At 42.2% G+C, this 64,207-nt stretch overlaps 3 protein-coding genes across 3 annotated transcripts; all 3 read right to left on the reverse strand.

The window, feature by feature from the left end:
* Positions 1-6,032: 6,032 nt before the first annotated feature.
* auh (AU RNA binding protein/enoyl-CoA hydratase) lies at positions 6,033-13,050 on the reverse strand. Its single transcript, XM_034547435.1, has 10 exons — positions 12,754-13,050; positions 12,125-12,192; positions 10,563-10,650; positions 10,187-10,273; positions 9,788-9,880; positions 9,324-9,380; positions 8,684-8,871; positions 8,401-8,451; positions 8,250-8,297; positions 6,033-7,198 (listed from the first exon to the last, which is right to left on the reverse strand). Exons 1-10 carry the CDS (start codon positions 12,983-12,985, stop codon positions 7,121-7,123), a joined length of 990 nt encoding a protein of 329 aa, XP_034403326.1. The 5' UTR covers positions 12,986-13,050; the 3' UTR covers positions 6,033-7,120.
* Positions 13,051-14,032: 982 nt separating this feature from the next.
* nfil3 (nuclear factor, interleukin 3 regulated) lies at positions 14,033-19,616 on the reverse strand. The gene is made up of 2 exons (XM_034547606.1): positions 19,435-19,616; positions 14,033-16,916 (listed from the first exon to the last, which is right to left on the reverse strand). The coding sequence occupies exon 2, from the start codon at positions 16,814-16,816 to the stop codon at positions 15,533-15,535; it is 1,284 nt and encodes a 427-aa protein (XP_034403497.1). The 5' UTR covers positions 16,817-16,916; positions 19,435-19,616; the 3' UTR covers positions 14,033-15,532.
* A 5,556-nt stretch (positions 19,617-25,172) lies between these two features.
* Positions 25,173-55,421, reverse strand: ror2 (receptor tyrosine kinase-like orphan receptor 2). Its single transcript, XM_034547305.1, has 9 exons — positions 55,334-55,421; positions 44,880-44,951; positions 37,767-38,054; positions 36,760-36,790; positions 29,248-29,369; positions 28,787-29,101; positions 27,925-28,179; positions 27,044-27,249; positions 25,173-26,630 (listed from the first exon to the last, which is right to left on the reverse strand). Exons 1-9 carry the CDS (start codon positions 55,419-55,421, stop codon positions 25,173-25,175), a joined length of 2,835 nt encoding a protein of 944 aa, XP_034403196.1.
* Positions 55,422-64,207: the final 8,786 nt, after the last annotated feature.

A 64,207-nucleotide genomic window follows, 5' to 3' on the forward strand; every position in this document is an offset into this window, starting at 1 on the left:
TATCTACTTGTGAAAGAGTTGAGTTGAGTTATTTTATCTCATTAGATGACGCATACCATTAAGCCGACTGCCAGCAGGCACATTTAAAGAAATATAATCGGATTGATTGGAGTGACGAGGCACTTAAAATGACCCGATACATTTTCCCAACACTTATGCTGCGTTCACACCAAAACCTCTGCGAGTAGATGAATGGATGCGAATAAAGAGGATTTTCATCCATTTATCGTAGTCTGTGAAAGTTCCCGAACTGTGTGAGCCTACGGTTGATGTTATGTATAAATATATATATATATATTATGAACCCAGACACAAGCCCGTGTGATGTTCCGACATTTGTGGGATGTCCACAACAAGTATAAAGCAGAAATAGTGGTTATTTACTCTATTCCATGGTGGATGGCGGAAGTTATAACTTTTTCCACAGAGATAAGCCACACCCCCTCTCCAGCGCGTAGACATGAATGAATCAAATGAATAAACCACAAATATGATGATCATCTCCTGCTTGTCAGCAGAGAAAAAAGAGGCTCTTCCTTTGAGTTTATTTGCCTGTGTGCTGTTAGTAAATCATGTTTCTATGATCGACACTTCCCCTTTTTGAAGTAGGACGGGCACGCGCAACTATCCTGACTCCTAAAGTCTGGCGCAACTATCCTGACTCCTAAAGTCTGGCGCAATTATCCTGATTCATAAAGTCTGGTTCAACTATCCTGAGTACTGACGTCTGGTTCAACTATCCTGAGTACTGACGTCTGGTTCAACTATCCTGAGTACTGACGTCTGGTTCAACTATCCTGAGTACTGACGTCTGGTTCAAATTACCGAGATGGTTTGAGTGCGGATCAGCCTTTAGGAAACCGAGATAGTCTGATTTCAATCATCGGGTTAATTTAAGCTGGATAATAGGACATTTGATCGACTTAGTTGAACCACGTACGAGAAATAGGGCCCTGATCTCTGTCAAGTGCAGCTAGATCCTGGACCACAGTGGATCCAGGTTTCTGTGAGGATGTGGGCTCAACAGTCACCAACCTCCGAATTCATTCATCCATCTTATCTGTCTGTGACGAAACATCAGACAGCCAGCAGCATGCTGGGCAGTGGAATAGCCTGGGTTAGCTTAGCTTCCGTCTCTCTTCTCTGGGCCAGTTTGGTGCCGTTTGGCCCGGCATGTCTGGCCGGCTGGTCGGCCGATGGCGGTGATGGTCTCAGAGTCCGCTGCACTGAATCCACACGCTTCCTTTTCAGATGTCGATGAATGTGTTCTTTCATATGCCATTAGTGATAAACATGAAAAAAAGACAAATATGCTAAGATTCAGAGGAGCTGCAGCCTGTAAATGTTCCCACATGCTTCTGTGTTTGTGCCTTTGATCATATGAAGGTTAGCTAACGGAGATAGGAGTCCAACAGGTGCGTTTGTTAATGTGCATAATGTATGCATGTTTGTATGTGAGAGCACAACATTGGAGCAGCTGTCGTAGTGGTTGACAGTGAAGAGCGCTCTGCTGACAGCCCATAATGACATGAGGCCCTTGCATAAGACGGCTGTTGCTGATGCTATTTTCTAACTATATCACACAAACCTAATTTGTCGGATGACCACTACAAGGTGCCATGCCCTGACAAATTATTATTGGATGCAGTGTTGTCCACTGATCCTTTGAGAGACACACACTAAATATCATATTTGCCATAACTGTTCGCTGTGTTTACCTTCATAGAATCAGCTGATAAGGGTACAATATAAACATTTACACATCAGACTGGTCGGATATAACTTTTTAAATTGGAAAAGAAAAGTGTCATTCAGGGATGCCTGAGCTGGTTACTTTTTCCCACTGGCTGGCTTCTCTCTATCCTAGTGGAGAGCCACTGGATTACTTTACACTGTGCTTGTTGGGCATAGCATTAGAAAAACATGAAACTGTGTTACAACTTACAATCCTAAGGAACACTAATATTAACTCCCTATTGGCGACCAACTACCATCTCTCCCTGCATCTCCCATTCAAAGCAGTCTAGAACCGAGCCTGCTTTGATTACGTAGGCCGGCCTCGCATGCTTTAGTGCACGTGAGTCTCTCTGTGCTACACTGTCGAGCTGTTGGCCCACGCTCTTATACGGGGGTTACCGTTGATAACGTGTGGCGCCCTCTTTCTGGTTGACTCTGTTAGCTGCTAGCCGCTGGTTTAGCTGTAGCCATGTTGAGAGCCCTGTGGAGGCAGTCTGAATTCCCTATTGAACACCTTTTAAAAAAAAGTAGAACAATTACTCTTACTTCTCTCTAATGGAATCTATCATTACTGGTGGTTTATGTTTTATTTCTCCAGGTTGTGACATTGGTCTCTGAGATTTCTGCTCTCAACCCCATAAAATAGGCCTTTTTTCACTGAAGTCATTTTGACATGTCACAGTAGGAAAAGTATATATCGTATATATCGACTTCAGTTTCAGGGTCCTGGTATTGTGCACGTTGACTCCCTGTCACCACTTTCTGAATAGAACAAAGCCATCGTTAATGTTATTAGTGGCATCTGTGATGTCACTGGGAGCAACGAAACAGTGTGTAAATATATATACATGTATATATACACATATATACTGTATATATACACATATATACTGTATATATACACACATATATACATATATATATACACACATATACTGTATATATACATGTATGTATATATATACACATATATACATACATATATATACACACATATACTGTATATATACACATATATACTGTATATATATACACGTATGTATATATGTACACACATCTATATATGCACATATATATATCCATATATATACATACATATACATATATATATATATATACACATATATATATATATATACACATATATATACATACATGTGTATATATACGTATATATATGTATATATATATATATATATATATATACATGCACATATATACATATATATATGCTGTTGAAATAAGCTTTGATGGGATATGAGAGGTAAAACAGAAACAACCCATCTGCACAGGCGGAGCTGCCCTGCGGTAACATAAACCGTTCCTAAAAACAACAACTGCCGTTACAGTTACAGCCCCGATGTTTCCCATGAGCAGCGGCTGGGGTGCAGGCCTCCAGTATTGGGGAACGGGTCTTTCTTTACGAAACCTTGACTTGTGGTGGGATTGTCCCCGGCTTATTGCTGGGACATCTGCCGGAAAGAGGCCAGCCACAGTGGGGATGTCAGGTTCTGTGCAGCAGCAGTATGAAGCCACAGGGCATGTCTGCACGCAACCGCTGGCCAGGGCCTCAACAGTCGGTTCACAGGCCTAGTGCACACACCTTTTACTTGTCTACATCCTTATGATAACCCTGACCCTACCATCAGCACTGCGTGTCTAACCCGCCTGATTCTACTCTGAACACTAACCCCTAATCACAGAGTGAAGGAAAGCATGGCTGCCATGCACCCCACAGGTAGACTGTGATTGGGTTTACCACTCAGCGACATCGATGCATTGGACTCGTCGACAGCGAGCAGTAACTGTGAAGGCCCAAGCTAGTAGATATTAGTCCAACTCACAATACAAACATCACATCAATCTGCTATCTGCTTATATTGGAGTTGGTGAAGGCCCAGAGCATCGGTATCAGACACAACCGCCAGCATTTGAGGAGTTGGGAGTAACACCTGGTTGCACATGCATATACATACATACACACTGAGATATTGAGACACACACACACTGCAAATACTTTACTAAATTGCACGACTTCATGTTGGCTGAGCTTGCAACAGTCACCGTTCAGCAAGATGATAGTGGAGCTGATGGGAGAAGTTGGATCGCTTCAACCACAACAACACATTGCACCAACACTGGCAATACTCCCAGATCATCATGGAAGCTCGTCTTGGCCATGTAGCGAAAAACAAAGTTACGCCACAAGCATTTATAATCCACATCAGAAATAAAAAGTATGTGCTCCTCAGACGAGGAGGAAGCCTAAAGGGGACTGATGTGTACATCAATGAATACCTCACCAAGAAGAACGAGGACATCGCCAGACAAAACAACATCCGGACGACTTGGACCACAAGTTGCAAATGCATCAACTTGTACATCAAGGAACTGGACAGGGTCGTGGTGGAGGGATTATTCCATGTGGGCTACTACAGCCAGCAAGGCTGGCCGTTCATCTGCCACTTTGCATTGATCTTACTTACACAAACGCTCCAAAGCGCTGCACTCAACCGGGTTCAGTGACCATTAGGTTACAGTGACCACCAGAAGAACCTCCATCCCTCAATGTGTTGTCAAACGTATTTATTCATTCAGAGAATGTATAAGAAATGTGTTGTATGGATTTGGAAAATGTTAGAAATGTTTTTGTATGATCACCACTTTCATAGAAATGTTTTTGTATGATCACCACTTTCATATATATATATATATATATATATATATAACTGAACATATATTTAGGGTTATATTGTCCCTAAATGGAATATATATATATATATTATATATATATATATATATATATATATATATATATATTCCATTTAGGGATACAACCCATTTAGTATTATATATAACCCATTTAAGAAAAGTTCAGTAGAAAAGTTTCAGTCTACGAATATATGAAAAAGAAAAACCTCAGTAAAAACTTTCAGAATATATAAAGGAATGAAAGTGGAAAGTTTGGTGTCTTTTAAAGATGTTTTGTAAAATTCCACACAAGACGAATAGGGTAAAATATGAACTAATAGATATCACTAAGGAACTTCCCCAGTTAATTACTTACATAAGTTTTTGCTGATCCGATGTGAGGTCCTGGGACAGGGATGTCGTATGTGTACAGATTGTAAAGCCCTCTGAGGCAAAGTTGTAATTTGTGATATTGGGCTATACAAAATAAACTGAATTGAATAAGGACAATGATTTTTTTATATTGCAAATGAGGCATTATCTAATGCTAACTTCTGGTGAATTTAGGAGAAATCTACAGACACAAATAGAAAAAGTAGTAAAATAAACACCACGATATTCTGTTGGACATTTAACCAATCAAATGAAGTTTGGAACCAACTAAGTATTATACAGTATGCCAAAGTGTCATTACAGTCATACAACTGAGAACAAAGTAGACAAAGTAATACCCAGTTCACAATGGGACCACTGTGGCTAAGACTGTAGGGTGGGCTTTCCCTCAATTCCTCTTGGGAGACACTGAACCTCAAATGGCTCCTGTATGCTTGGCCATCAGTGTATGAATGTTAGTTAGTCCTGATGGACAGGTGGCACCTTGCATGGTAGCTCCTCCCATCAGTGTGTGAATTAGGATGGGAGCCAGAGCCTTCAGTTATCAAGCTCCTCTTTTATGGAACCAGCTTCCACTTTCAGTCCGGGAGGCAGACACAGTCACCTCATTCAAGAATAGACTTAAGACTTTCCTCTTTAATAGTGCTTATAGTTAGGGCTGAATCAGGTTTGCCCTGGTCCAGAACCTTGATATGCTGCTATAGGCTGCTGGGGGATGTTTTAGGATACACTGAGCACCTATCTCCTCTTCTCTCTCTCCTTATGGATGAATGTACATCTCTCCATTACACCTTATTAACTCTGCTTCCTCCCCGGAGTCGTTGTGACTTCACGTCTCATAGGGTCCATTGGAACTGGCTGTGTATGATGCCTCCTGCTTAGTGAGCCGGCCTCCTGCCATGGGACAGGGATGTCGTATGTGTACAGATTGTATGCAAATTTGTAAATTGTGATATTGGGCTATACAAAATAAACTGAATTGAATGTTAGATGTTAACATTCAATTCAGTTAGACCTGATGGACAGGTGGCACCTTGCATGGTAGCTCCTCCCATCAGTGTGTGAACGATAACATCTAGAGTTAAAGACCTTTGAGTTGTTAGGGTTAGGGTCCATTTACACGACTTCAGCCGCATTTGCAACACGGACCAAAGTCTTCGTTCCACTTCGGGTGTTGGCTGTTTGCATGAATGACAGGGACTGATCTACTAAAGATATACAGAATTCTTTTTTTATTACAATTATGTGAACATTTGTACCAACAGCATCATCATCATCATCATCATCATGCACAAGTACACACTTCATGCGTGTGTACTTATGACAAAACATAAGTTTGGAGATCAGACGTACTCATTAGGAATTTCTCATGTTCAAAGATCATGTAGAGTGAACCCGTCAGCTGTCCGTCATGTAGTGGGAAAACCAAGACTTCAAGACTCCAGAAAACAAGACGGCAACATGTGAACAGTGAAGCGATCTGTCCACTTTGAAAGTCCCTTAGTGTGAACATGCACTGAGGCTGCATTCACACCAAATCAGGCGATGTGGTCATTAGTGTAGGGTTGTGTTGAAGTGTCACTTGTTAATGGCCTATCAACACAAAGCGACGCCTTTCCTTCCCTCATGGCTGATTGGCCATCGCGGCGTGATGTTGGATTGCGTTTCTCAAAAAGGTTTATTTGGTTTTGATCTCTTCAACATCTCCGATACTTCCACGCCGCAGCACTACAGTCAAATGAATGGGAAGACTGGCATGTCGACACACTGTCTGATTTGGTGTGTACAAGTCTCAAATTAAAAATGTTATCCTGTGGAATTTGTTCAAGTAAGAGCAAAACCTAGTCTGTTTTTGTATTTCATGCAGACACCGCTGGTGTTATTCAGTTTGTACATTGCTACCAAAGTAATAAACCATGCCATGAATCATTCATGTGAAGCAGTCACAGAAATGCCTATGGCTCTCGGTTCACTAGTCAAGAGGTTAGTAACTAACAACCATTTGAAGTAAGTCATGTTTTAGATTTGAAGTTGGTTAAGTAAGTTTTGGGTATCATAAGCAGTGGCCAATGATTGGTTAGTTTGCTTGCTGATGGTTGTTATACCCAGCAAGTGCTTTACACCTCAACATTCCAGTCACTGGCAAAAACACCAGCCGGGAGCGACTCTAATGTCCTGCGTTCAAACAGACATCCTCTGGGTATTGGACAGGTTTCACCCATACATATTTTGGAAGCAGTGGAGTAGTAGGAGAGCTGAAGGCAGAACCCTGGGTTTGGTTTCTGGAAGGAGTGAGGCTTCACTCTCCCTTGAAGTGAGGACGCCTCTTCTCCTTGAAGGCAGACAAACCCTCCAATCGATCTTTTGTCGGTATCACCTGAAAAACAACACAAAAGTGTCAGTACTAAAAAAGGAGATCTTGCACTCTGAGGTGTTTTACAAACTTGTGTCCACTCATTTCCTTTTGAGGAGTATAATTTTAATATAAAAAGAAGGCATGTTTGCAGGGCAGCAGTGGCTTCTGTCCTCCATGTGGGTCTACACAGGATACGTTCAGGTACAACATTGAGTGTAGGTCACCGGAATCTTCCATATCCAACTCTTTTATATCTTAATTTCTATCTTTTAAATAGTCCTTCTGATCCCCATCTCCTCTCCCTCAGTCCATCGCACCTGACCGCCTTCCTTTTTCACCTAACCTAATTGACAACTGGTCATTTTCTAACACTATAAAAGCAGCTAGAGTTAACCCTCTATTAAAGTAACTCACTCAACTCTTGTGATGTAAAGAAGTACAGACCTGTAACCGCTCGAGCAGTCCTTGGGAGAGGATCTGTCGCTGAACATTACAGCCTTACTGCTGAGGTACCCCAGGGTTCGGTTCTGGGACCCCTCTTTTCCCTTTACACCAAGTGACTTTGGCTCTGTTATTCATGGCCTATCCTCCCACAGATATGCAGATGACACTCAACTGATTGAGTCTATTCCCCGTGAAGAAATTCAGGTGGCTGCACATATCTCTGTGTATCTGGCTGACATCGCTCAGTGGATGTCTGCACAGCACCCGGAGCTCAACTTTGATAAGACAGAGCTGGTCTTCCTCCCAGGGAAGGGAGCATATTTGTTATATAAGTCAATATACTTGCATGACCATATTGTTCCCACATGGTTGAATACAGTTACTATAAGTTGCTTTGGATGAAAGAGTCAGCTAAATAAATATGTTTAATGTAAATGCCGTGACTAAGACTAATGGGTCCCAATCTGGAAATAATATGTTAACACTCAACATTTGGAAAGATTTAAAACATCGCTTCTCTTTCCATTCTTCTGACATGTACAAAATGCTGCACAAGTCCAAGCAAGGCCGACCTCATAAACTGCCGACCTTGCCAAAGAGCAGGGAAAATCATTTTGTAATTTCTCACCTGGGCATAACATGCTTCTTCTATTGCCAGACCTGTAGATAAATCCACCTGAAAGGAAATGTGAATCTCTTAGTGGATAATCACACTGCAACATGTTCTTCTCATGTGACTCAAGTCCCCCCTGTGGTTCACACATACATAGAACACTCACCTCGATCCCCTGGTTGATGGCCAGTTTTGCCATCCTTATTGCAATTGGACCCTGTGGAGCCAAAAATAAAAAAAAGTGTTGGCCTTTTCAAAAAGGTTACAAAGATTTAAGTTGCTCTAGTGAATTGTTTTGAATAAGTAAAATATCATATTGTCTAAAATGCATAAAAGCTGTCTATGTATTCATGACATTCATCACCAGATCCCCATTTGTTTTTTCCAGCAGTGTAGAAGTTAGATTCCTTAATAAAGAGGTCTGCTCGTCAGTGAAACTCTCTCGTTACCTGAGGGTTGATCTCGCGAGCGAGCTCCAGGGCCCGCAGGTAGGCAGCATCTCCACAACTATTCTGCTCCACTGAATGATTGGCAAGACCGAGGCGACACGCCTCTGTTCCATCGACCACCCGGGCAGCAAAGATGAGCTCCTTAGCAAGAGAGGCACCGATCACCCTGGGAAGACGCTGTGTACCACCTGCACAGAGGTGAAGAGGAACCAGGACAGAACATGGCTTCAACCACAGATCACTCTTTGTGAAGGACGCTTCCTCGGTAGGACAGGGCCTTCCAAGTCTCCTTCCTAGCCTACAGTCTAGCGAGTGTGCCGGTGTGAGGAAGTCAATACCTTTCAAAGAAACCCAGCAGACGTTCTGGTTGAAAATATGGCAAACAAGAGTTTCTGTAACTTTGTAAATGAGTCTGCTCTCCAGATAACGGTTGGACAGATCAGTGTAAGCAGTCGAGTGATTCTCTTTTTGACATTTGACCATAATGTGCGTGTAAAGGAGCCCTCCACCTCAGAGTACTGTAGCCACTGGGAGGTTTGTTAAATGATCTCTTTATCTGCAGCAGTCCCTTGAAGTGTAAATGTATGTAGACAACAGACATATTTTCACTGGAAGATATGAAATAAAAAGCTAGCCTTACCTGCTCCAGGAATAATTGCAAGTTTGGTCTCAACAAGTCCCATTTTTGCAGTATTGGCTGAGGAGATCAAAGGAGCAGTATTACTACTTAACATAAATAACACATAAATACTACTACCACCACTACACAGGATATATGTATTATAAAGATACAACTAAACTAAATATAACTGCACTCTAAACACTCAGATACCAAGACACTTTATTTTCTGCATAAATAATACCATTTATAGGCAGAGAGGGCTTTTATGGCTTTCACAACCCTGAAACATATTGATCTATAGCACACACACAAACACTCAGCTGTGCTGAAGACTCATGATATCAGTTGTTTATTAGCTTAGGCGGTAGATTACCCACATATGGCCTTGTGTTTAAAAAGCCTCTCACTTTAGACTGTTAGCATTAGCTGCTGATTAATTTGCCAGACACAAACGCCTGTGCACATTTATCTGGGAGTCTTACAGGCAATTCTGATGTCACAAGCTAGGGCTATCTCCAAGCCTCCCCCTAAGGCAGCTCCATCAATAGCTGCAATTGTTGGTATGGGTAGGTTACCTGTGAAAGAAAAGACAACAAGGTACCCATCAAGAGACAAGAGACACTATTAAACCAACAACTTCAGACAAAGACAACGTTGCCTGACATCAGACTGAACTCCTGACTCAGCTTCCATCCAAGAGATGTGGTAACACACACACACACACACATATATATATCAAATAATGTATATAAGTACAACAAAATGACAAGACAAGACTTGCAGAAAAAAGAAAGGCACAAACATGCATTGCCGTCAGCCAAATATTCAATAAATTCATAAACAGTCCCTGATTTTGCAATATTTCTTTTTACACTCTTTACCAAGCTCTGTGATTAGTGCTCTGGCTTTGGACACAAACGGTCCCACTTCACTCTGATGCATCTTGGCCCTCTCCTTCAGGTCGGCACCTGCACAGAGAGACAAAGCATCAAGCTTCCTGAAGCAGGAAGCAGAGGAAGCAGCGGGGTCCATCATTCAGAGCTTTGGGATCTGCCACAACGCCACCAAGCAGGTTTCTGAATATAAAGCTCAATACAGAATTCATACCTGCTCAGTAAAGATCTCAATATGAAACATTACACACACAATATTATAAACAAAATAACGCAGGAGGATTTGACAAATGTCTACAACTAAGGAAGCAGAAGGGAAATGGAAAGATATTTCAAACAGCAGCTTGCAAAGTCAGAAGTGTACCTGCACAGAAGATCCCTGGAACCAAGCTGCATATAATGAGACTGCGCACTTTGTTATTTTTCTTGATATCTTCCACAGCTTCCATCATCTAAAAGAGACAATAAAACATTTCTCAAAATGTTTGATTTAATTGTAAAATTAATTTTGTAATAATGAAATGAGACAAAAAAAACGGAATATTTCAATTGAAACTCAGAAATTAGATAAGATCAGAACAAACCCTAAATCAGTTAAGAGGTACAGGAGCGTCAGTTCTATTTTAAAGCAGAAAGAAGGTATGGATAGAGTGTCAGTAGATGAAAACGGTCTGTCACTCATTTCTAGGGTATTTTAGTTGATAATAAATTATAAATATGATCAACTATATTATTCCCCGATTCATCCTCATTTGATTTATGGCAATATTGTTTAGGCAAATCCAATCTTTATGAACTTTATTGATACCAAGATCTGAAACATTTTCCAAACCTAGCTAAGCTTCAGTTTTCCCACATTCAGGAAAGTAAACATTCTCTCTATAAAATATCAGATGTTATTGTTACATATATTAATGCGTCACATAAATATGTTATTGCCTTTTTTTCTATACCATAATTATTTAGCAACTTCTTCAAACACATTCTCATATTCATTCATAGAACACGAGACGGGTTGATCGTCTTCACCTTACAGTTTTCTATTTTACAAAAAGGAAACATGGTCAGTAGTGCCTCAGATATCGTGTTTACAGATATGGAAAGAACAAGGCCATCACAATTATTGTCCAATTATGTCTATGACGTTTGTGTATATATGCAAATATGTTTGTTTTTATTGCATTATTGTTTACTGATGTTCTGTTTATTTTATGTGCTTATTGGCATTTATTTTTAGGTACATTTTCCAAAATTATGTAGGCTTATTGTTTTGTCTACGTTTGTTTTTCTTCTTATGTTGTGCACGCCTGTGGCTTCTTGACATATCGCATTACATTTGTCTTTTTTTTTCTTTCTGGATTTTATGTGCAAAAGAAAAAAGAAGAAGAAAAAAGAAAAAAAAGAAAGAAAACAACAACATAATCTTTCTCATCTGATGTGAGATCAAAGGACAGGGATGTCGTATGTGTACAGATTGTAAAGCCCTCTGAGGCAAATTTGTGAATAGTGATTTTGGGCTATATAAAATAAACTGAATTGAATAATAATAATAATAATAATAATAATAATAATAATAATAATAATAATAATAATAATAATAAAGATCTATTGACCACTCTGTTTCCATTCACTCTTATCATAGTTCAGCTGGACTGAGGCTTCTCCGAGGCCACACAAGCACATCTCTGCAAACACACGAGGGAGTAACAAAAGGTCACCGGGGGTCGCAGAGGGACTGATGTGCACGCCTCCCAAATCTCAACAGCCCGTCAAGCAAGTCGATTGTTTTTTAAAAACGGTGTCCTGCGTGCACATTGGCAGCCCAGAGAGGCACACTTCCAGCTTCACCTGTCACCAATTATTGGCAAAGTCATTTTTGATAAATAGACACGTTTGAATAAATACAAGGCAAACAGAAATACATACCATATTCACCAGATTTTTGCTTATGGAATTTTTTGCTTTTGGCCGATTTAGACCAATAACGACAATACCTGAAAAACAGATTGACACCATGCCGATTAACAACGACAACGACTTTAACAACGTTAAAGTAGAGCAGCATACATGATACAATACAATAAACCTTTATTGTCCATAAGGGTGGACATTTTTCACAACTGGAAAACACAAGCATCTTCAACCAAGATCATCTATAAAGCTGACTTTAGAAAGTCATTTGGATGTTCTGTTGTGATCCTGGATCGGTCTCACTACCGTCTACAACTTGTTCATATGTAGGAATACTAGCTGATTTATCATGCTGACTGATCTCAGGTCAGCACCTGTACGCATAAACAGACGCTCTACTCTTATGGCTTCCGGTTTGTTTGAGTCACTTTGTAGGGGTGGGACTTTGCCTTACGTAAACCCAATAAAAAGGAGACGTCAGCGCGTACGCTGATGATAGGCGGGACTCCCTACTTGCGTCGGGATGGCGGACTGAGTCCCGGTACCGTTTCATATTAAATTCACGTTTTCTGGAATGCTACTGGTTGGGACAATACCAACAGCTTCCCCAGCGACACATTTGCACAGACTCTCGCGGGACTTACCGGCGTCTTGCCCGTCGAGGTGTCTGACGCGCAGGTCCTCCTTCGGGTCCGAGCTGTAGCGCCGTGCTCCGTGACCGTCAAGGCGAGAGACAGACGAGACTTTAACGAAACCGACATACCGTCTCGAGCAGGAGAGAGCCGCTGCCCCGCCGCGCGCACTCCCCAGGCAGCGGGTCGCCGCCTGCACGCGGACTGCTTGAAGCAGGGCTCTGCGTCCTACTTGTAACGCCATGCTGAGGTTGCCGGAGCAGCAGCACTGTCACTTGACTTTCAACTTTCAACCCGGACACGTGGTCTGGTCACGTGACTTGTTTGTAGGCTGAACTGGAGACGCCAGACAACATTATTATGATCATCGGCCCCCCAGTGGTGGAGGATGTACGCAGTACTTTTACTGAAGTACAAATATGTCGGTAATTAAGGATTTTAAAGTCCTGCTTTCAAGACCTTACCCAAGTGACAGTACAAAGTATTAGCATCAACATATACTTTAAGTACCAAAACAACGAGCCATTACAGAATATTATATAATACTGGATAATAATTATTGATGCATTAATGTATTCATCTTTAATGTTAAAGGTAGAGATCATTTGAATTACTGTAAATGCTGTTGGGTGGCTTAATAAATCATAATACATCCTAATGTATTAGTTGACTTTGATTTTTATATTAAAAACATGAATCTGCAAGCTAACTATTAAGAAGTTTTCAAATAAAAGTACAATAGATGGAGCGGAGAACTACAAAGTTGCATAAAATGAAAATAATTAAAGTATACCTCAAAATTGTACTTATATAGTACAATGCTTGGGTAAATTGATTTACTTCCGTTGGGTCACCAGAACAGATTTGTTGCAAAATATATGAATGGCTTGAAAAAGATCAATGTTAGCACACGTATGTTTAATAACACAGTATCAGTTGAAATGGTGGGTGTCTGTCTCTCTATTCCTCATCTCCCACAGCGATGGGGAAATAACGGAGCAGCACTTTACACTTAGGCCAGCAATGACCTGAGACCCACAGGCGTCAGCAGTGAGATCTGACTGCCTGATCACATGACTTCAGGGGTGATGGCAAAATATCAGCATTGATATTATGATAATATATTATCGGCCTCAAACACCCAGCATCCTTCAGAATAAACATTCACTGTTTCTTCTCAGATTTTGGGGAAAGCATTGTTTTTCTGTTTTGTTGTAGTATAAATAATGTGTTCTTACATTTGGATCATCTAAAAAAGAAAACACGGAAAGAAACTACTCGATTCAGTGCCAAGACATTTATTGTAAACAAACTCACCATTACAAGAAATCTTGAGAGCAGTGCTCAGATCCAGAGAGCTGGACTTCAGGCCGCTGGAGTTCTCACCATCATCTGAGATATTTCAAACCATGACAACTAAATACACATAACACACACACACACACACACCAGTCTTCTGACACAAGCACGGGAATGCACTTGAATACCACCCAGGGTTGTCTGAAGTAAGCCATTTTAAATTAACTACAGAGACGGTGGAGGCACGATGTAATCCCCCCCCAAATCGCTACATAAGATGAATAAATGAGCCATTTGATTAATCCCTGGTAGTTTTAGATTCCATAAATGTTATTAACACCATCAAAAATAACTGTTTGGGTATGATTCAGAATATCTTCCATAACTGGCAAACATTGGATTATTAAATGTGTTAGAATATATGCTTTATAAAACAGTTACTGTTGTCAACTCCATCAGATGGTAATCACAATCCTCCAGCCAGTCAGGTTGAAATATCCAATATAAAAAAACAAAAGAGAAGCAAAGGCTATTTGGCAAACAGTGAACAGAGTGTATTAAAAAGTGATGCTAGACTTAGGTGAAAGCCAAAATGTGGAACTTTCTGCATGTTAAACTACAACAGAGACGATGAAGCGTCCAGCATTGTTTACTGAAGTGATGAAGGTATGCAGCATGAACATAAGAGAACAAACTGTATTTTACAGGTCCACATTCTTAAACATTTTCATAAAAATAACTGTAATTTGATATACATTATGGGGCAACTAGGCTGTCCTTAAAGAAAAGCTCCAGGAAATAATTTATTCATTTCTTATTTCCAAATTCCACATGTTCAGCTGACCTGCTGTAAATAACTAGGTTACATTAGCAGGTCATTTGAAAACAATTGGAAGGGTAAAAATCCATTTCCCCGATAGTATCAATTCACTCTCTTTCCAGAGATTTGTCTTGCAAATTATTCTGAAATTGTAAACCCATGAATTAAAAGTATTTTTTAAGCAGAGGTACGGATCAAACCTGTCACCACACCAACAAACAAATGGATGAAATAACCAAACTACATTAGTTAAAATCTGATTTCTGCTTACCACAATAACTTCAAGTCCAGTCAAGTGGCTGCGAAAACTACCGTCAATTGTTAAATGATCGTTCATGCTTTTCGTTAAAGAACGTCCTTTTTTTTTACAAAAAAAAAAAAATATTTATTATGAGGGGATTTCCAAAAGACGCAATGTTCGCTACAAAGAGGGTGGACTACCCTGAAGATTGATCCCTCTGAGCCACACACAGTTTTTTTGAACCTCCCTTTATTATTGATCACCCTTTGTTCGTGCTCCAACAGTTATTATTTTAACACCTTTTATTTGTGCTAATCAAAACACTGTTTAACCTCAATATAAACAACAAATACAGTGGAAATGCAAAAAAAAAAACAATACAAAAAAGGTGGAATACAGAGGAGCATCCTTCTGATAATGACTCATGACGGTCAGCTGGGTTTGTGGTTGACTATCACAGACCCTTGCTGTGCTGTGGTTGGTCTTTTCAGGGAGGCCACACATGCGAACCGGTCGGCGGCGCCCCGCATTAGAAACAAGTCGCCGGTGACCGGATGTTCTTTTACATCCGTAATGGTTCCATTTGAGACGCGGCTCATGGTCAGCTTGCTGCTCCGGCAGCCATTCTGCAGCGTCTCTGTGCTGCTTTTATGCCACTGCTCACACTGATGGGCCCAGTGTTGCATGTTCGTGACCTGTAATGACAGAGGGCACAGGGAAGACAGGGCGTAAGAGTCCTGGGTAGTCTGGTAGCACCCTCCTTCTAAACCTCTGACAGAGGAGGAGGACTTCCCAGAGGACTCGTATTCAAGGTCGATTGCCTCCTCTTTGATTTGGACGGTTCTGGCCTTGAGCCGCAGTTTGTGGGGCAAAGCTGAAGAACTGGCATCTGGCACTTTGTGCGTGGAGACAATGACGCTTCTTGGATCGCCTACAGACGGCGTCAACCCTTTGGGGACCTGCTGCTCGTCCTCGCCATCTGATGATTTGCTTACGGCACTGTCGTCTGAGCTCCTGGGGGAGTTACTGGACGACCTGGTGAGCTGTAGGAATGAAGCAGACTGGGCGTAGTTCCTATAGAGTTCGTAGGGACCGCTTCTCTCTTGTGCATAGCTGCTGTTCTCCGCTGGTTCCTGCTTGACATCTGCAGTCCCACAGATACTAAAGCTACCCCGAGTTGCGGTACAAGTCTCGGGCATGTGAGGCGAATGCTTGATGACTGATATGCAGCTGCTGCGCAAATGATGAGGCTCCAAAACCCTGCTGGAAGAACTTTGGCCGGCACTGGGTGGAACAAACTCCTGGTAGAGGTCGATGTTGGCGGCGCTGGATACATTCTGGACTTCTTGGGCGTACGCGGCCGAGCTCACCAGGCCAAACTTCAGCTTCAGTGACAGCAGCTCAGCCTTGAGGGAGGCGTTTTCCTCTCCCAGGGCCGTCAGCTTGTTCTCAAGAACCATGTCGTTTATGCGTCGCTTCTCCCTGGAGCGTTTGGCCGCCTCGTTGTTTTTGCGTCGCCTCTCCCAGTAAAGGTTGTCTTTCTTTTCATTCGAGATGAACTCTCTCTTCCTGCGACAGGTGGTTTTAGCCTTGAGCGGAATCTCCGAGATGTTGTGGCCCATCATGTCTCTGCTAGCCCCTTGTAGAGCCAGGACCAGGGCACCCTCTCTGCTGTAGGGCCCAGTGGAGTCCACCTCTTGCTTGATTGATTGCATATTATTACCGTCAATGTGTTTAGAGGTATTTAACTGTGCACCATAATGCTTGAATGCAGCAATAGTAACTGCCCCATTGGATTAATCCACTTGAGTAAATCTGTGGAATAATAGACAATGAGAGAGATTTAGATAGTGTCAAGTTAAAACAAAGTTTAAAGTTTGAGAAGTCATGCATAGGTAGTAGGGGGGCAACGGGTCAACAAACTCATGGTTCAGATCGGATCAGCTCAAAAGAAAAAAAGGGAGCAAATATAACTGTTAGGTCAATGATCCCATTTTTGTTGCCACTGATACCAATTGATGATCAATATTAACAGATACATATCCCTTTGTTGTTTGATTATAGCAGCTGTTCTACAAGGATCAAGACCACTCTTAAGTCAGTAAACCATAACAATGTCTAAATGTTATACTTTATGGACATTTATAGTGAGTTTTTTGTCTTCATGAAAGCATACAATTTAAATGATAAACAAATTAAAAGACTGTATTAATGGAACAGGACACTGTGTGCGTTCAATAAAGTTTAACAAGTCATTTTTTATGAATAGGCTGTCATTGATTTAAAACTTTCCACTTGAGGTAAAGTACAAACCAAGGCTTGGAACCTGATATTTCAACCCAATTTGAGTGTTTGGGAGCTTGTCTCATCTTTCTCTATTTCCTCTGCTCTGCCCTCTCCTCTCCTCTCCTCTGTCCCACCCTGAGGTATCCTTTCCTTCTACATCCCTATGTTCTCCGTCTATCAAGGTAAACAAACAAGCATACAATATAAATCTATTTTTCAGTGGAAGAAACTAACAGACCAAGCAAAGACTCGCACACATAGCTTTTCTTCCGCCACTACTATCTAATGCTGTCACAAGTCTGTCCAAGTAGTGCACCTGCACAGATGCATACGGTTGTGAAGTAGTGAATACATGACTGGAAAGATGAGACATAATGAATTCTCCTCAAGAATTCAAGGTTAACACTGGGTAGGTAATCAATGTACAAATGGACCTTTAAAGTTATTTCCTTACAAATGACATTTGTAGAAAGTGTTAAACTAATCTCAACCCTTAAGTTTAAAATAGTTGTTTCAAGTGGAATGCTACTTAAAAGAAAGGGCAATTTAGCCTGTGTTGGGCTTCCAAAGCTCCTGTACATCCAGAGTAGAAGGAACAAAGGACTACAGACAGCTGTAATCGCAACACGTGGCCTGGCAGAAGCTCTAACAGACAAACACAGCCTGTAACCTGAGGCCTAACACTCTCCCACAGAACTAAACGTGAATTATGGCTGCTGCAGAAAGATGTCCGTTTATGGAAACAAGGTTCATAATAGAATGAAAGGTTAGGGGGGTGGTAAAATGTCCCAAATAAATGTCTCTCCTGACTGCGTCCTTGGAGTAAGTCTACATGAAGGGAGACACATGATACTACATGTCACATAGACTCATGTCTGGTACGTTTCCCAGGTAATGGACTTCATGAGATTTAAATTGATCTCAAATAAGCCTAAAATCAGGTCCGTGGTAGTCCCATATAATGCAATATGAAATTATGAAATTGTTCATGCTCAATTTTACCATTTGAAAAAACAAACAAACTGCGATCATTCCTTTCGATGGATTGGCTATTTTCATTGGGGGGGAAAGATGTTTTTTAATTTTTTTTACAGGGGGTCCATATTGTGCGTAACACAGCTGTTATGTATGGTTACGAGGGTCGTTTCTAATGAGGCAACATACGACAGCGAGACTAAATTTGGATCACACGTGATGAAGAACGGGTATTATTATTATATTACCGCAACGTGAGAGCTCGGTGGGGGCGGGCGGGGCAGCGAGCGAGGTCACCGTCGGTTCAGCCGGGGAACTGGCCCGGTGCTAGCGAACCGGCCACACGTCCTATTGTCCCACATTCCTTCATTGTGTCCCGTACAACGCGGTGAACTCAGCGGCCCCGGAATGCGGCCGCCAGACAGTTCTACGGCTGCAGACACCGACACGGAACACGGTCCAAACAGCTCGATACGTGTCGGACGTGTCCCGCTCCGTGTCGCAGGCTGCGCGGAGACAATGTGGGCATTCACCCTGTTGACATCAAGCCTCCTCGCTTCCTCATGACACCGGTTGAAGCGCGCGCTCCACCTCGCCCCTTAAAGTAAGCCACCATGACGTGAGCTCGGGTAAACAGTGGGAACGACGACACACTTGGAGCAGTAACGTATGGGCTCCGGTGACGTTACGTTACCGCCGGGCACCTACACATCCTGAGTTATAACAGTAACTCCTGGACTCCAGAGGGCCTAAAGATAACGTTCCGTGCACGAGAACACAACCCGAAACGTGTCTTATTTACCAGCCAGCGTGTGCACGTATCGTCCCGTTACAACAACAGCCCACGCACACGCATTGGCCGCGAACTTTAATTGTTTCCTCCTTTTGACGTGAACTTCGACGTGGCTATTCATAGTGGCATTTAGTGCCCTTACGCAAGGAAACAGGTTCACGTTAAACACGTGACACGGAGTTGGACTATAGCCGTGCACCGCTGTGATTCTGGGACGTTCCTCCGAATGCAACAACACCGTCTATGAGAAGTAGGAATAACCTCAAAAAAAGACGTTACCTTTGCTGCCACCTGGTAGGGGGTCTGGTGTTCCTCCGCGTATCTGGCACAGAGGAGACGTGAAGTCCCCCACTGGGCTAGGAAGGAAATAACTGTCCATGAACTCCTACAAGTTGCCAAATACCTGGCTTCTTCCTCTCAAGGTGGCTGGTCGTGGATCTGTGTTAGTAGGTCAGCGGTTAAGTGTATTGGCGGCTTGAAATTGAATGACAGCTACCGCATCCAATCGGTACGCGGCATTGTCTAATTGTTAGCCAATGACTCTTGGCTTCAACTGAGAGCTCAACGCTCGGGTAAAATGCATGTCGTCATCCACAAAGCGCGTGGTGCTTTTAAGTGCGTCGGTTCGTCACATCTTACAGATGCTTTTGATGTTTACGCTGCGAACACACAAACACGCACCTCTCTAAACATGGTAGCACAGTGCTTCACGCAGAGCCATGTTCACTTTATGAACAGTACATTGGGAGCCGTGTACCATATAGTCAGGTAGTCAGGCACATGTTATTGTTTTGTTTATTTCTAGCGTACCAAATGCTGTTTGAACACTGCATTGCATTAATAGAGGGCTCTTGATCAGCCACATTTTAAAATGTAATGTGATTTAATGAATACACTGATGAAACTAGCTGCAGTACTATTACTAATAACGACCATCATAATAATGAGTTATTCAAGTATAGTTAAAGTGCAGAATAATTACAAACAGGTTTACATAATTAGATTAATTTGGATAAAGTGAGACATTACGACACAATCAAAAAACAGGCAAGTGTGTTGCATTACTTATTTTGCTTATACTGCTAAACACCTCTAGGGCTCAGTGTTGGATAGCTAGTATGCATGTAAATGCCGCTGGTCTCTGGAGTGCATGGCTGCTGCAAATAGTGTAGACCTGTTTGTCCCAACACGTCAATAAAGCTTTATATGAAATATTCAAAAAACCTTGTATTTGATGGCAGCACCCTGTCATCAAATGGAGATACTTCAGATGTAATGTGCCGGTGTGCAAAATACCACATAACACAGCAGGATGTTAGGGGGTCTCTGGAAAACTTGTGCAATGTGTCACTTGCAATTGTTACTTAAATGTCTTCAAAAGTCTCACTATGCCTCACATACTCAACATATTTATTCCCAGAGCCACCACAGGTTGCACAAAGACATCTTCTTCCCTTCTGTTTGTGGACCTAAACTATTGTTGTTAGTGAGGTTGAAGCAGGACATCCATACTCTGCAATGAAGAGGAGCCAGTATCATGGACCACAAGCTGGTGGGGTTGCGTATGCAGAGATAACTGTTGTAACGATAAATAAACTGAAATCGGATCCGATATGGACCGCAATCAGGACTTTCTAACCTTATCGCTGGAATAATGCATTTTTTCATTGAGTATGTATATTTGTTCCCCTAAAGAATATCTAAAATAATCTAAATAATAAATATCCCAAATGCAGGATTGGGAAGGTAACTTTAAAAAATGGCATCCGGTAAAATGACTAATTACCTGTTAGAAAATCAGTAACCTAATCCAAGTATCAATATATGAAAGTAAAGCAATCAGATTACATTTTCTTGATTATCTTACTACCAAATATGCAAACAAAGACAAGATACATTATTTTATAAAGCAGAAAAGGAGAACAACAAGCTAAGCAGATGTTGTTATTTTTTGGTTAGTTCTTTAGGGCAAAAAACTGACATTTTGCTTGATTTCTTGTGTTCTGTTCTTTGTGACAAAACAACAAAAAAAGCCAAAAGAAACAATTTGATGAAGATGTCTTTAATGACTTACTGAGGCTCCTTTGCCATTATTATATTGAGAATCAATAAAAATACAATCGCATACTACAAGTCTAGCTGGATAACACTGGACATTGTAAAGGTGAACAAGTTAAGCGTAGAAAATATAGTTCAGTAGCCAAATTGAGATAGTTCAGGCCAACAGTGTAGGCTGTTTTGTGTGAAGGGGGCCCCGAGGGACGGCTGACGTCAATGACAAAATAATGGAACCGCTTTAGACGCTGCAACGACAACCCACAGGGCCCTTTCCGAGTTGTCACTGGCTAGTTGCTAGTAGGGGGCCCCGACAGACGGCTGATATCGCTCCATATCAGCGACACAACTTGAAACCCCCGTAGACACTGCAATGACACGTCGGGAATCTCCCTAATGGGGCCCCCTTACTAGCCGGCATCGACGTGCGGTGCTAGTCAAACACAAACAAACTAAATGAAAAAATGAAGTGAACATATCACTCTGGGCACACGAAACGAAAAAAAAACAACAAGAAGAGGATGAAAAGAAAAAACGTGACAGTGGCAAGTGGGAATGTGGAAGTAGTGCTGCCAGCCAGCCGGCCACTTTATCCCAAACATCATCCACCAGGCACCAAATAAGTTTACTGCACATTAGCCTCTTGAGCCCGGGTGCAAATCAAAACATTTAACAACAGATAAGCTTCATACGAACACTGATCACAAACACATATAGCCGTCAAATTAAACAGCAGAACCTGGGCTACAAGAATATATAAGCTCCAAACACTAACTAAATGAATTACCAAATATCAAAATTCATATCGCAGAATTTCATCAACCGATTGGTGCGTTTTGGTGGCTAACGCTACGTAGCATTATGCTACACAATGAAACAGCGTCGCATAAGAGAGCAGTCACTCCGCAGATTCCGTGTAAAGTGAATTCAGCCATTTTCTTCTAAACACATTCATAGCCACACAATAAGTTAGTCCTTTGCTGCCAACGCCAATGATATTTTCTCCCAGAATAAAGCATTTGTTGTCAAATGTTAAAACTGATACCAGCATCAAATCAATTCTGCTGTCAGTTTAGTCTGTCTAAACTGGTGCTAATTTGTATTTGGAATTATGTTTTTGCCCCATGGTCCTTCTTGCCTAGGGCCCCCAGGGGTCTAGAGACGCCCCTGCCTGTCATCCCTTGAGGTTGGAAGTTGTGCAAGCCAAACCATGACTCAAAGCAAGTAACCAGTTTTAATAACCATACAGGGAACTAAAACATCTAAATACACAACTGCTGTCTCAGTCCTTGGACCATGTATATATATATAGGACATTTGACTATATATATATGTGACATTTTACAATATATATTTTACTATATATATATATATATATTTTACTATATATATATATATATATATATATATATATATATATAATATATATATATATATATATATATATATATATATATTGTAAAATGTCCAGACCGATATCTTTGTCAAAATTGTTTCTTAGAAAATGTAGGGGTTCCTCATCAACAAATATGGTTATGGTTTAAAAAAAGACAAGAATATCAGCTAATGGCCTAGTTGCACCACTAGAGTTGATTCTCTTCCCTTAGGTTCTGTAAATATATACAACAACGCTATCATATATTGCATAGAGTTTCAGGTGGGTTGCCGACATCACTGCAGAACCCTGATGCACTGAGGATAGTCCGCCAGGTGCTAAGCACCCTGAGGCCCAAGGACAGTAGTGGAGCATCAAGGGGCTCACATTGTAAGCGAGGAGGGCCCTGGGGCCCTTTGTGTTCGGTTTATGCTTTAAGCGCTGAGGGACTCAGGGAACCTCACACTGTACAATAGGTGCAGAGGGGCCCCGTAGTCCTAGGGGTCACACACTTTAAGCCCCAGGGGCTTAGGAGCCCTTATGGTCTGCTCACTTTTTTTAAATACCAAGGGCCCTGGGGGACCTCACACTGCAGTAATGCAGTAGCGCACTGGGGGGCAGTAGTGGTCAGCTCACATTTTAAAGCTCACCTTTTAAACACCATGGGGCCTGGTGGGTCCTAACACTGTAAAATGTGAATCTAAAAAATATAAATACATATAAATTCAATTATATAAATTCAATTTCCAATGTTTGGCCACAATGTAAAATGTGCTTCAGTGCCCGGTTGTTTCTGGGGGCTTGGTCTGGACGGGCTGAAACAGAGACCTTGGAAAACAATGACGCAGATGCCCGAAACCCACATTTGCTTCTTGACTGGGTGTGCTTTCCTGATTAGACACGCCTCTATCAGGTGATCTTTTTCTGAAAGACAACTAACAACATCAGCCTTGACTACCAGTGGCACATTTCAATATGTTTTTGACCTTGTTGTCTATGCTAGCAGCTGCTGGGCAGTTAAATTCAGCATTTTATAATGCTACTCCTTACTTACAAGCACAGGAGGAAAGCTATTGTTCAAGGGCTTTGCATCAATTCACATGCCTAGTGGCGTTATCAACCCTAACCCTCTGCTTCCTGTTAACACCGGCACATGCATGCCCAGTGTACTTGAAAGGTAATCTGATATGTGTTTTCAGGGATGGTAGTATGGGCAGAGATTATTTATGAAAGTGCACTAAAATGTGTGTCTGTTCACACATAGTCGTATGGATGTAAATCCAGCTTTAAACAGAACAAACAGTTACAATCATGTGGTCAGAGTTCCATACTCTGTTAAGCCAACAACCACATTCAAGGATGAGGATGCAAAAAGGTACAGTATGTGATGTTTACATTATTTTATTAGTATCAGCAATACAAGTATTTCTTCAGTACAAAGTATATGTTTTGGCCTAATGTAACTTGACTGTGCAGTGTACCATATATTAGACTATCTGCACATGACAGGTGATGACAAATTATAATCGAGTGACTTTCTTCTTTCATCGAGGAGAAATACCCTATTTTATTGATCTGACTTTATTTTATTTATTTTTCACTCTATAGATGGATGTAAACATTATGGAAAGCAAAAATCTACCTAAACAAAGCAAATATGTGGTGGAAAGGACATTGTTCTAACATCAGGTTTAGGAATCTTCACCAAAAAAACTATAAACAAATATAATGTTCAAACCAAAGTACATAATTAGAAATCTGTTAAAAGTATAAACCTCGTGGGGAATAAGTTGTGTTTGTCAACGGCATGAAAAAAAGAGATTCTTGGGTCTCATTCTTGTTTTTTGTCGGTGAGTATAATTACTAATACAGTTTCTTTTACAACTGTATTAGTACAGCATAACTATTCATCACATGTTCTATTGAGCTATGACTGTGGCTTTCACAATCCATAGGATAATAACCTCGAAAACAAGTGGTGCACAAGTTTGAGCGTGAGCAAAATTCTACTACCGACATCTGGGTTCAGTTCCGGTTTCTAGTAGAAATACCTCTGCTTTGGTTGTGTCTTACAATAAACACAACTGGCACTGCAGGTAGGTGGGAAGAAGATGAGGGATCGTCTCACTTTTTGCTGGACAAGCAAAAAGGTGCTGGTGTCTCTGGAGAAGAGTGTGTTATCTGAGGTGGGAGGGTGGGCGTTGGGGCCTCCCAGTGAATGGCCTTGCTGACAAGTAAAAAGAACTTCCATCAAAGCAACCTCTAAAGTACTCGTGGATAAGAAAATGTTTTGTGTTGCACAGCAACGGCAAGAACATACATCTCTCTAAATGTCAACATTACAAAAAGGTCTATAGACGATTGCATGATTAATTTTGCTTAATCATTGACACAGGACTGTGAGAGGTACAAACATGAGACACACTTGACATTCAAATCTGTGGCAGCACTAGCTAAGAAACTCCTAGAAAACATTCAGTCACTGTTCCACAACATTTCTCAATTCACTGTATGCTGCTTATACAATTTTGGCAAGCACAGCTCACAGAAATATTTCAGCTCTCCCGTTCTTCAAACAGAACCACACCTATGTGTCTGACAAGTGTATCACCAGTTCGTCAGTCTGTGGAGGGTCATTGTCACCTAGCAATTCTGTTTCAGGCACTAACATGTCCTTGTTTTGGTCTAGGCCATCCTGGGACGGCCTGTCAGCCAAGTCTTCATCATTGGTCTTGGAGTCCTCATTGAGCAAAGCTGCTCGCTCTGGGACAGAAGTGTTGGAAGGGGCAGTGGTGACATAGCCTGTAGATGTGGATCCACTTCCACTATGGTGAGAACCAGCTTTGGCAACCATTTGTGGTGGGTGGTGCATCTGCTGGTGGGCAATTGGCATAGGTATTTGCATGGGGTAAAAGTTCTGAAGGTATGGGTAAGCTGGCATGGGGTGGTATCCATTGACAGGGATGTAGAGCTGCTGAGGCACCATTGGCCGATGCATTTGTCCCTTCATTGGCATGAACTGGGGCTGATGGAAAGGCAAGCTCTTTTTAGGGCTGGTGTAACGAGATGCATTTGTCGTGCTCATGCTGATGTTGCTAACAGGGCTGGTGCTCAGCGAGCTGGTCTGGGTAGTGTTGCTGGTGCCAGAAGTCTGAGCCGAGCTGTTATAGTTGGACAGGCTTTCCCAAGAGCGCAGACGTGTGTGGATGTCCTTGAAGCGAGGCCTTCTTGCTTGGAATTCACTCCAACACTCCAGCATGAGGGTGTAAATCCAGGATGGGCAGTCATCTGGACAAGACAGTAGCTGATGACCGCGCAACATCTCGATTACATCCTGGTTGGAGTAGCCACAATACGGCTGCAGACCGTAACTGAAAGTCTCCCACAGCAGGACACCATAAGACCAGATGTCGGAGTCGGTGGATAATTTGCCATACATAACGGCTTCTGGGGACATCCAGCGAATTGGGAAAGGGCTTGTGCCCATGAGATTGTAGTAATCAGCAGAGTAGACATCTCTGAACAGGCCCAGATCCAGGATCTTGATGCTGAGTTTGTCAAAGACCAGAATGTTTCGAGCAGCAAGGTCTTTATGGACTACTTGCTGGCTGGAAAGGTACTCCATTCCGGCAGCAATCTGGGTGATAATATGAAGAAAATCGGCTTGCTCCAGTGTGGATTTGACTGTCTTGTCGTCATCTGAGCTGCCAACATCCGAGTTGGGGGAGCGCATCACCAGATACTCGTGGAGGTCACCAAGGCTGGAGTAAGTGAATATCATGCTCATTGGCTGCTCTTTGGTGACTGAACCCAGCAAACAAACTATATTTTGGTGTTGTATGTGAACGCGGAGCATGGCTTCATGGCGGAATTCCTCACAGAGAGGGGCATCAACCTTGTCCTTTAATGTTTTGATGGCCACCACCTGGGTCTGCTCACCAGGTGCGGTGCCATACATGTGGCCCTTGTAAACCTTGCCAAACCGATCATCACCAAGCTCCTCCATAAACCGCACTGCAGACATGTTGATCTCCCGCAGCTTGGCCTGCAGCCACAAAGCAATAAATACAATTACATGTCATCAAATTGTACGGCCAACAATAAAACGTAATGTAATACTTTAGCACTGGAATGCAACCGTTAATAATTCAGGTGAACGGAGCTCACTCTTTTTTCATTCCTGGGTGTGCAGACTAAAACCAGCACTGCCTTAATAAAACTAAAGCATAAGCGTTGGTGTGCTGCTTCAGGTACTGATGATATGATGAAATAAGATCAACGGATTTGAGTTTGAGTAATAGATCTATGATTTTTTAGGGTTTATCAGACACCAAAACACTGCACAGTGGTATAGAATACTGTGATAAGACACCATTATCAAATAATAATATGTTAGCCCCATTTTAAAGAGGTGTGTGTGTGTGTGTGTGTGTGTGTGTGTGTGTGTGTGTGTATTACCTGGTGTTTTTGCTGATTGAGGAGAGACAGCTCCATGTCCTGGTTAGGTGAGCTGCTTAGCTGGCAGCGTGGTGGTGTGTCAGTCGAGTCCTTTTGCTTATTGCGACACATGCAGACCAGAAAGAAGAGGCAAGCGATGACCAGAGGGATGGCAATGGCAGGGATTAGAATGAAAAGGATCTCCTTCCTGGGGCTGTTTGGGGGCTCTGGAGATAGTAAGACAACAGAGATAGTAACAAGTCCTCTGATATTGTAAAGGCTCTTAAGCTGAGAGGAAATCCATGGCAACCGGTGGCAATATACTGTTCATTATAGCAGCTCCTCTGGTTATAGCATTACCTGAGCACTGAGTATTTTCCATCTATAACATGTCAGGTCTAGCATTCTAACTGAACTAGACTGTTATGGCATCTCACGCTGCACCTACACATTTTTGATATCGCAGTATTGCGTTTATTGTGACAGCCCTACTTGTGGAATACATCCTTCATTACATGTTTCCTCCATGTTTCGGACAAACTAAACACTAAACACTTTCGATATAGATAAGTTTTCATATTTTTGCATCAGCCACTGGCGTTCTCCTACACACTTGGCATACGGGACACATTCCATCTGGTTGCAATTTGCAAACTCATAATTATTATAGTTTTTAATTAGGTGAAACTACTGTGCTGCTTGTGTTGCCTTTGGATGAATGTGACAGCATTCTGGGCAAAAAACGAGGAAGAAAATTACATAGAATTGTCTAACGTCTCTCAAATCTAGATCACTTTCTCTGGTTTGTCTTTTACTCACAGTTTCACAAAAATGCGTCCTTGAACCCTCTGATAATCTCAAACTAACTATTAAGGGTACACTTGTTGCTTTAGGGTACTTACGGCACGGCTGGATGTCACACAGGTCCACCCTGACCTGAGGGTCCAGTGTGAAACACCAGGGCGCCTGCATCTGGCCCCCTGGGTTACGACAGAAGTTGTGACTTCCCCAGAGCTCGGGGTAGTCTTGGGACAGGTGGTGGCTGTGAGGGTACTGAGAGCTCCATGGCTGGCAGTGATGACCAGATATAGTGACGCTGACTGTGCCCCTGTAGTCAGCCCCACTTCCGTTGTAGCAGCTGTGGTCTGTGGGCGAATCTGTTGGGGAGACAGTGAGTCAGTGTGGATGTTCCTTCTCCACACTATAAGAGAGGTGACCTACATTTTGTGGGATTACATTGTTGTTTTTCAGCTGCTTCAGCGAGTGGAAGTTCTGTGGTGTGTAATATTGGAAAACATTTTGAATGGAATGTTAAATGTGTCTAGTTAAAATGTTGTTAAACTGTTAAAACATTCAGTTCATTTTTTACGTTTACTTTTTAGGGCTTAATAATGCTAAGCTACAAAATAACTTTGAATGGAACACAATATTTTGTTTCTGAAAGTGAAATGAAAAGACTGCATGTCAGTGTGTTATATACAGAGCTGGAGTCAGGATGTGGTTAGCCTAGCTTAGCATAAAGACTTGAAGCAGCTAACCTGGTTCTATCCAGTGTATCCACCACAGTATGTTTACTTTGTAGGGCTTAATAATGAGCTAGGGTGTGGTTAGCCTAGCTTAGCATAAAGACTGGAAGCAGGGTAAAGCAGCTAACCTGTTTCTATCCAGTGTATCCACCCTCCCACCACTGCACATTGTTGTGAAAAGAAAAGTGTTCTTTTACATCCACATGTGTTATGTGTGCATGCTAGAGCATCCACCTACATGGACCCAGTTTCTCTGGTGGCACTCCTATCCTCATACAGGAAGCAGCATCGGGCGTGCCCGGCCGCGGCAGCAGGTGGCAGCTGGGGAGTTCCAGCTGCATGAGGATCATGGGATTGGACCGGGCAATGTTGTACTCGGCGTGGCACAGGTCGTTCTCCAGGGCCTCGCACTCATCTCGACAGAGCTGGCGCCGCCGTGGGGCCCGAGTGCCCTCGTCACACAGAGGGAAGACGTAGTAGCAGAAGGACGGGATGGCAAAACTGGAGCACTGATCCGATAGGTGGGTGGAGGTGCCAATCATAGTGAAGGCAGCTTGGAGGGAGGAAACAGAGACACATTTGAACTGTGTCCCGCTTGTCTTTTGTAATCTCAGATATCTTCGGTAGTTAGAATTATACCCTGCTGTTTATTGATAATAGTGCAATAGGTCAACTCAAAGAGTCAGGTGGTGTTCTTACCTGTGATGCGGTTCTCACTTTCCCCCTGCATCTGCAGAGACTCGACATAAATGCTCTGGTTGCCAATGAAGCGAGCGCAGGCAATGCCTCGGTACGGCTGGCAGAAACCTTTTTCAAGTGACCTGAAGAAAAAAAGAAATCATTCTTGAAACACTTGGAAAAAAAGAGAAGACTAAAACTAAGAACCTTTATTGATCCTACGAGGTAAATAAGTATTTACAGCACACAACTAATACTATCGCTATATAAGGTAACTCTGACATGTTGACCAGAGCGAAAATATTATCGGCTAATTTCAGTATATTATGGAAAAATGTTATGTTGGCTGATAAGTAACAAGAAATGTTAGTTAAGAAATGTGAACATTATACTTGATAGTTAAAAACAGTGCCATCCTTACATCTTTAAATAGCAGGTCCACCAAATGGACATTGAAATGATCTGTTTGGAGGCCCTGGGGCAAAAATCTGCTGTTGTCAGACTCTAATTAATATCTATCATAGTAAATAGTAAATATGCTGCCAGAAAAATTAACTTGCATAAAAAAGGACTACATTCCAAAGAGTTGGCTTGAAATAAGGCGTATTTGTATTTTAAGTCCAGTGCTCAGTACTGGTCATAATTATCAGTGCATCAGAACTGATAAAAAGACATTTCAACAAGGATCAACAATTTGCAAAAGAATTGCTCTAATGTGTATTAAACGCTACCAAGAGTCATGATATTAAAATCATATTATTCTCCTGTCATGCGTGTGTGGAAACCAGCACTTCAGCCCTCCTTTTTTGGAAGAGCCATATGAAGCTTTCACTGGAATAAACAAGCCACCATATTAATATTTCTCATGCATTGCTGCAACTCACCTATTCTGCATTTACACACACACACACACACACACACACACACACACACACACACACACACACACACAGACACAGACACACACACACACACACAGACACACACACACACACACACACAGACACACACACACACACAGACACGCACTGTTAGCTACATATGACTGTTGATCACATATTCCTGGAAATCTATTAAATCTATTCTTGTTAATCTTTTCGTATTTCCGTTACTCCCCATATCTCATTAGGAGTACTTTAAAACATTATGTAATGGAAAAGCCATTACCAAACAGACTGTTGGCATTCCTAGTATGAAGAGAAGCAAGTCTCCTGGAAGCGTTGGGCTAACTGTAGAGCTCTACGTTTACCCCTGGAAACTTATAGATAACTGATCGGGGAAAGCTACACACGGTTCCATTAAGACTGCACTAGAGGGTCTGCGTCGGTCTGGCATTCCACCCATGCACATTTCCCAATCCACACCCCATTCCAGTTAATGCACCATATTGTTGTTTGGCAGGAGTTCAATGCCATTCCTTTAAAGACAAATGATATAACTGTAGATAACAGCGGATCTCCTTGCACATCCTCTCTTCAAAACAAGCATCCACTCTACAGTCACACCTTTTGGGCTGCAAGCAGAGGTCTGCATAGGGTCTGCACAGACCCTCGTGTATGACATTACATGGCCTTCTGTCCAGTTGCAAACCAGTGAGATCAGTAAAGATCTAGTGAGAGCTAAAACTGACTAGGAAGAGGTTAAAGGTCATCAAAAAGTAATAATTGGATGGCCACAGAGAAATCAAGGAGGAAATGCACAACCAGAGACCACAGAACAGACACAGGGGTCACCATCACCCCTGCCACATGACCCAAGTTCCATAAGAGCTGACAACTGAGCCGGCTTACAGATACTGATCTGCAGTCAGGTACATAGCCTCTATATAGAAAGTGAACGTAGTCCCTGTGTAACTTTCATGAACTGAGAACCTCGACAACTCCCACATCGGACAACGCTGTGGTAGCAACCTGTCAATCACTATTTCACTTTAAATGAGACCATAATTTACTAAATGAACATCATGCTGTATTAAAGAAGAATTTAAACCATAGATTGAGACCATAAACTCACTTTACAAGGTTTACTGAGGGAATCATTTAAGAGAGAAGTAGAGTCATTTTCTCATGAACTTCTATACAACCAGACGTCTTTTTGCCACCAGAGGCATTCACTAACTTCACTTGTCAGAACTGTATCTATTGCAATTACTAATAAAACATGACTTTCTTGGAGCATCCAAAACAGTCCTTCAGGGCTGCATTGGTTACAAACTGACTGAAGTAAGTTATTTAACAAGACTAAGAGGCTAAATCACTGCTGGTGGCTGCTAATGATGCACTGTTTGTTGGACAAAATGAATTGTGTCAGTGCACATTATTTATTTTTGGAGTGGGGGCTCATAATGTAAAGTGTTTCCTGAAAGGGGCACTAGGGTTCATGTGGATATTAAAATGAAAATGATTGATGAATCTTAAAGTGCTCAGTGAGGTAAGATTGGTTGGATGGAGATCTGTTGGTAAATGGACTGTATCTCTTTTCTAGTCTTCCGACCACTCAAAGCTCTTTAACACTGCATGTCATCAATCACACATTCATGGGAGGGGCTACCATGAAAGTACCACCTGCCCATCAGGACTATCTTACATTCACACACATTCACACACCGTAGGCACAGCTACGGGAGCAATGTTGGGGTTAAGTGTGTTGTCCAAGGACACATTGACATGGGCTAGTGGAGCCGGGGATCGAACCGACAATCCTCTGATTGAAGGACGACCCTGCTGAGCCACAGTCTGGCATGTGAGAAAAGATCAGAGGGTCACAGAAAAGAAAAAGAAATATTCTTGGTAATTTCACGGTAATATGAGAAAATAAAAATAAATGAACTGAGCAACATTGTTATCCTACTGCTAACATCACAAAGACCACATTAAGGTCCAACTGGAAACACCAGACAGGATGTATTGGTGCTTGTCAGCTGAGGATCTGAATCCACCAATTGTCTCAAGTAGAAGACATCAGTCGGTCCACAAATGAATCAATGTTGGCCCTGCAGAGATACACAGTGGGTGAATTGTAAAGCCTGATGGCGGCTGGTAGAAAATGATTTCCTGTAGCACTCCCTGGGGCTCTTTGCAGACTCTGACCCCCATCATTAACTCCTTTGGTGTCCCAGTACAGAAACCATGCATTGTGCAGTCACAACACAGTCTAAGTCACGTATTTAAAAACTTAAAAGTAATGTCCAAATTAGTGCCGTTAATAGTTGCATTATATGATTATAAAACAAAATACTTTGTTAAACTTCAAGCCTGGATGACCTCCAACTTCCTGATGTTAAACTCAGACAAAACTGAAGTTATTTTACTGGGCCCTGAACACCTCAGAGATCAATTATCTGGTGATGTGGTTTCTGCAGATGGCATTTCCCTGGCATCCAACACCACCGTAAAGAAGTTATCTTTGATCAGGACTTGTCCTTTAACTGATGTGAGGTCGCGGGACAGATTGTAAAGTCCTCTAAGGCAAATTAGTAATTTTTGGGCTCTACACAATTAATTGTTGAAGCACCATCATATCTTAAGGAGCTTGTAGTACCATATTGCCCCACTAGAGAGCTGCGCTCACTAAATGCGGGGCTACTTGTGGTTCCTAGAGTCCTAAAAAGTAGGATGGGAGCCAGAGCCTTCAGTTATCAAGCTCCTCTTTTATGGAACCAGCTTCCACTTTCAGTCCTGGAGGCAGACACAGTCACCTCATTCAAGAATAGACTTAAGACTTTCCTCTTTAATAGTTCTTATAGTTAGGGCTGAATCAGGTTTGCCCTGGTCCAGCCCCTTGATATGCTGCTATAGGCTTATAGGCTGCTGGGGGATGTTTTAGGATACACTGAGCACCTATCTCCTCTTCTCTCCTTCTGGATGAATTCATGTCCCATCAATGCACTTGCGGCTGTAGATTTTGATATCAGCTGCCCCATCTATCCATTAAAGAGCTGGTATGAAGGACCATGAATATGAGATTACAGATTACAGAACAATCCCTCCTCGGCCTTGTGTAGATTAGTTTATGGCTTTTCCGGTTCATCTGTGAGCATATCTCATAGTTTTTTTGATTCCTCACAGTTCATTTAGTTTGTTCGCCCTCTGACAGCACATTGAACATAGATGCTCTGTGCAGGCTCACGCTACTGTGCCTAGCACATAAACAGTAAAGCTTTAAGCAGTTATACATGAAGTTCCGTTCTGGACTAACAAATACAATACATAATAGTGATAAACACTGCTCCGTGAATACAAAGTGGTAATGAGACACCAGCATGTTGAGCTGCTGGGTCAGTGTTGGTGCTCCACAGGAAGTTATGCCGCTTAAACCGACTGATCTGGACTTGTTTTCAGACTTGGCTCTTTGCTCAGGTCACTCTTATGTCATGTTTGTGCTTGGTTTAGTCTCCCAGGTCCGACCTGAGTCTTAATCCATTAAACAAACTGAGCCCAAAGCCAAGATATACACACACTGAACAGGCCTGCATGCTTCCAGTCCTAAAGTGAACTGCTCACTCAAAGCTCAAAGAATGATGTGATGGCTGCTCTGTCCTCTTCTGTAACATCTGTTGGCTTTTGATTAGCTACAATCCGATTTACACACAGGTAATTGAATCGAGCCGGTAAGAAATACTGACAAGGCCTCGCCCACGTAATTTTATTCATATCATAACACTCAGATAAACAGAAGGCCTACTTGTGCTTTTGACTTTGACTCAGTAGCATGCCACCACTTACTAATAACGATCTGTCACGTAGCTGCAACTATTTTAGACCGGACCCACCAATGCAACGTACCGTCATACAGCGGTTTGTAAGATATCGTCCATTAAATCAGGAAAGTTATTTCTCTTCTTTTCGTGTGTTCTGCTACGTACTCGTTGAGGCAACAACACTTTGTGGTTCAGTTTAAGAAAATAAATGATGGTCTGGGTAACATCTTTGTTATTAATAACAAAAGCACATTAACATAAGTCAATGTTGACTTCTGGTTTCACACGTGGAGACCGCAATCTGCCTCAGTGTGTGACGTCGGTGTGAAGATGGATCTTTAATACAGAATCTCAGTGAAAGAAAAAGGATCTGCTTTCACTGTGACATCATAGTGTGTCAAAGTCGGCCTGTCGCATATTACTTTAGTAATACAGATGGAGATGGAAATGAATCGAAAACTGTTTTGACAAATGTGTGGATTGGTCACTTTTTTATTTGTCTTTAAAGTAAAAACAATTTAGATTTGGACTGTTCGGACAAAACAAGACACCTGCAGATGTCACGAGGGCTGCGGGAAATTAAAATGGGCATTTTTCACTATTTTTATTTGACTTCTAAAACAATAAATCAATGAATTGAGAAAATCATCGGCATATTGTATCCGTAAACACAGGACTACCTCTTACTTTTACAGGGACACAGAAGGTCCACTTAGTGAATTCACTTTTACAAAGGACTGGATCTCTGCCTTCATTCTGATAATGAGAAAACTACTTAAAACTGTTACTTTGACTTCTCTGATGAACTTTGCAAGAAAATGTAAATGTTATGTGTTAAAGGGGAAAGATCATGCACATTTTCTGGCTCATACTTGTATTTGGGGTTTCTACTAGAACATGTTTACATGGTTTAATGTTAAAAAAACACAATCTTTTTCTCATTCTGTCTGAATATATCTGTATTCACCCTCTGAACTGCTTTGTTTACGCGCCTGTCTCTTTAAGCCCCCCTCCCGAAAAACACCAGTCTCCTCCAGTTGGCAAGCGATAGAAATATGATGCATTTCTGCAAAGGCAGTTCTCAATCTGTGGGCGGCATATTCACAAGAACGTGCATGTGATCTAGGCAGCCCACAGTAAAACGGACCGGGTTGCCTCAGTTCACAAGATGTGGGTTGGGAGGCGCTCCAGATCCCCACATGGATGTGCACACGCACTTTTATCATATTCAATTCAATTCAATTTCAATTCAGTTTATTTTGTATAGCCCAATATCACAAATTACAAATTTGCCTCAGAGGGCTTTACAATCTGTACACATACGACATCCCTGTCCCAGGACCTCACATCGAATCAGGAAAAACTCCCCAAAAATAACCTTTGACAGGGAAAAAAGGGAAGAAACCTTCAGGAGAGCAACAGAGGAGGATCCCTCTCCCCGGATGGACAGAAGCAATAGATGTCATGTGTACAGAATGAACAGCATTTACAAAGTTACATAAACACATTACATGAATATGAAATTCATGTAATGTGTTTATGCATCCATATGTCTCCTTAAAATAGATCACATGGTATGGTACAATGAATACTCCCTGAGCTCTAGATTAGGTACATTAAATGAGTCATATATTTGGCTGATGAGCTACGCCTTCTGGTAGAGGCATTCAGACAGTTGGTCTGACTGAGGACATGAATCAGCATTCTTTCCCGTTCGGATCAGGCCTCTCCAAACCACTGGCTGGTGTCTGCCTGCTGGGTGGGGAATCTATTCTGAGTGAGTCGAGCCATGAGGGAGGGAGACGGAGAGAAGGCCGCATGTCCTGCTGCCCTCAGAGTCTGGTTGCATCAACCAGTGCAGCAGAGCACAATATCTTCACCATAAAGGTCAGTCAAAGTAGCGGAGGTAGCAGTGTTTCCTTTCTTTGAATCCATAAACCTGAAGCTCGTTTATTTATGGAAAGGGCCGATGGCCGTGGGCATCTTAAACATGTCTATGTTTATTGTTATGCACCTTTCACTGAGTTAGATTTCTAAAATATACTCATAAGAAGCTCTATGCTTTTAATACTGGAAACAGCATCAACGTTGGACATAATATTGCAGGGCAGTTATGTTGCATTTGATTAGATTGTATCATTCTTGTTTTACTTGCATTTTTACTGTTTATATAGTTTTGTAGTGATACTATTATAATGGTTCATACGATTAAAAATGTATTCTCTCTGCAGTTCTGTAATGCAGATGTGGATGTACTGATATCATATTTTGCTGGGATTGTTAATTTTGTATTAACACTGAATGATAACTCAGATCATTCTGCCTAATATGAACTCTGTGAGTTAAAGTTGAAAAAGAACGACCTTCTACAACATCTGGAAGCAATGTGCAGTAATTCCTCATTAATAAGTTGAAACACACAGAAATACCAATTAAAGGACTTGCCTTTCATATGTTTGTGATATGGCAATTTAACAACCATGTAAAAGAGTCATATTTGTGCACAGATATGCACTGCTTCTCTGTTGTGCTGCCACGTTCTGATGATTTTCTTTTCTGTCTTGATTCTGATGGAAGCAATGTGTTTATTCATATTTTTTGCACAAACAAAATATATAACAGAAATGGTTTGAGGGGTTTCTAAGGACTTTCCTGCCGTGAAAAACGAATGACATCAAAGTGCATTGTAACCGCCATCGAGCTGAGCACATTCGTTCTCCATTAGAAACAAGACACTCAGAACTTTTAGAGCGACGTTCATTTGGACAGCTTTTCCTTCTGTTGCAGTCGGACATTAATTCACTCTGACAAATGTATGGAAGGTGTTCACTTACGGTTCATCTGGGCTGCGTGTGGGCATCTGTCCTGTGAGTCCAAAACAAAAACATGAATATAACTATTAAAAACTAAGGAGAGAGCTATTTAACTTCATGATTCTGCATGCAAAAGACCATATTGGCTTTTGGTAACTGGAAAAGATCCTATACATATGTTTTTTTATCAGTGCAAGACACATGTATAACACACATGTATAACATTGGACTGATACTGATCGGTTTGTTATTTACCATATCTATCTTTATCTTTTTATTGTTTGTATTCTATTTGTATTGTTCTATTGTTTTATTCTATGCTTATTGTTATGCACCTTTCACCGAGTCAAATTCAACGTACTTGGCAATTAAACAATTCAGATTCTGATCCTGATACAAAAACAATCACTCTCAATTCGCACTTTTGTAGTTTCTTTGTTTCTGGGCGTCAACAAATACCCTTTAGGCCCCCACGTTGGAATGTAACCGCCAATACGTGCCAATAAGTGCCAATAAGTGCCAATAAGTGCCAATAAGTGCCAATAAGTGCCAATAAGTGTGCAGAATCAAAGTCTGACAATGTGGCGCCTTCCTGCAGGGTTGTATGTATTGTTAAAGCGCTTTGAGTGGTGGGAAGACTAGAAAAGTGCTATACATGTTCAGGTCCATGTACCATTTACCATCATTTACTAAATGAAAATCATGCTGTATCAAAGAACACTTGAAACTAGAGATTGAGACCATAAACTCATGTTTACAATGTTTACTGAGGGAATAAAATCAAGAGAGAAATAGAGTCATTTTCTATACAACCAGAGGAGTCGGCCCCTGGTGGTCATTAGAGAGAATGCAGGTTTAAGATACTTCCGCATTGGGTTTTTCAGAACCGGGTTTGTTGCCTGGTCATTACTGACACCAACATTCAAGGAAATACTCAAGCTCTCTGCACGAGCGCTTGATCTCACTGTGTGAACTGATGCAACCATGAGAAGGTGTGTTTCACTTTGAGTCATGAATGTGAACCATACCTAATTTGACGTACAGGACGCCTGTGGCAGAGATGACCTTGAATGAGTTGGAGGCGACACACTGATAATAGCCAGTGTCTGTCGTGTCCAGGTCCTGGATCCGGAGCTTGGATCCCGCCTCTGTTTTACGGATGGTTATGCGACCCTGCTCCTGGACTACGGGAGCATCGTTTTTCAGCCAGCGGATGGACGGCCGTGGGTTCCCTGTCACCTTGCAGTGCAGCGTGGCCGTCTGGCCCTGGAAGTGGGTGATGTTGTTGACCCGCTCCTGGAACTCCAGGAAATAACCTTGAGGAGCAGAAACAACATGTGTTAAAGGAAGCCTTTAAACTGAGCAACCGGCAACATATGGTCTGTGGACACCGGACAGTCATGCAGCACAGCGTTGTTTCAGGCAGCACATTAACATCACTTCAATCATGCTTCACAAATATCTGGCTCATTCTTCAGGAAAGTCCAATCGTATCTATGCCGGTGTACAGCACAGCCAATGTAACCGGGCATTTCTCACTTTGCTGGTGTGTTGGTGCCAACACCACCAATGCCTTCACCACCGTGAACTCCTACTTAGTTGGTTCTCCAGCATCCAGCATCTTTGTTGCTGCTCTGAACAATTGTGCCATTGACAGTTGTAAGATATTTTAATATGTTTTAATTGCTTTGGTGGGGGTTGAATAAAGTTCTTTGAATATTCTTGAAATCAAACTATTTGCGATGTCCGGTTGGAGCCAGTGAGGGTTCGTTGATCGTTAAACAAAATAGAACAATCTCACTCTTACTCTCCAACAAACCATAAGGCTCCAGGTTCATGGACACAAACGTGCCATTTTGTGAGCTGAAAAACAACATGGCAGCTTGAGATGCCTCGTCCAAACGAACCGCGTCAGGCAGCCGAGTGCTTTTGAGGTGGAGCATGCATTGGATATTAATCAAACGAAAAAAAATCACAAAAAGTATGTGATTCATGTGAATCACATACTTTAAAAGGCAGCTTCAATATAATATCTACCGTTGTGTTGGCTATTGCATGTCACATTATAATTGGGTGTGTATGACCTGAAGGTGGGCCGACTTGTAGCAACTAACAAATAAAGGCCCAGATATGCTCCAACATAAACACTGATTTTGGACAGCAGACAAGCCTGCTGCTCCGCTTACACTACACAGAGTGTCTGTGTATGCAGACCTGTTCCCTCAGCGTGTGTGGTCAGCGCCGTCATAAATGATGTTGATGTGCACCGACATCCATGTTAATCTTAATGGGCAGAGGAAAAAATGTATGCAATGCGGAGACCCACACCGCTTTATTGAGAGTGAAGATGATACCAGAAGTAGTCCATATCAATGACATTACAATTCCATAATTATCCTAAATTACCATTTGCACATAATTTTTTACAAAAGTATTATTAATCCCTGATGATCCACCTCAAGTTTCTCACCAAAAACTACATTTTACACGATTACATTTGAGCACATCTTGATAACGATTATAATTTACCATCGCCAAATAGTAGTTTTTACTGAATAGAGCCTGCATTAAATTACTTATTAATTACATAGTACGATTGCATTAATTACTGTACTATACTCCGTTATTTAGAAGTAAGACTCTTTTGCCCACCAGAAGCTAACAGCTAACATTAAATAGCTCTCTTCTGGCTGATATCAACACAGATTTGTTGTTCTCATTCTAGCATTATCAAAGACATTTTCTATCTGCTGGTACCAGCCTATCAGTTCTCGTGACACCCCTAGTGGAGAGAGCTAAAAGCTAGCTCCTTTTGTAGCATGCTGTGATTGCAAGGGATTGAGGGTGACGCATTGCTGAATGGAGATTTCTCCCCCAAAATGACCAGACATGTCATCAGATCCTCTGAAAGCTGAAAGAAAACCAATTTGATCTTAGCAGTAATCAGTGTTCTACCAACTGTAGTAATCACTGAGTGTCTTTCATTGTAACCAAGAACAGTGAACACAACATCCGTGCAGCTCATGAGCGCGCCAAGATTTTTGATCGTTCTGTATCCTCCTGACATCATACAACATATACTTTTGAGAAAGAGGCCCAACAACAGGACCTGCAGGACAACTGTGTGCACACAAAGGGAAGGGTTTGTGTTCCTGAGACCTGAACTTCAATGCAGCCTGCCTGTGAAGACTTAAGACGTGGACCCTTAGAAACTGTGAGACAAAAGACTTAAAGCGGCCCTGGCATTAGCCAAATTCTGATCAGAGTTCCTGGTGTTGACTTAGAAAAAAAGAATCTGCTGCCGAAGTCTCAGATTCAGTCCTGCATTTAAGTGTTTTGATAGGACTTCGGCACAGCAGAGCTGACGCCAGGATGGATTTGGGAGATTTTCGGCCAGCCCTATTAGGGCAAAAGTCTGTCCCTGAATTACTGAGTGAGTGAGTGAGTGAGTGAGTGAGTGGCCCAATCCAAATGTCCCCCTTAAGGCCTTAAACCCTGGACCCTCTGAGATTTATGGTTGAGTGTGAGGGCTTGAAATACGAATAGGACAACATTTTGCTGCAACATATCACATTGCCGTCATACCATATTATGTATATTATGTAATTGTAGATATTTATTTTGATATTTTTTACTCCCAGGATTTCGCCTCACGAGACGAGAGGTCATGATCAAATAATCTGTTTTTGTTTTCTTTTGTCAAAAAAGCTTCAATTACCCTCAAACACTAGGATTTGACAGCGGGACAGAACTGAACCCTCAAGGACCCTTTGGGAGCGCGCCTCAAAGTCTGAGTCTGTGAGTGTGTAGATTGGGATTGGGCCAGCGAGTGAGTGCTGACGTTACACAATTGGTCGGTCGAGTGTTTCCTCATTGGGCCGTGCTCTTTCAAAATGAAGGGTAATGGTAATAGATGGGACACTGGGATGGAAGAGGAAAAGGGAGAGGAGCCAAGGAGGCAAGGAGGCAAGGAGAGGAGCCTGTGCAAAAGAGGAGAGGGAAGAGAAAAGAGAGAACGATGAGACAAGCTCCCCAAAAAAAGTCCTAATACAGGAAGTCTGAAAGGGATTGTGCTATACTTAGATAATATACAAAAAAAACATAACAGAAAATGTAGAGAAATCCTGGAATTCATAGCATGGAAACGACCACCATGTAACAATGTAGCCACAATGTATCACGTTAACCACACACAGCTCAGTTATCTAGTATCTCTGCTAGGTTCTGTGATGCAGATTACTGTACAAGGAAATGAAAAGGAATGGTTTGAGTGCAGAGAGAGAGACACAGACACACACACACACACACACACACACACACACACACGTCCTCTGGCTCTTGATACCATCTGCATTTGGAGCAGCAGTCTGGCTCTGGGCTTTACGCAATGGAAACAACAGAGCTGTCCACAGAGCGGGCTCCAGAAGAGTGACGCCACCACGCGGCTCTTTAATTATAACGTCTTCATCCTTCTCCCTTCATTTAAGGATGAACTTGTAGGAAAGGAAAGATGAAGCGTGCAAATCCAAAACAGCTTGAATGTTTCTGACAGTGGTCATTAAAGGACTCTGAACAAACCCTGAGGACGACCCTCTTGGACCAGTGTTGCATTCTGGGTATATCATGAGGGTAATATGACCACTAGTGGTCTAAAGATTGAATTGCATCATATGATGCACAGATTGTAATACCCTTTGAGGAACATTTGAATTATAAATATAATTGACTTGATAGATAAGCAGTGGTATGATATGAATGGCAGAGTGACGATGTTACGTCACATTAGGCTTTAGAACATGCCCGTACTGTCTGTCACGTACTCAATTTGTCAGCATAAAAAAATACATAGAAGTACTGATTAGGAAGAATTATGTTATAGGTGGTACTAATAGTAATGGACCACCAATAGAATGAAAAATACGTAAGTAACACACCCAGCGATACATTTCCTCATATTCCTTTTTTGGATACTGTTTTGGTTAAACGATGTACATAAAGCTGCGATGACGTTTGGATTTGTTGAAGAAGGTGTAACAAGTTGGGTAAAGTAGGCTACTCAGGAAGTTATAGTTCACATATGAGCTAAATACAATCAGTTATGGTCTATTTCACACATTGATCCTGATTAAAGTGTGATTATGTTGATCGATGTTTTTTGTCACAGGAGAACACGACACAGCTCGTCATTTAAACCCAGACCTCACAAGTCAAGTCTTAAATCACTGTGTGTGCAGCTTAGTCCAAAGTCCAAAGACCAAGTCCCCGTCTCTGGTGGACAAGGAATCACAATCTGCAGCACACACAACAGCAAAACGTTGCAAGACAAAGACCAAAGAGATCTTCAACCAGATGCAACAAGGAGCCCAGTCCAGATGGGAATCGTATGCTTACTTTACTACAGCAATGTGTGTTGCCCAATTGTGGCTGTTTTATTGTGAATCAGTACCCCCCGTATCAACCACCTGTCTCATAGAAATGGTAAATAGACCTGTACTTGTTTATCTCTTTTCTAGTCTTCCGACCACTCAAAGCTCTTTAACACATGACATCATTCACCCGTTTACAGGAGCAATGTTGGGGATAAGTGTCTTGTCCAGGGACACATCGACATGGGCTAAGGCAGCCGGGGATCGAACCGCCGATCTGCTTGGAGGATGACCCCGCTCACCACTGAGCCACAGTCGCCCCAATGTAATGCAATCCTGCAGAGCTATGCCTGCATGCAAGCTGGGCCCACTTTAAATATTCCACATCATCGTACCGGCTCCAAAGCTCCTTTATGTCTAGTAAGGTACAGCTGTCTCAAATATTGAGGCCAAAGTGCTCGGCACTGAAATGAAAAGCTGCTTTCTCTCACATTATGCGATCTGTTGAAGGAAAATTAAACTCAGAGGAGCTGGATCATGTGAACGCCAACAGAATCAGCGAGCTCATGAGGAGGGCTGGCTCTGTGCTGGATTCTTTGGTGGTGGTGTCAGCAGCAGAGACACTGACTCCCCCCCTCTCCACCATGTGCAGCACCTCCAGCAGGAGACTGACACCACCACAGAATGCCACAGGAATTCCTTCCTTCCCTTCAGATTCTTCAACATGTTCACCTAAAATGTTGAACTATTTCATCTCCTCTGATGTTATATGCTTAAAATTTGTCGTACATTTGCTTGTGTTTTAGACAAACATTTGAGAACTTTAGTTAAGGTTGAATAAGGTATCAGAAATTTTTTTATTGTTATGCACCGTCACGTTGTACATATTCTACATATTCTACATATTCTACATTTTCTACATATTCTACATTTTCATAATAATCTATTGGATGAGAACTGGCTGACTGAATAACAATGAGTGACATCTGTGAAGTCTCATACTACCTTTAAACAACTGTAATGTATAACAAAGAATTGTGCATTTAAAGAACATCTAAATCAATGATTACAACAAGGACAGAAGCTCTGCAAAGATGTTCCTTTCTGTTGTAAACACAGACTCAAAACTGAAAACTATTACTGCTCCTCGCTCACGTTAGTCCCTGGAGAAGTGACAGTCAGTGCAAACAGGCCTCACATTGTACCATTTCATTTTCCCACCCTGGTATTAAGCAGACCCTGCTGCAGCAGCATTGAAGCGTCCCCTTAAATTACAACATGATTGATGCTCTCAGGCCAGGAGGCTGCACTGAACACCCACCATGCTGCATGGCAGAGCTGAGCGAGGAGGGCGGGGCTTAAAGCCCAGACGGCCTAAACATTAACATACCTGTTTCTAAATCATTAATGAATTCTTTAATGCAGCTGACAAGTCTGATTGTTGCCATGAATTCACTGACATAGACTTGGAGAAAAGTCCAACTGAGGGAAGTTAGTTTGAAAATAAAAGAGAACTGAAACATGTCTGTGGGCGGCACGGTGGAGCAGCGGTTAGCACTGCACAGCAAGAGGGTCCTGGGTTTGAACCCGGGGCTCGGGCCCTTCTGAGTGCAGGGTTTGCTTGTTGAGGTTAATCCGGTTACTTGTTGACTCGTAGCTGTGAAAGTGAACATGAATGCTTGTCTGTCTAAATGGAATTAGGAATCCTATGACCCGCCCTACTCTGCTTCTGATTGGCTCGTGCTCATCGGAGAAACTGTGACTGAACTCGATTTTCACCACAGTGGAAGAACAGAGCATCTAGGAGAGTACCGATTATGGTTTTGAACTGATAGGACATATAGATAGACACATTATTGGTACCAAGGAAGTTATTAAGTATATTCCTTCAATACCAGAGGTCATTGTTTGAAATCATGTAAATCGGAGGACTGTTAGTATAATTTATGTGTAACTGGCACCCTTAATGACAATCACCAATCATTTATTCAGATCAAGAGGAGAAACTATCCAGCAACAGACACGATAAACATGACAACTTACATATGCTTTGTGGGATTTACATTGGGAACAATAGAGCATATGGTCTGCACATCATATTTTAAACAAAGTGTGATCCATGAGGTGTCTGAAAATAATGCCACAAACAGCTTGTTAAAACAACAATGCACATCAATTGACCCTGAACTTGCCACCATGGCTAAATAGTCACAATACACAGAATATTGACAACCTTAATTGAATTACCAGAAAATACAAAGATAAAATAATGCCACACAACTGTTCACACTATTAAGATGTCGGAAATTATTCTGGGAAATCGATAAGGATCCAAATATGTCAACGTCTGGCCCAAACGGAACAACTGTACGACCCTGGTGAACATGATATTTCATGAGCTGGATGATGAGGCCGAAGATCATCGAGACCATTAGTCTCGCTCCCTGGCTTCCTCTCCAGGACCGCCACTGATCTCCCTTCGACCCTCCAGTCATTCCCTCGTACTCGACCACATGTACCCACACCTCGACCCCCTTTCGTCACTCCAAACACGATCCTCACAGGCCCCTACAACCACTCATCCGTCCTCAAGGGGGCGATACAGAGCTAATCAGAACATTTACATGACCGTGATGCATTCCTGTGGTGATGAAGTGTCAATATGCCCTAAAGATGTTTCAGGGTGTCTTTGTATGGATTACACAAATGACATACAGCATATACATTAATGAGCTTTAACCACTCAATAAACAAAATGAGAAATATTGATCTTACCTTCAGCTGTGGGTGCAGCTCCACTCTGAGCTTCAGCCAGACCATCTGCATCCACTGACAGACCGACATCAGCTGCAGAAAAAGCCACAGAGAGGATACAAGAGTTACAACTAAAGCCCAAATAAAACCAGTTGACGTTGGTGGTGGTCCCTAGAGGCAGCAAGGTTTATTCTAAAATACAAAAGTGTTGGACGAGCAGAACTACACATGGAATCATTTCTAGAGGCTTGCATATGAAGTTTGTTCTGAGGGTGCGGCTTGAAACGGTCATGGAGCCATTAATATAAGAGCTCATCCTCTTGGTAGAAAAAGTGTGATCAGTAACAGTCAACTGTCGCGTGTATGAGAACTACGGAGGCTGAGATCTGGAGCCAGTGTTTGGTTTGTTCATTCTGTAGAAACCACATCATGGACTCCAGGAAGAGTCCATTATTTGTCGAAGTTATGCTCCTTTCCTTTCAGCTAGTGGATTAAATAGCCACAGTCACAGCACAGCAGCAAGACTGATTGATGTGTCTCCAAATAAAGAGAGGTGGTGTGCGTTTGTTACACACATGGCTCAGCATTGTTAACTTTATTATGATTATTTAAACGTCCCAACGCGCCGACATCCGACAGTTAAACTGCGGCACACACAAATTCTAACTTTACTTTCATTGACATTGCGAGATCCCTTCTAGTTATGCGGTACAACAAATGTAAAAACAATATTAAAATGAAATCACATTTTATTGTATAAGTCAAGATAGTGTCTTCCACTGACAACATATTTGGGGGAGAACATATTAGATGTTATATTATTGCTCCTTTGAGACTTCGAGGTGCTTCATGGTGAACCTTCCTAAACTAAACTAAATCCTAGTCTTTTTAAAGGGTTCAATTAACAGATTATTAGTTTATTGGAAGTATACTGAGACCTTTAGGCCTGGTTACTTCTCTCAGTCCGGCTGTGAGGCCTACTGGCTTTTTGCTCTGATATACACAATACATATATATTGTTTTTCATGAGCAATGTGTGTAATGGATAGTCTGCTCTGTTTGATTGTGCCTGAATCTCCCAGGGAGCTAATCAGGATCAGACACAGCATACGGCTCGGCTATTGGCTCGACCCGGCTTTGGCTCCTCCCTTCCCTGTGTTACAGAGCATGTGCTTGACAGATGTGGCCGGTTGGAGGAAATTGGTGGTGCTGAGGACTTGCTGTGAACAAAACCATACAGCATTCCTTTCAGGAGCCACACTTCCCGCTAAAGATTGGCGTTTAATCCAGTCATACACATAGGCGGACACGGCCTCCTTCATTATGAGAGGGATGGATCATTTCGCTTCATATCTGGGCATCAGATGCAAATGCTGGATTCATATTCACCCAGGACGTGTCAAGCAAAGTCCTCCGAGATATTAAGCAGCTCTAACCATCCTCGCAAATGTTTTCTAAACACCCGACCAGTTATGATCAAACAGCTAACATGAAGTATGCGAGCATTAAAAACACAACACTCGTCTTTGTTTGATCTTTTCCCACTCGGCTCACTGCTCACATCTGTTCCAGATATAAAAACTTAATGGAAACAATAAAGAGTGATCTTTTCCTGAAAGATCATGTGAGAAGAGCTAAATGTTCTCAATAAACCGGCTGTTTAATTGATTGAGTGATTTACTATCATTTCCATAAAGTTGGGGGATCACCAGAGACAGACTAAGTCTGTTTGTGTTTTGGATCCGGTTCCAGGTTCATAAAATTCTCAGATCCGTTGAGCTCCGAGGCTAAAGAGCCTCTCCCCAGAGCTAAAGTTACTCCTTAGACTTTTGTTATTAGCAATGGGCAGAACATTCTGCTGAGCAGGCTCCTCATTTGAAGTCACCGTTGCTACTCGTCACAAGGTTTGAATTATTCTCGTTTGCTACAAATTATTAATGCAAAATCCAAAGAGATTCGAAAAGAGTGAGGTTTAAATAAGTGGGTTTGAAGCTATATATTAAGATTAATCACATGTAGCCATACACCAACCCTTCTGATAGCATCCTGACACTTCTCCAGGGACTGTGCAACTCTTCTCAGTACTCATCATGACCAGACGGCAATCTGAAAGGTGAAACCAATGAGGAGGTGTCTTAAACCTGCATACTCTCAAATAGTCATCAGGGGGCGATTCTTCTGATTGTATAGAAGTCTATGCTTCATGTGTTAAACCTGCATTCTCTCTACTGACCACCAGGGGGCGACTCCTCTGGTTGTATAGAAGTCTGTGCTTCATGTGTTAAACCTGCATTATTTCTCCTGACCACCAGGGGGCGACTCCTCTGGTTGTATAGAAGTCTATGCTTCATGTGTTAAAGCTGCATTCTCTCTACTGACCACCAGGGGGCGACTCCTCTGGTTGTATAGAAGTCTATGCTTCATGTGTTAAAGCTGCATTCTCTCTACTGACCACCAGGGGGTGACTCCTCTGGTTGTATAGAAGTCTATGCTTCATGTGTTAAAGATGCATTCTCTCTACTGACCACCAGGGGGCGATTCCTCTGGTTGTATAGAAGTCTATGCTGTATGTGTTAAAGCTGCATTCTCTCTACTGACCACAAGGGGGCGACTCCTATGGTTGTATAGAAGTCTATGCTTCATCTGTTAAAGCTGCATTCTCTCTCCTGACCACCAGGGGGCGACTCCTCTGGTTGTATAGAAGTCTATGCTTCATGTGTTAAAGCTGCATTCTCTCTCCTGACTACCAGGGGGCGACTACGCTGGTCGTATAGAAGTCTATGCCTTATGTGTTAAAGCTGCATTCTCTCTACTGACCACCAGGGGGCGACTCCTCTGGTTGTATAGAAGTCTATGCTTCATGTGTTAAAGCTGCATTCTCTCTCCTGACCACCAGGGGGCGACTACGCTGGTCGTATAGAAGTCTATGCCTTATGTGTTAAAGCTGCATTCTCTCTACTGACCACCAGGGGGCGACTCCTCTGGTTGTATAGAAGTCTGTGCTTCATGTGTTAAACCTGCATTATTTCTCCTGACTACCAGGGGGCGACTCCTCTGGTTGTATAGAAGTCTATGCTTCATGTGTTAAAGCTGCATTATTTCTCCTGACCACCAGGGGGCGACTCCTCTGGTTGTATAGAAGTCTATGCTTCATGTGTTAAAGCTGCATTCTCTCTCCTGACCACCAGGGGGCGACTCCTCTGGTTGTATAGAAGTCTATGCTTCATGTGTTAAAGATGCATTCTCTCTACTGACCACCGGGGGTGACTCCTCTGGTTGTATAGAAGTCTATGCTTCATGTGTTAAAGCTGCATTCTCTCTACTGACCACCAGGGGGTGATGCCTCTGGTTGTATAGAAGTCTATGCTTTATGTGTTAAAGCTGCATTCTCTCTACTGACCACCAGGGGTGACTCCTCTAGCTGTATATAAGTCTATATGATGACTCTATTCCCTCAGTAAACATTGTAAACATGTTTATGGTCCCAATCTCTAGTTTCAAGTCTTCTTCAATACAGCATGATGTTCATTTAGTAAATTATGGTCCATTTAGACTCAAATAGACCATAAAGCAAGGGACGCTTTAGGGTGGGCTTACTGTGATTGACAGTTCTCTACCAGGGATGGTTGATTGATGGATAGATTTCAAAATATGACAAAAATATAAAATTGAAATAATAGATGATTTTGATATAAAAATATGGAGATGTTGATTATTTTTATAATTTCTTTGCATATATATATATATAGTTAAATAGGTGAGCAATATAAACTAAATGTGTGATCTAAAAGGGCATCTTTCATATTATCTACATAACTAATGTCTTTGGGGCCCATCATTTAAAATCATCTTCTCAAATCTTTTTCATCTCAAAACGTAGTACTAACAATAGAAAGTACATTTATTAAACGTTTACGTTTTAAATTTCTTGAAATACATCCTGTTATATGTCATGGTTCTGCAGTATTATCTTACATGTAAGCCCTTGTAACTTCAAACTAATGCCAGATTAGTCAACACAGTAATCATTATTAATCCCAGTTACTTTCACAGTCAAGCGTGGAGTGACAGATTTGCCATCTACGCCATCTTTTGTGGGAGCCCCTCAGCCGAAGCGGTTCTGTTTACTATTCACAGTAACATTGAGACAACAGCCCCACCATGAGGCCAAACAGGAAAACACAACCCGCTATCGGAAAAACAATGCTCATCATTGTAGAACATTGTTATGGACAAATAGTTGAGAGCTTAATTTAATGAAATAAATTATTTAAACAAGGCGTTATACAACGTCTGGGTCGCTAAAAACCTATAATAATAAAGGTATGCCTCTAAGGGTTAAAATAATGATTACACCTAACTTTTTTCTGCTGCCACACTCAATATAAATAAGTACCACTATGACGTCTGTTTCCTCAAACAATTTGCTGAGGGTTGTATGAACAAACGGTGACTTAAGGCCACTAGCCTTCAGTCTTGGTACGTCGCTGCTACCATTCCATTGAGCCCACTTATATACCAAGCACCCCACAACACAATACACTATAAGTACACTGTTGACAGTAAACTATAAGAAAAGCAAGAACTGAGCTGAGCTTCCTAAAGCCTGGTTACAGGCGTCACATCACGATAGTGTCTGTGATGGATTACATGTATCCACAGCCTTGGAAAATGAGGGATTGGAGGCAGTAGGATGCTTTTCCATCTCAGGCTGAATACGACCGCTGGCTGCTGCATTCCTCCAGCCTGCTGCCTCCACCATGAAAGGGCCCTTTGAGAGCCGAGAGGCCAGGCCACGACTCCATCTACTGGGGTTTTGACAGAGGGCCCTCTGGCACACCTCAACACTTTCCTTCCCTCTCCTGTTCAAACTGCTTGTGTGTGTGTGTGTGTGTGTGTGTGTGTGTGTGTGTGTGTGTGTGTGTGTGTGTGTGTGTGTGAGCGTATGTGTGTGTGTGTGTGTGTGTGTGTGTGTGTGTGTGTGTGTGTCCTCTTGCCTTAGTCGTCTAACCTTTGTCTCTGTTGCTCCCCATCCTCCACCCCTCTACAACCTTTTCCTTGAGTTTTCTGCGAGTGTTGATTTAACAGCTTGCGGATAGCAGGCTAGATAGAGTTTTACAAATATTTCTTAAAGGAAGGGTTTGAGGCAGACATGATGTTGCTGGCTGAGTTAAACCTCAATGAGTGGAAGCAAATCCCCAAAAGAGAGTCAAAGGAGGAAAACATTGACTGAACCCAACCACGGCTTTTCTTCTCCTCAAGAACGTCAGTGGTTAATGATGTGTTATAGAGCTGCAAGCAGCCATGATGGCTTTGGAGAATGTGGTTAATGACGCACATCCTGCTGATCAGCTGAGTTATTGGTTGATAGTACCAATACATGTTCATGGTGGAGTGGTAACGTGGGTCAACGAGGTGGCACGAAGGCCGTGTACTAGCAAGAATCTGGTAAAACAATACAAATCATGGTTAGGGCTGGGTATCCTCTGAAAAAAGACACGGCCAGTACAAATATCAATAACCTGAAAGTGATACGGATATCGAGTACGTCATCCCTCACCTGTCATGTAAATGGTAGCTGTGTGTGAGTCCCACTAGACAGAGGTTACCGCTGACGATGCACGTGCGTTGTTAGCTGCTAGCTCCGGTCTTCGATGTCTCCATGTGGGAAAGCTGATCACCGGTTTCACCCATTAAAGTAGTAGTGGTCGCAGTTTGCTATACAAATATGTATTTTTTGTTGTTGTTTAGATGTGGCTACAACCTTTTTAATGTATTTAACTGAAGAAGCTTCGATACTACTTGGTGCTGGGTTATTTCAACGGATGCGGTACGGATACCCTGTTCTTATGGTGATACAGGAGTTATATTTCAATATATTGCGATACTGTAAGCAACATTTTTTTTAAATCTTAGCTTAGGAAAACTGTATAAAGAAAAATCTTTGGTAAAAGGTGGGGCATTTAACTTCCAACAGTATGGCACTACTTTTTGTCAATTTTTGCATGTGAACTATGAAAAATCAATAGTGTTTTGGAGAATCGATACAGTATCACAAAACATAAATATGTGATTCTCAAGTATATAAGTATTTTCTGACACCTCGTGGTGACAACATGTACTAAGTTCTGCTAATAGTGGTTGGTCAAGCAGATGTGTCACATCATATCATGAGTTTAAAACAAATGCAACAAAAGTAATCCACATTTTACGACTGCATATGTTAGGAGAATCCAGGACTACCCAACGTTTAAAAGAGAAGAGAAAGAGAAAGAGTGGCGAATGCTTGTTGGTCAACCAGACATGTCCAGGAACCCATTCGTATTAGATGAGGAGGCCATTCAGAAGGAGCAGCAGTCAGTCATTACAAACCAAAAGGTTGACCAGAACATGGGAATACAACGCAGCCAAACAGTGCTGGGATAAAAGTAGGAGCAGGCAGTGGCTATGACACAAAATAGTCCCACAGCAGCCAGTAAAATACAGTGGAAACACAGGGAGTAACATAGTAATAAGTCCTCACAAAGTTATGGATGGGTAGAACATATCGTGTTAAATACCGACAGTGGAAACCATTTGTGTGAATGGAGGCCAACAGTTATAGAAAAGGATGCATTTCACCTTTAGCCACATGGAAGTGGTCAGTTGATGTTTAGTAATACAACGTGGTTGGTACACTAATGCAGCCTCTACAGAACTAACTGTCTTCAATCAGGTTGAACTGCTCTCACTTGGCTTCCTGCTCTAAAAGTATCGCCACAATCAACTGCATTCTATCTGCTGATCTGGCACTTGACCTGATGCCGTTCGGACTCCGTATATATTGCTCTGGTCTCAGTGGGGCACACATTATCTCCCCAGTCTAAGCAAGTCAAATCCTGGTCAACCTCCCTCTCCAGTTCAGAGAGAGGGAACCTGTGTGCCTCCTCTGTCTTGCTCAACCTTGTCAGCCTCTCAGTTTTCTGCCATGGGAGTTATTCGGGGCCTCCTCGGTTACACAGATAAGTGCTGTCTTAGAAAGGAAGAAACACACCACTGTTTTGAAGTTTTATAATAATGCTATTGGTACTAACGGATTCTCCTCCAAGTACTTCTTTTCATACATTATTTGTTTCACAGGTTTGGTTCTACAATACAAAATGTAGATTTACGTCATTTTGGTTCCACATGGCACAAACTGAGTGGTAGGGTGTGCAGTCTGAATGTAAAGTGTTGGAATGTGTCCCTGCTCTTTCCACAGATGACCTAACCCGTCCTGTCCAACACACAGCAGCTTCTCTTGAATGTGAAAGAAGAGACGACGGGGCCCTGAAATTATGACCCCCTCATAAAAAGCTAGGGGTCAGTGTATCTGATGGTGACCTCTGGTGAGAACAATCCAGACTGCCCTGAAGCTACATACCATGCACTCACTCGCTTTGTGGCTCCAACATAAAACGGGTCAAATAAAAGAAATACGTCATAAATTAACTCCTTCTTTGAGGATGAAGTCGTCTTTCGGATACTCCTTTATGATATATAATACACGGACTATTCGTGAATCTCAGAGACATTATCTGCTATTAGGAATATTTTAACTGACTTAATATAAAGTTTTAATAACTTCCTGACCACAAGAAGACAGAAAAACATCAAAACAAGCTGGCATCATCTTTTCGTATGTCGTCAATAAATGAAGCTTGGTCGGTAGTTTCAAACTATGACGCTCTGGATCTCCTTCCAGCTTCACTTTAGGCCGTGTCAGGGATGCCGTGTCAAAATACCACTTCAGGTAAAGACCGGGGGTCACATGACCAATTAATGCAGGCCTAAAGGCTAGTTTCCGATGACAGGCATGCCTCCAAACAACGGCAACACTTGTGGTGTAAAATTATAACGTTATCATGATGTGTTCAAATGCAATCGTGGCGTAATCTCATTGTAGTTTGTGGCGAGAAACTTGAATAATCAATAATAATTTGTATGCAAATGACGGCTACAGATGACTAAAACAAAGTGAAAGGAAAACATTTAGAATATTTGACGGTTGACAATGACTTCGGAGAGATTGAGATTATTTTTGTCAATAATAATCTGGAGCCTTGTGTACCATCTGAATGTATCGTACAATAATTACAACTACATGTATCAGCCAATATGGCTCATTAACGATCGGCAATCACTATTGATGAGCAATTTAACTGCCAATACCTCACTGCTCACATTACTGCAGCACACGCCTCTCTGCTGAGCTGTCCTGCACCATAGCTGAACATTTACCCAAAATCAGACTGAACCCAGATTCTGCAGAACTCAGCTTTCGTTTTGTCTTCATATCCTAGTAACACCAGTAACAGCTGCACCGCCCGGGGCTCAATGTCCTTATGCTAGCACAAACAATACCGTTCTCTCTCTAAAATCTTGTTTTTTGGTTGCGTGTTTGTCCCTCTAGTCAGATTGAAGCGGTCAGTGTTTAAGCTGTAATGCATCAGCGTGTTAACAGCGCTGACCTTCTGTGACCTTGTTAAATATCCACACGAGTCCCCAGCACAACCATTTTAGAGCTGCACTAGTTACCTTGTGGAACGAAATGTATATTTAATGTTCCTCTATGTCGACGTCTGTGTACACAAATAGAGAAATGCTCTGTTGAAGCAAACATTTCATTTGGAAAAGAAGTGATGACTCTTAAACTGTAAATAAGGCCATAACTCCTGCTGCTCTGCATGTCTCTTTTGAACTGTACTCCAACACTTATTTTATAGGGGGCATTTTTAAACACTATTTAAAATGCACTGGGGATTTTTGGATGGTAATATACTACATTTGTTTATCTTCTGGGTCACCCTCACACACATTTTCTTTCATGACCAAAAGACAAAATATTACATTCAACAGGTGAACCCAAAAACGGATTCATGTGGTCTTTCTGTCCTGTAGTGGACCGCATGTGCCGGACTAGAGCCCCTCTATATGGTCTAGGAACCTTTTGAGGAACCACGGGGACCAGGGTCAACATTTTCCAGGAACATTTAACCCCCCCGCCCAAAGAAAACGGCCTTGGTCGGGGGTTGAACTTTCTAAAAGTATTCGAGGGACGACTGTCGATGATGGTGAAACAAACACAGTGAAACACACACAGTTAAACACACACAGTGAAACACACACAGTTAAACACACACAGTGAAACACACACAGTTAAACACACACAGTGAAACACACACAGTGAAACACACACAGTTAAACACACACAGTGAAACACACACAGTGAAACACACACAGTTAAACACACACAGTTAAACACACACAGTTAAACAAACACAGTGAAACACACACAGTGAAACACACACAGTGAAACACACACAGTTAAACAAACACAGTGAAACACACACAGTGAAACACACACAGTGAAACACACACAGAGAAACACACACAGTGAAACACACACAGTGAAACACACACAGTGAAGCACACGCAGTGAAACACACACAGTGAAATAAACACAGTGAAACACACACAGTTAAACACACACAGTGAAATAAACACAGTGAAACACACACAGTTAAACACACACAGTGAAATAAACACAGTTAAACACACACAGTGAAACAAACACAGTGAAACACACACAGAGAAACACACACAGTGAAACACACACAGTTAAACACACACAGAGAAACACACAGTGAAGCACACACAGTGAAACACACACAGTGAAACACACACAGAGAATCACACACAGTTAAACACACACAGAGAAACACACACAGTGAAGCACACAGTAAAACACACACAGAGAAACACACACAGTGAAACACACACAGAGAAACACACACAGTGAAACACACACAGTAAAACACACACAGAGAAACACACACAGTGAAACACACACAGAGAAACACACACAGTGAAACACACACAGTAAAACACACACAGAGAAACACACACAGTGAAACACACACACAGTGAAACACACACAGTGAAACACACACAGTGAAACACACACAGTAAAACACACACAGTGAAACACACACAGTGAAACACACACAGTAAAACACACACAGAGAAACACACACAGTAAAACACACACAGAGAAACACACACAGTGAAACACACACACAGTGAAACACACACAGTGAAACACACACAGTGAAACACACACAGTAAAACACACACAGAGAAACACACACAGTGAAACACACGCACAGTGAAACACACACAGTGAAACACACACAGTGAAACACACACAGTAAAACACACACAGAGAAACACACACAGTGAAACACTTGTGTGAAGCATTTCTCTTTGATTGATAACATGAACAGTGCAGTTGGGTTGTGCTGCCACTTTGTGACTTTAAAGAAAGACACAGAGAAAAAGAGAGGAAGATTGCGCAAGCAAGCAGAGAGAGAGAGGGGGGGAGAGAGAGAGGAAGAGAGAGAGAGTCAGTGAAGCGGTGCTGTGAAGGAAACTTATGGCAGTTAGTTGCTCTTCACCTCCTTCACCTCCCCAGTGGACTACTGTTCGCAGGACTTTGGACCAAAACGTGTTGTTGGTTGTGTTTCTTGTGATTGTCAAAAACATCTTGTGAGAACCTCCTCCCTTCACACCTCTCCAACGTCGGAGGGGCACGCCCACATTCCTTTGAAGCAGACCCACTTCTTACAGTCTGTGTTATTCTCCATGTTGAATGTGAACCAAGAGAAATGCTTCATCTGCCCCCAACGCACCGAGAACCTTCTTCTCCTTCCCAGCTGTCCTGAAGCCACCACACCAAGTTAATAGAGAAGTGGGACGCGGTGAAGTTCCTCTCCAACGCAAACCACGTCCAGATGGGACTACTTTTGTCTCGCGACCTCCATCGCTCCTCTCATCTGGACACAAACACGGGAGTGTGCAGTCTTTCAGACATGACGGCTGCATCGTGGCACTAGATGGTATCGTGTCCTGCCCCCTCTGCTGGCTCCGGTGCTGTTTTCCCACCTCTTGGCGGCGGCTCACACAGGAGTAACTACATCCCCGTGACTGAGTTATAACAACAATAGCTATCTCCTAAAAAAGGGAGGCACTTCCCCTCAAATATTTGGCCATTTGGAGGCTCAAAGACAAGACAATAAATGAGACTGAAGCTTGTGACGGGGGAACGAGTCATTTGCATTTTATTGGCTCTCTGATAAGCCCGTGCATACCAAGCCAGGTCCTCTGGGAAACTAGGCTCAGCCATGAAGAAAGAAAGCTTTTGGATGCATGTAAAACAAAGCTGTAGTGTCAATGGTTTATCTTTGTCCAAAGCCTGCTCTCAGTCATTCTTTCCATTACCCAACAGCCTGAAGGAAGAGCAGGAATGTGGATCCACGGCAGGCAGAATATTACATTCAGAGATTTAGTTGTGAACAAACTGCGAAACTCGGCTCCCATTTTCTTCTGCTTCCTCCTCGGCCCCCGTGTCCGAGCTATGATTAACAGAGCATCTGCTGGAGGAGGAGGGACGGGCTATTAGTTTGACAACCCTGCTGTTAACATACTTCCACGGACCAATGGCAGACTGAGAAGTCCAACCACCTCTTATGTTGTCCTCGTCTGTGTATAATAATGCAATATATACAGGTATATATATAATAATATGCTTAAATTTCAACGGAATAATCAAAGTCACAAAACGTGACCCTTCTCTTTTGTCTACACCCCCTTTGGATTGTTAGTCTCCTCGCTGGCCAATGCATCACATCACACACACATCGAATCACACATCACATCACACACACACACACACATCACATCACATCACACACATCACACACACATCGAATCACACACACATCACATCACACACACCACATCACACACACATCACATCACACACACATCACATCACACACACATCACATCACACATACATCACACACACACATCACACACACATCACATCACACACATCTTCGAATCACACATCACATCACACACACATCAAATCACACACACATTAAATCACACACACATCGAATCACACACAATTCAATTCAATTCAGTTTATTTTGTATAGCCCAAAATCACAAATTACAAATTTGCCTCAGAGGGCTTTACCATCTGTACACATACGACATCCCTGTCCCAGGACCTCACATCGGATCAGGAAAAACTCCCCAAAAATAACCTTTCACACATTGAATCACACACACACATCAAATCACACACACATCCTTGATTCTGTATGCTGTGAGCTTGAGGACAGTGAACAGGGTGTTTCACTTTGTAAAACTCATGATGAATGAATAGAGTAAATCAAATCAACCCTCTGGTGTCCATTGAAACGACTGACGTGTGGAGTCTTCAACTCATTATCTTTCACACACCTGGCTGCACGGCAGCGACAGGGAGATGCACACAACCGTGTCCATGAACAGGAGTTCATGAATTATTCATTCATGTAAAGAGTCAAACTTTAACTAACAGTGGCAAGTGGAATCAGTGAGTTCATCAATGTGAGTGCATGAGTGGAAAAGAGTGTCAGTGCAATGTTGTATGGTGCAGCAACACAAACCCCAACGTGCACGAGAGCCAGCTCCAACGTGCATGCTGACTCACTTGAGTCAGCGTGCATTCATCAGACGTCATACGCATATGATATACCACACACACACACACACACATATGAGCACATGCCAGATTGCTATACATATGCAAAGGTCGTGGGGTCAGGTGAGCCTTCCTTCGATGAAAACTGCATCACAACCAGGCTGAACACTCGACTGGGTTTCTTTGTCTGCCATAAGGACCACGTCGGGGAGATGAAAGGCGTTCACCTGACATCAGCAATTTGCTTAATATGGAATAATCATTTTTCTATTAATTGAGTTAAGAAAGAATGTGAGAAGGATCCAAAATCAAATATAACCTACATAAATACAAAAACAAGCCCCTCTGAAGACTGTTACACAGGTAGAGAAGAATGCAGCATTAAACATGAGAACACATCCTGGGACACTTTAACAGGATAATTATGAACAGACTCAACAACACTGCCTGTGGCTCCAGATATCTCCAAATCCAAAGAGAGAAAAACCTCCACAAACTCTTCCTCTTCTGGGACACACGTTTAAAACATGGGACTTTCCATTTTTCCACAGCAAGATACTCTTGATTAATAACTGTTGTGACAAAACATCGCACACTTACAAACTAAGACACAAAAGGCCTGGCAGCTCCACGAGGGCTTTCGCGGACCTTTGACCTCTGAGTGTGTGTCGAGGGGTTGGAAAAGGGGGCGGGGCTCTCTCTCACTTAGCAGACTATACAATTTATGTAACACGGTTCAAGAGGTGAAGCGGCCGACTTCCTAACCAAACAACTGATAAAACCTCCCGGCACACTGGAGGGACTGTGATTTATGACGTGTGTTTTGTCTGCTGCAGAACTCATATGCCCGGCCTTCATGAAGATTTTTTAATTCTTTTTTTATTTAACCTTTATTTAGCCAGGCGAAACAGATTAAGAACAAATTCTTATTTTCAACTGTGGCCTGAAAAGAGGCGAAAACCTCTTGAGGGAAAGGAGAGGAAAATAAATAAATAAATAAATAAAAGTTTTAAAAAGTGCCACGGAGTGGAGAAAGCAACATGCTAACAGCTTGAGAAACAGCTGCATTCTTCTTTCAGCAAGTCCGTGATCTTGGCTTTAAAGGCCGACTTGGAGACGTAGGAGTGAAGTTGCAAGTATTTCTGTAGTTGATTCCAGGTTGTAGCTGCGGTAACATTAAACGAAGACAAACCAAGTGCAGAGAAACTCTTAGGGACATCCAACAAAATACGGTTAGCAGAGCGAGTGTTGTAAGCAGGGGATGAGATGTGCAGCAGCTGACACAGGTAGGGCGGAGATAAACCAAGGAGAGTTGTATAGATTAACAAGAACCAGTGAATTTGTCGACGCGTACACAAAGATGGCCAGTTTAGTGATGAATATAGAGTGCAGTGGTGTGTTCTGAAGGGAACATTTGTTACAAACCGGATTGCAGGATTGTATAGAACATCGAGCTTTTGTAGCGAACCCTTGCATGCTGATCTGTAGACGATATCCCCATAATCAAACATGGGAAGGATGGTCATTTGTACAAGTGTTTTTTTAGCAGAGGCGGTGAAAGCAGAGCGCATTCTGTAGAGGAACCCAATTTTTGATTTGATTTTGGACAGCAGTTTATCAATGTGGATGGAGAAGGAGAGAGTATTGTCTAGCCAGATTCCTAAATATTTATATTCAGTAACCTGGTCTAGAGGAGCCCCATCAAGGGTAGAAATGCTAGGGGTAATTAAGGGTGCAGGTCCCTTCTTACCAAACCACATGACTTTGGTCTTAGAGGCATTTAATTGTAGATGCAGACTAAAGAAAGCCTGTTGGATTTTATTAAAACTGTGCTGAAGCTTTCGACAGACTACGTCTGGAGAGCGGCCAATAGAGTAGAGGATTGTGTCATCTGCGTACAGATGGATGGATGAATCCACTACAGAACTTGCTATATTATTGATATAGATGGAGAAAAGAGTAGGGCCAAGAATTGATCCCTGAGGGACACCTTTGGTGACGGGGAGAGGCTGCGAGAGAAGTTGCTCTGCTCTCACACATTGCACTCTGTCTGTAAGGTAGTTAGAGAACCAAGACAAGGAGGTCCCTGTGACTCCAATAGGACTAAGCCTGTCAATGAGAACAGAGTGATGTACTGAGTCAAAGGCTTTGGTTAGATCTATAAAAATTGCAGCACAAAACATCTTTGAGTCCAAGGCAGAAATGATGTCATTAAGGACCTTAAGGGTTGCTGTTACACACCCATAGCCAGTTCTGAAGCCTGATTGAGCACTAGACAGAATATTGTGGGCTTCCAGGTAGTCGGTTAACTGACTACCCAAAAGCCTTTCCAACACCTTAGACAGACATGGCAGAATAGAAATGGGCCTATAGCAATTTGGATCAGCCTGATCTCCCCCCTGTCTGACACTATGATGTTATCAACATTCAGTGACAAAGGCAGATGGCAAGATGGTTTGTTTTCCAGGACTTTCACTGTTTTCCAGAAGTGTTTAGGATCAGAGCCACAAAGGAAAAACTGATTTTGAAAATAATCAGCCTTGGCCTTGCGAACCGCTTGCAAAGACTTATTCCTGATCTGCCTAAAAGCCAGAGTATCTGTCTGCGATTTAGTGTGGTGTGCTTTACGCCAGGCAGCATTTTTTCATTGTAAGAGCAGAGTAAGCTCATAATCAAACCAGGGGCTATGTCTACCTTTTATCCTAAACCTTTTAACTGGGGCATGTCTATTGACAACATCCTTGAACAACTCATAAAAAAGATTCAAAGCATTATCAACGGTGGGGATCAGGCTGACTGGACCAGTTCACGTCTGCCAGGTCATGTAAAAAGGCTTGTGGATTTTAAAAACACGTTTGCAACAAATCTGAGCTGGCTGCTTGATAGAGCAGCCCTTTCGGACACAGGCAATAAAACAGTGGTCACTGATATCTGCACAAAACACCCCAGATTGGTACTTATGAGGTGCGTTTGTGAGTATAACATCAATCAGAGTTGCCTTTTCAGTTGTTTCTTTTGTCATATCGGGTGGGAGAGCAAATAATCTGATGTAGATTAAGTGCATCATATTGCTCTAAAACATTGCCAGGTGGATTGAACAGTTTAGATCACCAAGAAGTACAAATTCAGCTCTAGTAAAGGGGGCTATTGCACTGCTCAAGGCCGTTAAGGTGCAGGCCGGAGCTGCAAGGAGGACGATAGCAACCGGCCACTGATAAAGTGAAATTATTTGAAAGCTTAATATTAATGATGAGTAAATCAAATTGCTTTGAAATTGATTTGGCTAAGGCAATTGTGCATTTGAGGTGCTCTTTGGTGTAAATCGCCACACCTCCACCCTTAGATGACCTGTCCTGTCTAAACAAATTATAACCAGGAATGTGTGACTCAGGGTAGGGGGTGGAGTTTCCAAACCAGGTCTCTGTTACTACCAAAACCTCAGGCTTAGAGCTCTCAACCCATACCTTCACATCATTCATTTTAAGTAATAGGCTTCTTGCATTGATGTGCAGGAAACCCAGGCTCTTTCTGGTACAAAAGTCATCAAAGGACAGGTCATTTGAGGCCACATTAGTGAGAGACTAACGTTTTCAGATGCAATAAGGCCAGGGTTAGCATGCACATTACCAGAGATCATAAGTAATATGATTATTAGAGCACTACACATGGAGCCACACTAACTCATAAAGACATCAAATCACTCTTTAAATTCACCCCGTTATCAGACCTATGTTGGAAGTCACGGTTTGCAGCTTTGAGGAGGGACAACAAATTGAGGAATTGATTCCTTTTCTTATTAATGATTATTTAGTCCTGCAACTATTGTGAAGTTCACAAAGAAACTGTAAAAGAATACAAGTATAAAAGCTGTGCAGTACGACAGAGACTTCAGCCAGTGAGAGAACAGACAACAACGTAACTGAGAAGAGTGTGAGAGGTGGGTTTTGACCAAATGTATTGACCCATGATCTAGTAAAAAAAGTGTTTTTTTTAAATAAAAGGAATGTGTGTGGGAGATAGAGCAAGACTTGAAGCTTCGTAACTAAGTTTGACATTTCTTTCCCACAAAATCTCTCTGTTTGAGTTTAATGAGGAAGACTAAAGAGGAAGATCTTAAGTACCAAGCTTTTATTTTTAAGGAGTCCTATAATCTTTTCTGTAACTAAGTAAACAATCTTCTGTTAGCTTAAGTTAGTGGAAAAACAAGTATTTGATTTAAGTTCAACTATTCCTTTAAGTGAATGCACTGGTATGTCCGTATGAGTGTGGCTGCAGCCGGAGCCTTATCATTGCTTTCAGACCCACCTTCCTTGAGTATTCACTGCATTAACTTGCCTTCATAGGGGGCGGAGTCACGTCCACTTTCCTGCACTAATCCGCCCGGGAAGCATAAGCATAATAAAAACGGACAATGTGCCTGACTTCCGATTGTTCTGTCATAAAAACACACTCCAGAGTCTGCTATGGCATCAAAATATGAACCAAAAAGACCACGATGAAGGATATCACCACCCAGATGCAACAGTGCTTGAGCCCCCTCTCCTCACACCTTCCCAACAGCAAGCAAGTTGGCTCAAGATCTACTTTCTATAGCCTGCTGTGCAGCACGCTCACGTTGAATGAATGGGGAGACATTTATTCATCGGTAATTACAGGCCTGATCTTGTAAGCAGACAAATGTGTTTCATTGTATGTATTTGGACCCAATGATGCATACGGAAGATGTAATTCTGCTGCCTGGCGCCCTTCCTGTGAGTTTGATACTGTGATGCTGTACTGTAAATGGACATTTGAGCCTGGTTCCAAACATGAGCCAATCGCATTGGACCTCTGTGTTAAAATGACCTTTACAGCAGAAATAAACATGTCTACATCCTCGTACCAAAAACTGGTTTTGTCTGTATCTTATTTCCTCATTCATTACAACTGCTTTACATTCAAGGTGGATGCAGTACCGGAGCATTCCATCACCCGGCCCGCCTCAGCTCCACCAGCTCCACCTCTTTGCCCATTTTAAGAAGCTGTGTCCATTACTGCCAAGATGGCCGCAGCCCCACTTTGAGCTTCAAAGCGGCGTTTCAGAAAGTCACAGAGACTACGTCCATATTTTTTATGGTTTCCATTTATGTGACAAACAAACCAGGGACAGCACCGTTATGTACAGTACATATTGTGGATGTATGGAGTGTGTACTGTCAAGTTAACAACACATGCTGTACCAGTGTCTACTTCTTGATGGTTTACCCTACACTGGGAAGACCAGTTTCTCACCTCGCCTACACATACAGCCATTCTAGAAAAAAAGCCTTCCTGTCACATTTTATGGTTTATGGAGTTTATGGCACACTTAAAGCTCCTCCCGACCTGTGAGCTGGCCACATCTACATCAAAGCAGACTTGTTCAAAAATCATCATCATCTCCTAAGCACCGCCAGAAAAACTAGATGTCTCAATTCATGCTGTGCCATTGTTAGTTTTCATCTGGAGGTCGTTCCTCCTTCATTCTGTTCACCTCTTCAGCGCCGTCTTGTGCTCTGATGCAAAATGTCCGCCCTGTTTAGCCTCCACGTATAAACACAGACATCACACCACGAAGCATTAGAGGAGCCCAGGCTTCCACAGTCAAACCAGTCATACTGCTTTCCTCCTACTAGTGGGCCTCCTCTTCTGTTTCTGCTTAGTCGATCCAGTAATTAGCTGCATATGTTACCAGCATACCCCGTTGGTTTCTTTTCAAAATGCAATCATGTTGAGACCATCAATGATATGAATGATCTTTGCAGCTGCATCACTGACACTGTTGCATTAAAAAACTAGCTCTGATTATTTTAACTGCTGATTACCAAGTAAACAGCTAGTGTGTACCAAAAGCCAGCAGATGAATGTGTCTTAAACAAACCACTCTTGTTCAACCCTGTCAACGAGTCCGTCCACACAGAGCCCTGTCCATGGGAATGCCTGGCATTGCTCTAATTAAACCCAGGTCCAGGAATATAACGAGTACCAGACCAAAGACGGCAGCCTGCTTCCTGCTAGTCGTTTCTCCCTCCCTGTGTTGTCGCCTCACAAATAAAGGAAACTGTGGAAAAAGCTCTTCGGTGTGTTTGTGGTTTCCAGTTGGTCATTGTGGCTCAATACTGTGGTTATCGCAATGCTTTTTACTTCAGATTTATAATGTTATTTATTTATTTGTCTATGAGAAAATGACCCTACTTCTCACTTGATTTATCAGTAAACATTGTAACGGCCATAATCCAAGATGGCGACAATTTAAACGGGGTGGAAAATATATTGTCTTTCACCATTGACGAATGTAGATATTTTCTTTTAAAATAAAGTCCCATGAGGGACACCAGAAGGGGTGGGACTGTGCCTCTCTATACCCTCGTCCCTCACAGATCGGTTCTCTAACAAACTGGTGACTCTCTCTACCTTCATTTCATGAAAATGTGTCACTCTCTTAGCACTTTTCAGAGGGAAGAAACTTGCGTTTGACACCTGATAATAAACACACTCATATAAACTGGTCCCCCTATGGTAAAAGGTATTTCTGGGCCCAATGCATCACGTAACTTGATATTCGCAGTCTGACAATTGGCTTCAGAGCCTGGTGCTCTTCCTGCATGCTCGGGTAAAAGCATGCATGGCTGTCTGCTACACAGGTGGCAAAGTATGGGAAATTAAAATCCTACACACAGTGGCTTTAACTGTGCGGCCGTTTCTTTTGTAATACAAGCTCTTGTCAAAGTCTTTCTGGGCCAGGGGCATTGCAACCTGCAGCTGTGACTGGTCGC

Source organism: Cyclopterus lumpus, chromosome 12, assembly GCF_009769545.1.
Source record: "Cyclopterus lumpus isolate fCycLum1 chromosome 12, fCycLum1.pri, whole genome shotgun sequence".
Taxonomy (NCBI): Eukaryota; Metazoa; Chordata; class Actinopteri; order Perciformes; family Cyclopteridae; genus Cyclopterus; species Cyclopterus lumpus.

Coding starts and splice junctions, on each gene's coding strand:
- auh (XM_034547435.1), bottom strand. CDS start 12,985: ATGGCGTTACAAGTAGGACGCAGAGCCCTGCTTCAAGCAGTCCGCGTG. Junction 9,881..10,186: donor AGCACTAATCACAGAGCTTG/GTAAAGAGTGTA, acceptor TTTCTTTCACAG/GTAACCTACCCATACCAACA. Junction 8,298..8,400: donor CCATCAACCAGGGGATCGAG/GTGAGTGTTCTA, acceptor ATTTCCTTTCAG/GTGGATTTATCTACAGGTCT.
- ror2 (XM_034547305.1), bottom strand. CDS start 55,421: ATGTTTTTGACAATCACAAGAAACACAACCAACAACACGTTTTGGTCC. Junction 36,791..37,766: donor CGTCCTGTACGTCAAATTAG/GTATGGTTCACA, acceptor TTGGACTCACAG/GACAGATGCCCACACGCAGC. Junction 26,631..27,043: donor TCAATCAGCAAAAACACCAG/GTAATACACACA, acceptor TTGTGGCTGCAG/GCCAAGCTGCGGGAGATCAA.
- nfil3 (XM_034547606.1), bottom strand. CDS start 16,816: ATGCAATCAATCAAGCAAGAGGTGGACTCCACTGGGCCCTACAGCAGA.